This window comes from Miniopterus natalensis, chromosome 8, assembly GCF_054644295.1.
Source record: "Miniopterus natalensis isolate mMinNat1 chromosome 8, mMinNat1.hap1, whole genome shotgun sequence".
NCBI lineage: Eukaryota > Metazoa > Chordata > Mammalia > Chiroptera > Miniopteridae > Miniopterus > Miniopterus natalensis.
The window spans coordinates 41,016,619-41,088,707 of NC_142088.1; positions in this window are offsets into that span (position 1 = coordinate 41,016,619).

Below are 72,089 nucleotides of genomic sequence, written 5' to 3' on the forward strand. Positions count from 1 at the left end.
GCTATTTGGGAATCTTTTGTGGTTCCATACAAACTTTAGAATTATTTGTTTTATTTCTGTGAAAACATGCCTTTGGAATTTTTATAGGGATAGGGATTGCATTGAATCTGTAGATTGCTTTAAGTAGTATGGACATTTTAACAATATTGATTCTTCCAATCCATGAGCACAGAATATCTTTCTATTTATATGTATCTTCTTCAATGTCTTTATTAATGTTTGTAGTTTTCAATATACAGTTCCTTCACCTCCTTGGTTAAATTTATTCCTAGGTATTTTATTCTTTTGAAGCATTGTAAATGGGATTGTTTTCTTAATTTCTCTTTCTGATAGTTTGTTATTAGTATATAGAAATGCAACAGATTTTTGTGTATTGGTTTTGTATCCTACAACTTTACTAAATTTATTAGTTCTAAGAATTTATATAATCTTTAAAAAAGATTTTTATGCCCTGGCCAGTGTGCTCAGTAGTTAGAGCATCGGCCTGGGCACCGAAGGGTCATGGGTTTGATTTCCAGTCAAAGGCACATACATGGGCTGCAGGTTTGATTCCCGGCCCCTGTTGAGGCACATGTGGGAAGCAACCAATTGATATGTCTCTCTCACACTGATGTTTCCTCCTCCCTCCCTCCCTCCCTTCCATTCTCTCTAAAAATCAATGAAAAAAATTATATCCTTGGGTGAGGATTAACAACAGCCTGGCCAGGCGTGGCTCGGCAGTTGAGAGTCAGCCTAGGGTCCAGAAGATAATGGTTCGATTCCCGGTCAGGGCACATGCTGGGTTGTGGGCTCGATCCCCAGCCGGGGGCATGCAGGAGGCAGCCGATCAATGACTCTCTCATCACTGATGTTTCTATCTCTCTCTCTCCCTCTTCCTTCCTCTCTCTGAAATCAATAAAGATATTTTTAAAAAAAACAAACACAAAACAGCAACAAAAAGACTTTCATTTGCACTAGCTCATTTGAGCCTCAAAACCACCATTCTGTGAGAAGAGTGAGCAGCTATCATTGTTTCTGTTTTGTAGATGAGGAAACTCAGGGAGTTGAAGTTAATTGCCTAGAGGCACAAACCTAGCAAGTAGTTGGACAAGGAGCCAAACCCAAGCCTTCTAATTCCCAACTCAGGGCCCTTTCATGACTCCTCCCCATTTTTAATGGATAAATCCTGCTTTGTAGAAGGACTGTGTAGACCTAGCCCCTGTCCATCAGGACCTGGCCCTCCCTCCACTCTTGTCACACTTTGTCAGGGCATGTCAAATACTCCCTTCCACTTGATTTTTACTCCTGGAGGCAAAGACTTGATCATCAAATCCCACCTTACGGAGTGGGTTGGCCCCTGCATGCGCTTAATAGGCGCAAATAGAATGAATGAATAATGGATGATTAAAGTACCGTGAATGAATGAATGATAAAAGCATCATAGGGAGGCACTGAGAAGGGTATTTCCTCAATCAGTTCTACTACTATGAGGCAAATAGGTTTAATAGAATAAAAGGGACAATTACACAACTAGAGCATTAAATGAAGCTTTCACCCCAATAACTTCCAGGAAGCTTTACTAGTCACAGTGTATTAGCCAGCATTATAACATTCAAATTATAAGCAGGTGTTCCTGTGGTTATAATACATTAAAAATGTATATAATACTAATGTTAAATATTAAATGAACTATTTTGAGTCACTTCAAATCTACAAAATTCTTTTCTCTTGTTAATGGACAGTCATATTCTCCATGGTAAAATGTCTCATTATTTTTTTCCAGAACATTTTCAAACAATAAATGTCTAATCTATCACTAAGTACATGGCAAATATCTATTGCTCACATTGATGGGTCACATTTTTATTCCCAACTTCCCACAGAAAGCTAAACAGGATAAGCCAGCTTAACATTTATGGAGCACTGCCATTGCTTTTCGTCCCATAAAAGGTAACAATATATCAGAAAGCCCAACCTATGTTTAGAGAGTGACCTAGCTTTTAACTTCTTTATGGCTTTGGAGAAGTAATAGTTTAGATAGTTAAAACTAAATATTGGAGCTATAGTTCACATCTAAATTCAGTTTTAATCTAAGCATGGCGTATAGCTGGGAAAGTATGTCCTCAATGACATACTGTAAAAATAGTCTTATTCTCTGCCTGGGGAAAACGAAAACTTGCATTTGGTTGCCTAGTCATGTGTGGTTAGCAAATTAACAAATTAGGAGCTAGCAATGCATCTTCTCACAGCTAATGCAAGTCTTAAAAACCAAGAAGGGTCTGGGGTGGGGTGGGAACCAGGTGTGTGGGGGACACAAGGGGAAAAAAAGGGAGGACATCTGTAGTGCTCTCAACAATAAAAATATATATTTTTTAAATACCAAGTACTTATAATGTTTACATTTTCGCCCTATTTTTATTCGCTGTGAAACTAGGGGGGAAAAAAGCAGTGTTTGATGTTCTTGCTAAAGTACCATTATAGGATTAAAAGAAAAAAGGAAAGGCTGAGTAATTGTTTATGTAATTATTTATGGCTTCTTATCTAAGATCAATTTTTTAAAGGTCCTCCAAAGGGAGAAGGGAAGTGGTTATTTCCTATACACAAAACTTGCTCTGTCACAATCAGCAATTTGGAGACCATAATAAGCAGTGTAGAACTTGATGGTTTCTCTACCAGAGAGGACGCTCCCTAAAGACTTTGAACAGAGCTCTTTGATTTTGACCAGCTCAGAGCTCTGGCAGACATCATCATGGCACTCAGCACTGCACAAGGAGAGGACATTCTGGCATTTTCAGTTCTCACAACTTGGAGATCCCCTTTGACTGAGAGAAGTTCAAAGTAAAGGAAAGAGCATGGAACATTTCCCTCACATGTAAAACTTAATTGTAAGCGAAAATGTGGACTGCAATTTGGTACATGAGGTATCTTAGCAACATAGAGGGAGAGCACAGTAATTGTTGAGGGTTAGCCACATGGAAACTGTACATAACCAAAGGCCGGCTTCCTAAAGGTGCTACATTTGCTTGCTGTAGGGTGTTGGGCATTTGGGATGTCGCTCTACTGTTCCATTGCAAGATTTTTGTCCAAAGACTTGACTAAGAAAACAAATGAGAACCAGAAAGCTAGGTCACGGCCAGTGGAAGTTCAGCACTCCGTTTAGACAAATCGGACCTCGGGGCTGACAGGGCTCAGGAATCCGGGAAGTTGACAGGTATGTGTAGATGGCGAAAAAGCAAATGTACGGGTGAGATGAGTGGGCTCACTGTCCAGTGGCTCAAGCTGAGTCATGTAGGAAGCATGTTCTGGGAATGTGCCTGGGGTCAGAGTTCAGCAGTACCAAAAGGACCAGGAGGAACAGGCCGTATCCTCACTAGGTTGGAAGCTCAAGCGTCTGGGAGGCGCCGCCGGGACACAGCATCGGTCAAAGGGTGTGAAACTGGCAGTGGAAGAGCCAAGCCCGGGGGTTTGACCTCAGCTCTCATCTGTGGTCTCATCTGAAGCAGAACACCCAAGCCGTATTGAACACTTTGAAGCTTTCTGAAGAAGCTAAATTTTCTTTTCCTTGCTTCTGGGACTTTCCACAGGCTGCTACCTCCACTTGGAAGGTACACAATCGCCCCACTCACCCTACACACACTCAGGAATCACTTTTTGTGGAAAGCCTTCCCTGATCCATGCCTCATCCCCAAGATTGGATTAGGTGCTCTTTCCCATGTACCTCGTGGCCCCCATAGAAATACCACCAGTATTGGAATTATGTATCTTACAGGATTTCGACTTTAATTCTAACTAACAGAGAGCACTTTCCTCAAAAGAAATCTTACTCAGAGCCCAACACAAAAAAGCAGGTGCTCTGAGGAAGTGCAGGAAGGAGAAGGAGGGAGACCCAAGGCCTTGCCTGCTTGGCCCCATCACTTACGCAAGGAAGCTCCCCTGAGAAATTTCCAAGGAAAGGTTAAAGGGGATCAAAAATGCTTTTAAAATCCCAGGCCTAATATAAATTATTGATTATACATAAAATATAGGCATTCTTCATTTAAAACTGTCCCATGGGGTACTTGTTTATATTAATACTATTAATCACTGAAATAGTTCCACTCTGAATGGCATGACCCAAACAGTCAGCTATTGACAACCGGCGTAGCTGCCCCAGTGCATACGATATGAAGCAAGCACTGAGCAGACGCTCAGCTGCCCACCAGAAATCCTCTCCTGGTGTGTATGTTCTCCATGCTATGAGCCACCATCACTCTGCTCACACTCCCCTCAGTTAAACAACCACATTTTTTTTAAAACCCTCACCCAAGGATATTTTTTCCCATTGCTTTTCAGAGAGAGTGAAGGGGGAGACAGAGAGAGGGAGAGATAGAGAGGGGGAGAGGGAGAGAGAAACTTCGATGTGAGAGAGACACGTCAATTGGTTGCCTCCTGCGTACTCTCCAACCGGGGCCAGAGATTGAGCCTGCAACCAAGGTACGTGCCCTTGGCTGGAATAGAATTGCATTAGAACTGGGTTCTTTTATCAAAAAAAGCAGCGGGCACTAAGGAAATACCATATAGGACCCTTCAGTCCATGAGCCGACGCTCTAACCACTGAGCCAAACCGGCCAGGGCAACAACCACATTTTTAACAATGTGTACTTCCTTCCTGCCCATTACTTCACATTATGATGAACGCTCATCATGGCCAATAAAGTGTGAAATGATGGAGCTGGGCCTCTCAAGAAGCAATGGAAGCCGGGCCAGTGTGGCTCAATGGTTGAGCATCAACCTAGGATCCAGGAGATCAAGGTTCCATTCCCAGTCAGGGCACATGCTCGGGTTGTGGACTTGGTCCCCAGTGTGGGGATGTAGGATGCAGCTGATCAATGACTCTCTCTCATCACTGATGTTTTTATATCTCTCTCTCCCTCTCTCTCTGAAATCAATAAAGATTTTTTTTTTTTTTAAAAAAGAAGCAATGGAAGTGACTCATGTAGGATTTAGAATGCAAGTTTTAGGGCACCTCATGTCACTTCCAAAGAAGTGGTTGAGGAAATTGTTAAGTACAAAGATCAGGAGCCAATTAGGGATTAGTATTCATCAAAGATATCAGTACCCTGGGAGGATTAACCCACAGTTATACAAATGAGAGTTGAAAAGAAATGGACGTATGTTTGCCAGTGTATTGGAACTGGGACATAGCTGACAGGGACCCTGCTAGAGTGACTCTGTACACTAAGGGCCTGGGAGGAGAGATCTCCACAGAACCAAACAAGTGGGGCTTGGACTCTTACTGCAGAGTGACCGGGCGGCAGGTGCAGAGGATATGGTGGCAAGACTGATCCCTGCTAAAGAAGGTCTCCCTGCCCAGAGCGCAAGCCAGGTGCAGTCTGGGGCCCAGGCTCCTCCCAGAGGCTTTGCGTAAATGCAACTCCTTTGTGCACAGTAAGAGTGCCAGGAAAGTCAAAAGAGGGACATTTGAAGCCTGATGCTCAGAGCTTGTAAGATACTTATCTGTCTCTGACTTGAGTGGCTTTCTCAGTCCCAGAAAGAAAATGAGCATTATGAAAGGGCCTTAATTGGCCTGGACAGTGCCAATAGTAACCTAAGTTACCATGGTAGCTAATGCACACACTTCCTTCTCAATAAATAATACTGCCTTATCTGCTTTCTACACAGAACATATGAAAGAAGAAAAGAAAGCCGAGCTACACCTCCTGCAAAAGATGCCATTTCCTTCTGCTTTTACTTTTCTGGATCCTAGCTGTTGCCCCAGAAGCTGCCCTGTGATTATCTAGATCTCAAAGAGCAAACAACCCTTACTTCATCGCAGATGGTAAAACCAGGCAAGGGAACAGTTGACTCTATTTGACTGCGTAAGGAGGAGGGCACTTTGAGGCACCAGGGGAAATTGGGAGAATTATTCAGAGTCCACTCATGATGACATTTGCAGTAATTATGGAAGAAGAAATGGAAACACGAAAGGCTTTTTGAAATGGTGATCTTACCGCATTTTAGGATGACATTATGTGTGCATGCTTTTAAAACTTGTTTGGTGCAGACAATATGGAATCAGAACCCAACTAAAGATGAAAGGGCTTGGGGGTAGAAGGGGGTATGAACTTACTTCTTTGTTTCATTGCTTCAGCTCCAGTCTTTCTCCTTCATAGAAACCAGACACAGGGAAAAAAACCCAACTCTGAGGTCATCTTATCGATGCCCTGCAGGGTCAGCGCCAGTCTATTCTCCTCAGTCTGGGTGAAGTGCTCTATTCAGGCCATTTTGAAAGGACTTAAGTAATGCAGTTCCCACCACTTCCTTTGGCAAATTTTAGTATTCACAGCCTTGAGCAAAGGTTTGGTGGGTTTCTTGTTCTTTATAAAATGGCAGGCAGATAATGACTGGCTGATGCTTTCAGGACAACAGTCTGCAGACTCTGCTATTGCTAGAAATGCCATATAGGTAACAGAGACCCTGCTAAGATCAGGGACCCAGCTAAGAGCAGGCTCCCATGATGCCTCGGCATTGAGGGTGCTTTCACGCTGCTGTGGAACTGTAGAAAATTCTGATTTCTTCCTTTTCACGTTTTATCTTACATTCCAGAGGGAGGGAGCCATTAGGTGCTATAAGCCCATAGTCACCAGCCAGGGAAAACCCTCCAAGCCCCCTGCTAGGGGACAAGACCAGGCAGGTAGTCCCCAGACTGGTACAGGGCCCAGCAGGAAAGCCTCTGCTCAGAGGACTGTTGGTGACTAACCTGGGCCAGTCAGATTCTGTGTCTTGTAGAATCCTGAATATAAGATACAAGACACTGATTGGCAGTGAGCAATGGGAGCTCACAAATAAACCGAAGTTAGGAGTAAATGGAGTATCCCTGAGCTGTGGGCTAGCAGAAATCCCTCATGTACAAAAAAGATACAGGATGAAATGTGACTCAGGTGGCGGGTGGACGCTGGGAAAATCCAAGCACCGACAAGAAGAGCTGTGCCACTGTCCTGATGGAGATTCAAATGTCACCCTGAGGGAGAGACAATATAGGCCCTAGAGAAATCTTCGTTCTTCCCAGTTCTTGAACTCTATTTCCTCTTCCATGAGGGCCTTCTATCCTCTAGTCTGGGCCTTTGAGATCCCCAGCTCCTGCATTGCTGTGTCTGTCCATAAAATGTCTCCCATGACCTGAGAGAATCTCCAGTCCCTCAGAGCCTGACGAACCAACCCCTCCTCCAGCCCCAAGGTGTGGTTACACCTTGGACATAGGCCTGGGCCAAATAGGGAAGCAACGAGAGTAGAAAAAGACATGAAGCACAATCGGAAAGCCAAGTTCTAAAAACTCATTCATCAACCTTCTTTTGGTTTTTGGCCTCTATTGGGGGAATAGAATAATTTGTTAGATATTTAATATGTGACAAAACCAGGAAGAGACTCTCTTACACGTGGGACCCTCTGGCACACAGTCTGCTGCACGACTCTAAATGGAAGCTTGCTGGGATAGGCAGGTGGAGTAGGGGCAGAGTCATAGGTCTGCCCAGTCCTTGTCACCTCTTCCCCTCAGGCAGCAAGGCTGGGAAGCCACAGACCCATGAGCCAGCTTTAAACAACTCCAGGGTAAAGGAGGACCTGGAGATGCACACGTCAGCACTGTCTGGTAGCCCTTAAGGAAGCCCAGTGGCAGCAAAGCATGTTCCCTTAGAAGCTGCAGACCCTGAGCCTGTGCCCTCCACACACCCCTTATCTCCAACCTGTGCCATCTCACTGTGCTTCCAAGAGATAGCCCCACCCTGATGACTATTCAAACACCAAAATCATCCTGCTCAGCCCCTTCCCCCCCACACACTACTGCCCCTTTTGCTGTGACACAACAGCAATCAGATCAACAACATGAGCTACCACTTTTAGCCACTAACAAATGGCAACTCTTCCTCCTCTGAGTAAGAAGCATGTGATGCAGGACTCCTAGGGAGGGACCAGGGGCAGCTGGACCTGAGTGTTCAGTTTGCTCTTTTTTAAAAAATTAATTTTAGAGAGGCACAGAGAAAGAGAGGGGAAAAAAACACACACATCGCTTTGTTGTTCTACTTATATTTGCATTGGTTGCTTCATATTTGTGCCCTGATTGGAGACTGAACCTGCAACCTTGGCATATTGGGATGATGCTCTAACCAACTGAGCTACCCAGCAAGGGCCCAGTTTGCTCTTTTATCAAAAGAAGCAGTGGGCACTAAGGAGGGAAGATCAGTACAGAGGAAGCACGCTTATCATTAAATTTCTTTACAGCAATTACCAAAATAAATTGTAAAGAGAAAGAAATAGGGTAACTTCAAAAGCAAAATGCATCTTACTAGTGTGGTTGATAATATGCAGTCACAAAGTAGGGAAATGTAATTGCTTTGTTGTTTTTTTTAAGTTTCAAATCTAGTGCTTGTAAAGTGCACTCTTTTATGAGAAAGTGGCTGACACAGGTTACTACTACTGGGGAAATGTTTTAGGCTCCCCCCCCCCCAACTGAGACTTTTCGAATAAGCAATTCCAGAAGTTTTCTGGAATGTGTGGCCAAAATAGAAGGTGGGGCCAAAAGCAGCCCCTCTGTCACAGCGTTGTCTTTCTTTTATCCAAATGCTGAATTCCTTAAACCTCTATGCACAGTTTTTGTTCCCAAAATACAGTTATGAGTTCAAGATGGCCCTGCATGCTGGAGCTGTCTCTTGGCTGTGGGTACGCCAGGGTCCTGGGTCCTGGCCGGCACGACCTCACGGCCGGGGCAAGCCCGCTAGGGCTGCCACTCACAGGCAGGGCACTTCCACGGAAAGAACTGGAATGGCTGTGGGCACACGCAGGCTCCCTTGCTCAAGGAACGCACCCTCTGGGAGTCGGTGTTAACCGACACGCCCGCTTCCACCCTCAAAGCCAGGGTGGGTCCATCAAAAACTATGGAAATAGCTGCAAGTTGCAGGATCCTCTGTTCTGAAAGCAGGACTGGGGAATATGTGAGTGTGGGTAGCTAGATATAAATAAAGGAAGGGAGCAAAGGGAATCAGACATTATGAAAAATGAACTCGGGAGCCCAATTGAACAATAAGCCTGATTAAGTCTGGAAGTTACAGCGTCAGACACCCCAGCGGATCACAGCGTTGCCGGGCCAATGAACACCTCTCAGTGCCCGCGCGGGGAGGCAGGACCAGCTTTCCAGTCTCCCCGGGTAGGAGGGTCCACTCACCCAGAATGAGGGGGGAAGGAACAAACAATAAGGGGGAAGCTCCTCTGCTGGGCACAGGCCCAGGAGAAACCAAACCCGCGCAGGCGGAGGGGCTTCTATTCGGAGGCATGCGCAGTGGGAGCCAAGCCGGCCCCCGTGAGGGGCGGAGCCTAGCTGGGGAAAGATGGGATTGGGTAAGGGACGCAGAGCCCCAGAAGGTCTAGGAAACGGATTGGTTAGGGCAAGGACCCGGAAGGACTGGGAAATTGATTGGTGAGTTTGAGAAACTGCCCCGGCCCTAGACGCTTTGCTTAGCGGTTAGAGCGCTGGCCTGCGGACTGAAGGGCCCTGGGTTCGAGTGTGGCCAAGGGCACGTACCTCGGTGGCAGGCTCCATCCCCATCTCTCACATGGATGTTCCCCCCTCCCTCCCTCCCACTCTCTCTGAAAAGCAATGCAAAAAATATCCTTGGGTGAGGATTCCAGGGGGAAAAAAGCGTCTTGTCTTTCCCAAGTCCAAGAAAATATAATCCACACTTAACGCTCTGCTGCTCTCCCCTGGTGAGGCGCGCTTGCCCGGCCGGGGCCCTCTCGCCACAGCAGCCGCGTGGCCCCAGCAGCCCGGGCGCTCACCCGGGCTCCCCGCCGAGCCTGGAACCGCCCGCAGCGCCGCGGGAGCGGAGCGGGAAGCGGACCGCGAGCCGCGTGGGGACAGCCGGGGACTGGACCAAAGGCGCAGAATTCCTGGATACTGACTGGTCTTTGTTCTGTGCCTGATGAAGACAAGGTTAGACTCTTTTTCACAACGGGAAGGATGGACAGGACACACTGAGGTCCCTGGGGGCAGCCATTTATTTCAACCCCAATAAATCTTACCACTGAACGTGGTCCTCCCATTGGTGGGTCCCTGAAAATGCTTTTCTGGGGACTCCAAGAAAGGACCCCATTTCCACTGGCAACAAAAGGGCATTGTGTTCTAAGAGAATTAGGTAGCAGGAACCACTGATGAGGAGAAAAGGAATTTTTGCCTTTATTCAAAATTTATTTTTCTTTTAAATATATCTTTATTGACTTCAGAGAGAGGACAGGAGAGAGAGAGAGAGAAACATCAATGATGAGAGAGTCATTGATTGAGCCAGCAACCTGGGCATGTGCCCTGACTGGGAATTGAACCCCCATCGCCTGGATCCTAGGTCGATGCTCAGCCGCTGAGCCAGGCTGGAAGCTAGGCAGCTTGTTGGCCACGCATGCTTTAATTTTAGTGAAGACCGCTCCCCAGAGCTGGGCTTGTTTGTAGTAGGGCTTTGCAATGCATGGCTGTCTGTCCTGATGGCTCCATTCCCATGCTTTCGACTCTCCGAAAGACAGAGCCTCAAATCCCTCGCTCGCGGGTCTATCAAGATTCCATATGAGGATTTAGAACAAGGCTCAGCATTCACCGGAATCGCCCAGCCTTCTTTTCTCTCCTTGGATCGCTATGTTAATGAATCCGCTGGACGTCGCAGTGACCTACAAGCTCCCACGCAGAGGGAGGGCCCTGCATCTGAACTCCATCCCGTCCCACTTAGAAAGGAAGAGAGGCCCTGACCAGGCAGAGGGGGTCAGGGAGTTTAGGAAGCCTTCCAAGACTCAGATCATTGTGTGGGGATGTAAAAGATCACAGCTCTCCTGGTTATTAACAGTGATAAATGGCTGGGCGGGCAATTCTGCACCACAAGAATTGCTGAAATTGAGGAAGCCTCCTGGAATGAACAGCAATTGAGGAGGAAGCGAGAGGCTTATGACAGAGTGACCTTAGTGGCAGAAAAGCCATGTGTCACATTGCTGTAATAATTTACAGCAAATATTTCTCTGTCTGCGATCTGCCTTTAAATAGAAATTGCAGACGATGCAAGCTCAGGAGCATTACCGCCAAGCACAAAGTCCTGCCTGTGGGGAAACCACAGAAAGGGTTTCACTGGTTTGGGAGACTATGCATGGAAGAGCCCAGCTATTTGAGTTTCATCTGCTAGTTTTTAAAGAACAGTGGATTTGTGAAAGCTATAGCTGGAAATGAGCAGCCTTTATCTCAGAGGTTATTAACCAACTCAAGATTCTCAGCTTCGCCCCGTGTCTAAGTTCTCCTAAGCAGCTCAGATCCTGAGCCCATCTCTTAGGGGTCCCACCTGAGAAGACTTCACAGGTCTCCCAGGCCTCCGGGAGGAGCAGCAGTATCCACTAGTCTGGACAAAGGCACTCATAGCCCTGGAGCCTCTCTGGCACCACGCCAGCCACAAGCATCTCCAAGTTTTTCTCCATTACGTCAGAGACAATGCTGAAATTTATGAGACATGACTGGGTTGGGTTACCTCTTCAACACATGTAAGGAAATGCACAAGATATTCCAGAAGGAGGATCTCCAAGGATTCAAAGGCGGTGCCATCCCAGGCAGCTGTCCACTTGATGGAAGAATGGGCATAAAGTACAGTCATTAGGCTCCCCAGCTGGTGAAAAAACAGTTGCATCCTTTGGCCCTCGCCCAGGAAGTCCTTCAAATTATAGTTCTGTCTGGCCCTTCCCAGCATTTGTCAGTCATGAACTTGTCTCCTTTCTTTGGATCTAATGGAAAATTTCTGTCCGTGCATTTCCTCAGGGAGAATTTTCTCTTGCGTGGTTTGAGTTGAGGGAAGGGCTTCACTTGGCCATCACAGCTTACATGCCATATTCTTCTTGCATCCACTCCCCATCCCCCTAGACAACTGTAGTGACCCTGATGGTTATCAGGTGTCTTGTGAGGGCAAGGCATTCCACACTCTCTAGGGCTTGCAGTGAGTCAACAAGGAAACAAAATCTACTCAATTGTTAAGCAAACACTCTCTTTATGGGTATTTGGCCTAAACAAGTTCCTTTACGTGGAGCACAGTGATAGAATTTAAAATGTGGAATATTCAAAACTTAGTGCCAAAGATCAGTGGCTCAAAATAAACATAGAGGTGAAAGATCACAGAACATAGGTCGTAATTCCAAAGTACAAGAAATGCAGTGTTCTTAAAAATATCTGCTAAAATGCAAAATGTCAGAAACAAGCTCTGATATTAGGGCTTATACACATATACACACAAGTGTAGGTTTGTGTGTGCATGTGCATTTGTATGCATGTGTTTGTGTAAAGAGAGAGAGGTGGAGGTGGGGAAGATCTCTTGGCCACCACTCTCTGTTCCACACCCTGATTCTAAGAAGCAAAGAAATGACCCTCAAGATTAAACTGTTAGGTTAGAGGGGACCTCTGGGACATTGGAGACAAGGGCCTCAGTGCAGCTAATGGGAATTCATTTTACTTTCACATGACACCATGTAAAATTTGTCTTTACACAGAACCCTGGTTACCCAGCCCCATTCCTCTCCTTTTCCTTCACTCACTCCCTGTCTCTGGCCTCTATGTCACTACCCATAGCAGTGTAGATCTCTCTGAAGACGTAGTATGGACTTATCTTAGGGAATCACCTGAAAGGAATCCTGTCTACCTGGTTTGTTTTATCTGACAACGGTTAGGTGACTTTTTCTCTTGTCAACAGGTAGGAGAGAACAGCGTTGAGCCTGGATGCAAAACTATGTTGGCACAGGCAGGGAAAGTAGCAAAGAGGAATGACTGATGTCAGCTGTCACCAACACTGAGAAATCCATGTTGAAATGGAACCAGAATTTCAGAGCAGTGGTTCTAGATAGGATCTGAGACAGCAGGATGTCATGCTTGTGAGCACCTCTGTGGGTGGAATTCTGCTTCATCGACCATGGGGATACCGTTGTTTCAAGAGCTGAGCACTTTCCTCTTCCAGGAACAGATAATCTCAAAGCAGAATCTTTGCCCATCTTCAGTGCTGCCTTGCAGCTATCAGATGGAGGGAAATCTTCAGTGTCTCAAGTTAGAGTGTTTGATCTTTGCTGTTTCAAGACATTTGCTGCTTCAGAGCCTCCAGAAATTTCATACAACAACACAGAAATCAAAATAACAAAACCAAAATCCTGGGGCTTAGACAAGACTGAGATGAGGGAATTCATCTTTCTACCCACTGTCTTTGTGAGTGCCATTACCGCGAATATGCTAAACTCAATACATCTTTTTCAGGCATTAGGCAGAAGTGCCAAGCCTTTTTAAGTTTAATGAGAAGGAAAGTTATTTCTTCAAAATTGCTACCTTGATAAATGGTTTTATTTTATCCTCTGGATGGATTTAATTCAAAGTCATACACTGAGAGAGTCAAGCTCAAAGATATTTAATTATGCCTAACCTTTATCCCATTAAGTAGATTAAAAGTCTAAAGCATTTGCTGGCCTCCTGTATGGCTGGTCTATTAGATATGTATGTTCAATCGCAGCTTGCAAAAAGTAAGAAATTACATCAGCCTTAAAACAGTATTTATTCAGGAATTGATTCTATTTTGAGATTACACTTGGCTTAATTGTACAAAGCAAGGAAATAATATGACAGTGAAGCCACTGAATTCATAAATACATTTCTGTTAGCGAGAAAGGCCAAAAGAGTCATCCAATGTAAATTTATCCTTGGCTACTGAGTAATTACTCTTTCAAGGACTTAGGGAATTGGCAAGACTTCTGATTCTGTGCCAGCAGTGTTCGTAAATGCGGTCTTATAATAGGAGAAAAAATACCACACCTAAGAAAGTAGATTTGGGTATCTTATTTGGGTGAGGCCCCTCACAGTGTGAAATCCTTTAAAAGGATTCCAGGAGAAATCTAAGCACTGAGTGTCTAGTAATGTTTATCTACTTGTCCCAATACGCAGGTAGGTAAATATCTTGGTAAGCAATCCTAATTGTGAATGATGTATATACCACAATATTTTGATGCATGACAAGGTTTTCCTTGACATGTTGTTTTGAGAGAAAAAGGTGGTGATACCTGTGTTAGAAAGAATTTGGAAGAAGTCTGCATTGGGGGAGGGTGTGTGTGTGTGTGTGCGCGCGTGCAAGTGCGCAAGTGCACAACAGTATGCTGGTAAATGTTTAACATACAACCCTCTGAAATAAAAAGCTCTGGTTTGTAGCATTTGCAAATTTCCATGATGTACATATTCTCACCGTGGCTGATTTCAAGCCACCAACATGACTCACTAAACACAATTGGGAGGAGATGCACAATAGCACACTATTGTATTCCCAGCATGCAAATATAATAGGTGTAAGTAATTAGGAAGTGGCAAATTTTGAGTATTTATCTTTGCTTTTAAAATAATTTATTTAATTATTGTTTATATAAACTTTATTAACGGCTGTGTTTAGATGTTGGCTGCAAAGTTCCTGAAAATTTAACAATTGGCTGTAAGGAGCTGGCTCCAGCACACTCTGTGTGTGTGTGTGTGTGTGTGTGTGCGCGCGCGCGCGCACATGCTCACATGAAATATAATTGAAGTATGAACAAATTATAATCCTATCTATGAGCCAAGGAGTTTGCCAATACTGGAGCCCTTCCTTTTGAGTTTGAAAAGAATTTCAGAGTCAAACAAAATGCATACTGGATAGAAAAAAAATTGGCCACAGTCAGGAATCCAGAGCAATTCCAAAAGCCAGTGTATAAACTTGACTTCCTGAGTCTTTGGGTGACAGTAATGTCAGGCTGCAAATGAAAAGATGCTTCCACCTTGGCTGACCCCTCCCCATAGCACAAGATTTTATTATAACCCTTTCAGCTAATTACTCAGAGAATACTATGTTTTTCTTTGCAGTATCTAGATTTTTAGCTCTCTCTCTCTCTATATATATATATGTGCAATAAATATAGATATATTTCTGTAGCCTGAAAATAACCTCGATTGTGGATCAAAGAGCATAAAAGAAGGAGCTTCTATAATTATCAGTGACCAATTCTTTCCTGTAGTGGACTGTAGTCACATACTTTTCTTTGGGTATAAAAACATCATGCACACCCTTCTTTCTGTAAATAATCCAGTCTTCCTGACCACAGAAATGTGTTTATAAACCAGGTCTGCCAAATTAGAGCATTCCATCCCTCTGGGAACAATAATTGGTTCATGGCATCTGTGACTCCTACATCTACCTGAGACTAGATAAACTCCTGAACTTCTCATTTCCCAGTTACATAAGCTAATCAACTTCTTCCACCACCACTACTACTACTGCTACTACTACTACTGCTCTTCCTCCTAATTATGCTAGTTGGTTTCTGTCACTTGCAACCAAGAGCCCTAACTAATAAAGAGATTGGAGTAGGCCAAAAAAATCCTTCTAGTTAAAAATCACTGGAAAGGGCCCGGCCGGCGTGGTTCAGCAGTTGAGCATCGACCTTATGATCAGATCGTGGTTCATTCAGGGTCAGGGCACATGCCTGGGTTTTGGGCTCAAATCCCAGTTGGGAGGGGTACAGGAGGCAGCCGATCAGTGACTCTCTCATCATTGATGTTTCCATCTCTCTCTCCCTCTCCCTTCCTCTCTCTGAAATCAATAAAGATATATATTTTTAAAAAATCACTGGAAAAGAAGGAAAGAAGGAAAAGAGGGAGGGAGGATATGTAAGGAAGGATCAAATTTAAATGATAAATTCATGTGTGGGGGGTAGCTGGGAGATCTGCCAAACAGATTCTTGGTTATTGGGGATAAATATTTAAGAATCATTACCAGGAAAAATCATTACAAATACTCTTCTGAAAAACACAATACTTCCCAGATATTTTTTTTACAAACCCTTTCTTAACACAAGTGTTAGATATAAGGAACCAGAAGCAGTAGAAAAATGAGTAGCTCATAGTGTTAGTGTGAGGAGCCTGAACAAGAGCGTTCCATCTAAATACCCCTGCCCTCCTCCCCTCCTGAGCTGGGCCTTCTTTCTCTCTTGCCTGGACTGTGGCCATACCCTTTTGTCTGTGTTTCTTGTTTCTAATCTCTTCTTTATTCAACCAATTTTTATATTACTGTATGAATTATCTTCATAAATGGAAACCTGATCATGCAAAATAAAGTCTAAATGCCTTCATGTGGCCCATGCATCCTTGACACTGACATCATTGCCCACCATGCCCACCTGACACTCTGGCATTCCAGACAAATTGTCTGTTGTTTCCAACACATTGGGCTTTTCCTCATTTTGTGCTCCTGTTCATGATGTTCCTTCTTTCTGGGATAACCTTGCCTCTTTTCTCTTCTTCAAGAAGTCCTGCACTTCCTTAAATATTCAGTGTAAATGTCACCATGAAGCCCTCCTGAAAATTCTCCATAGAAAGAGCTCCCTTTCTGCACATTAACACTTTGTTTCATACTTTTATTATTGCAATTATTACAACATAGAAGAAAAATATATACAGTTGTTTCTCCACTAGGCTATGAACTTCAGGAAAGGAACAGTTTCCTCTATTACCATTACCTTACATGTTATTTCGTACATTTTGGACGCCTGGCTTATTATTTGAATGAATAATTATGTGAATAGTCAAATTAATGGGAGTAGATATTCTTTAAGCACTTACTACATACTAAGCATTTTATTGGATTATTTTGCTTAATTCTCTCCAGAACCCATGAGGTAGACACTGTTACAGCAACTTCCCCAGGAGGAAACTAAAGCTTAGAGAGTTGAGTCACCCAAAGTTCACACAGGAAACAGTGTTAGAGCCAGGCTTGGACCCAGGACATCTGACTCCTGCTCTCACTCCTATACTAAGCTGTTTCCCAGATTAAAAATCTCCTTTTTGCTCCAGATATTTGGCTATTCCTTTTTTTCCATCTGGGATTGGAGATCTACACAGCCAGCTCTTATTCTGGAAGACATTAAATATCCCAGGAAAATTCAATCCACAACCCCAGTTTCAGTCTTACTTGAGCTTAGAAGATCTGCTTAACCCCATCTCTAAGACATCTGGGTGCAGGGCAGCAAAGGATTACTCACCCCCCAAGATTACTCTTCCCCTTGGGGGGGCTCTTTTCTGTCCTTCCTGGGTGGGGCTTTAAGATTTAAAGAGCTATTCTTAATTAGAGCATTTCCTGGCTGAGTAAATATTAACCTTGAATTCAGCTACACCTTTGGTTATCAAGTCACAGCTGGTGGCTTCGCCTTCCATGTTTTCTCCCAGGGTCTTCGTGAAGGTGAGAAAGCAAGGCTAGGGGACAGGGAGACCCCAGGAGTGCTGATGAGGCAGAGATAGAGTCGACCTGTTCTGGACATTTGCTACTAAACCCCATGCTCTCATTACTCCTTCCAACTGGTTAACTATTAATCTGTGGCATTATTCCTGCCATTGGGCATTAATTAGACTTTGTTTAAATAAGTAATTCCAAGAGTCACCTACCAGGAAGGCTACATTAAGCAAAGTAAGAGTTTTTTCACATTCTAAGAGGCCAGATTCTATAGTTTTATGGGGTGAAAGAAATGTCATTGGACTTAATCCCGGTTTCCCATTTTAACTAGAACAGTGACTGGAGGACCAAAATTAAGAGTGATGCAGTTGGAAACCAACCTCACCCATCCCACTGAGCTCACGGGAACGTGGTGGACATTCTAATGACTACAAACTGAGGGCAGGACAGGCTGACCAGGCACTTTATTAGAGCTGCTATTATTGTGGGAGCTGTTGTTTGAACTGATTTGGGATCTTTTAGGAAGCCATGGATTCTAAAATAAGACAGGATAGAAGCTGTGAAAAGTAGAGATTAGGGGGCTAAACCCAGAAACACTCTCAGGCATCGCTGATCAAGGAAGTTGGCACCTAATTTTACCCTAGTACAACCTTCTTTCCTTGGTTGGGACCATCAGTCAAGGCACTTCCCAACCCCCAGCCAACAAAGGAGGGGTGTCTGACTCAAATGAGACTATTCAGATGCTTTCTCTCAGGAATCTGAATGTCGAACAAAATCACAAGTGACTGTCGGAGTCGATTCCTCCTAGTAAGATAGCATCCGTCAATTCTGCTGCTTAGGACCACACCCTCTGCTCCCACTCCCACTGCACAATTCCTGCCCGTCCTAAGCCTTCTTTAACTAGCATCCTGATAAAGCAGCTTGAGAGCTCTGCTGCCCAGAAGGGGGCTTCAAGATGGGAAAGACATGAATAAGGAAAGGTCTACAGCAAATGCCTTCTCTCTCCTCCCTCTTCTTGATCCCTGGGTCCCAACTGCCAGAACTCAGGTTGGCTTCATTATCAGCTACACCGGTGTTTGTGGGAAGGCCTGGGTCTCAGATGGTCTCTCTAATATTGTTTTTATAGCATCATGTTTTTCTAGTATCAAGGAATTGACACATTTTCTGGACCCACCATTTTCTAAATGCTCCACGGTCCTGTACCTCCTCCGTTGCTTCTGGTGTCACTGGTCTACCTGAGAGGCTTGATACTATTACTGCCATTTGTTGTCTCCTTAAACATTAATATGAACCATTTACAAATCGATATCCCTAGGATGCATGGATTACCCATGCCCTAGCCAAACTTGATTTTGGATCAAGTTGGGTAAATCCCAAATCATTCTAGTTAATAGATATGTCAATGTACAGAAATACACTCTACTACACAATGATGCCCAGGAGGTAAAAGAAGTTATAAGATCAGTTGTCATAAGTGAACAAAAAATATTTTTAAATATTGGCCACAAAGAAATTTCTGGACACTTTTACATTCGAATTAACATAGAGCCATGCCTATGTATCACTGGAGTCTGTAGCTGTGGGTTTTATTTAGTCCTGGAACACTGATAATAATCATAGGTCAATTTATGAGCTTTTCAAAGAAATTATTCCCCAGACCAGGCACCACAGATTCCTCTGTCATATCCCTTACTCATCAGTCATCCATATGACGATTAAAAAAAAAAAAGTCAGAACCAGACTTGTCCAGTTAATTAAATTTCCTGAATTGTCTTACAGGGTAACCTTCTTAGGCAATGTTACCTGGGGACAAAGAGAACAGAAATTCCATCTTCCACTGAGTCACTCATGGCAACGTCCTGGGTAAATGAATCACCTGGGGTGAAGATAAGAAACTAAGAATGCCAAGTACACAACATAACATACGATTAGTGACAATATCTTCAGAGAATTGCAAGAAGCCACAGATAACCTCTCTTCAGCAGGAATATTCACAATGAGAAATGTAAACATGGCCTGGCCAGTGTGCTGAGTAGTTAGAGAGCGTGGGCCTGCACACCGAAGGGTCGGGGGTCCAATTCCTGGTCAAGGGCACATACCTGGTCAAGGGCAGGCTCCATCCCCCGGCCCAGCTGGGGCGCATGTGGGAGGCAACAGATCAATGTGTCTTTCTCACATCAATGTTTCTCTCTCTCTCTTCCTCCCTCCCTCCCTCCCTTTCACTCTCTAAAAACAATGGAAAAAATATCCTCAGGTGAGGATTAACAGAACAAAACTAACAGAAATGTAAATATGTTTCCCTGTGTGTATTCTTCCTTTCTACAAAACCTTCTCTCCATAGAGACAATCAAGACAGAGATTTTAACACCACATTTCATCAGTTCAGAAACACATATTTCCACATTGTACCATTTCTGAAACCTGGAGGTGTCTTACAGTTCTTATTCGTACGTCACCGAACTGGGAATGCAGCTTACAGTTCGTGGCATCTTAAATCAATGGCATGCGGCATTTCTGTTTTCACTTATACAGGTAGGTTTACACAGAACTACCTCCCTAACCGGCTGGCTTGCTGAAGGGATTGTGGTGGCTCTAGTGGCGTTGGAGCCCTGAACTTTTGCACAGGGCTGACACATTCAGAGGCAGCTGGCAGCACCCTGAACCCAGTAGGAGAGATTCATTTAAAAGACAGCTTGATTAATGAATGCTCTGGAAGGACACACAACTCTGTGAGACCAGCCAGCCAGCTAGATGTGCGTTGGAGGTCGACTGTCAAGAAGGCTTCCTGAAAGGAGTGATGTTTTAGTGGAGACAGAAAGAAAGAATCAAAGCTACCTAGAACACTACGACCCAAAGTGTCCACTAAGTCTGTTTGTTAACAGCTTTTCCTGGGTAAGTACAGAAATGGAGAGTAAGCATTTAGAAACTTCTATAACAGCTGGACAAAGTAATTTTATGTCTGTTAAATCTAACAATAAAAACTGGGGAATGTACTGTATGGATCTGTTTTAAAATTTTTAGTTTCCCTGGTAATTAACTTCTGTATTTTATAAAAATATTAGGACAGATTTTAAACTAAAAAGCAACAACAAAGGAAAAAAACAGATCTTTGGGGAAACACTGAGCTAGAGGCAGTGATGAGGCAAGAGATCAGCAGCATTTGTGAGGTCCTTACCCTTACAGAGAAAGGAAGAGAGGGGGGTGGGCACAAGTGATGACCATTTTTCAAAAAAACGTTTGCACTTTCTTTTTTTAAATAAGTTTTTATTGATTTTAGAGAGAGAAAAAGGAACATCCATGAGAGAATCATCAATCGGCTGCCTTCTGCACACCCCTTACTGGGGATTGAGCCCGAAACCCGGGCATGTGCCCTGACTGGAAATCAAACTCACAACCTCTAGGTGCATGGGACAGCGCTCCAGTCAACGAGCCACACCGGCCAGGGCCAAATGATAACCATTTTTATAAAATTTCTCATGGGAGTTAACAGACTAGAAAAATACACACCAAAATGTTACAAGTTGATTTTCTCTGGATGGTGGTACTTCAAGGAATCTGCATGTCCTTAATTTTAAGCTTCTACATTATAATGAATCCTGTAGTAGACATGTTTTGATTTTGCCAGTCAGCATCTATTCCCTTTCCAGGGGAAAGACTCCCCAGGTTCCTTCTGGGAAATCTCTGCTCTCCCAAGTCAAAAAGTGGCAATGGGACTCGGGCTAGACCAGTGGGTCTCTCCCTGGGATTTACAAGAATGAAAGAGTGCTGGGGCTCCTTTAGCCCATGGCGGTGTCTATTTGGTCCTGACTCCAGGAGCCCTGAGCTCTCTGACTTCCGAGTGGTGCAAGCCTGTTTCCTTACGTTCTATGAGCTACCTCATTCCCTTCGGACATTCCCTTCGGTTCAAGTTAGTAGAATCAGTTTCTTTGTTTACAAGCAAAGAGCGTTGTCTATTAAACATGTATGCATTATTTTGTAATTAAAAAAATTGTTTGTGAAACTGAAGCCTCTATGGATTAGCACTGCGGAAAGGCGAAAAGCATGGGTTCCAGAGTTAGAAGGCAGGCCTCAAATCCTCCGCCAGTAATTTACCAACCGTATGGGCTTAGGAAATTTCTAATCCTATTCTGTCTCACTTTCCTTCTTGTAAAGAGAATGATAATGATAAAAGCACCTACGTCAGGATTATGGTGGGGATTAAATGAGGTAATACATACACAGTGCTTAGAACAGTGCGGGGCACACAAAAGCAGCACAAGCAGTCGCTATTGTTTTGTGGATGGAGCCCTGGGCCTGAACCCACTGCAGCTCTGGGCACCTACATTCTTTCTTGGGGTGCGGCCTCCTAGTCCAATCAGCTCTTACTTGCTGCAAAGTTGTCAGTATTGAGCAGGGAACCGCCTTGGGCTGCCTCCCTTGCCACCTGCCCCACTGGTGGGCAATTAGGACACTTCCAGGACATCGAAGGCCTAGCTTCCCCATGGCAGCAACGTAAGCCCCCAAGAAGCCCACCTGCTTTGTTCTGGTTCCTCGGGTGCTGCCCAGAATTGTCAGAGGGAGCGGACCGGTGGTGCTGGGTGAAAAGCAGCTTCCAAGAGCTTCTTCCACATGCTTACGGAATGCACAAGGGCAGGGATGTTTCTCTACCTTGTCTTCCCGATGGAGTTGCAGGCATATTATGTCACGGGGGAACTTTGTAAAAAACTCAGGAAGAATGAGCTATCATGTAGAAAATAATGTGCTTATGAGGAATTTAAGCTTTCCCTGTTCACTAAATGTGGCTGGCCAAGAGCACTGAAGACTGGGTAGCTTTATGAGACGGCTGAGATGCTGAGTTCGGGAATCCTGAGTGAAGACTGTATCTGCACTTTGTTCTGACGGTTGCAGATGTTAAGACATCTGTGATTTATCAGACCCTGAGTAAAGCCAACACATGGCAGCACCTGCCTGGTAGAATTCTTTCGGCGTTGGAGCATCTGGGGCTGGATGCTGCTGACACCACATACGTTCCACCTCTCTAAAATGTGGCTCCTGCTCCTGTCATCCAGGCCTGGGAGAGGCGGCAAGCTGAAACAGAGTCCAAAACAGGGGAAGCCCATTATAATGGACTTCCGAGGAGACAGGACTAATATCTGGCTGATGGACTAAAGCATTAGTCCGCCCAGCTGTTGGGGACATGACTCCCATATAACGAATCCCAGGTAATGGTTCTGCATTATAACATGTTTTTACTGTTCAAGAATTAAGATGTTGAAATTGTAAGCCCTGTTTTTTGGTTTAAAGGTAATCTTACAGCTTTATTTAGTTTCTGCATGAAGTCAGGAGCTACAGAGGTTGGGAGAAAAATCTATGTACTTCCCAGACAGCATCAGGAGAAGGAGTGATGCAAAGTTTGACCTGGGAATACAGAGGTTTGGAAAAGGTGCGTAGTGGTTCCCTGGAGCCACAGGGGGTGAGGCTCATGTTAAAGTCATGGGGGTGCCCAGGTGGGAGCACAAGCCCACCTCCTATTCCTAGGAAGAAGAAATGAGAATGGAAAAAGTGCACACTGTTGTAAAAAGTATGCCTCAGTTCTAATTTTCCTGTAACAATGTAAGAATCATAGAGAGCTATCATAAAGACAGAAAGTAAAATCAAACAAAGCATGTGCTCTCTCAGCTACCCGAATGTCATGGTCATGCTATGCCTACCCTTACCTCCACTCTCCTTCCAGCAGCGCCTGCGAGACTCCAACCATGACCATCTCTCTGTGGCCCCATGACCAAGCCAAGGTTTTTCCATACATTTTCTTCTTCTGTCTATACTGTTCCTTCTGCAGGGAATACTTTTCCCTGCATTTTCCATCTGGCAAACTCTTACTCATCTCCTCAAACCTCAGCTCAATATTTTGTTTTCCTGGGGAATTTCTTCTTTGTTCTCTAGGGTAAGATATTTCTTTCATTGTCTGCATGTGGCAGACACTGCTTCCTGTCCCCTAAAATCCATTCTCCCTTCCTTTGATACACAGAGAGTGGTAAGTACACATATGGCACATGGCGGCCCAGCCAGAGACTAGCTTCGCAGCCCCGCTCCCAGCTTGCAGCTGTGTGTGACCACGTGGAAAATATGAGCTGATGTGATTTGTGCCACTTCCAGGCCTTAATGCATTTTCCTCTATGCTCTACCCCCGTCATGTGAGCTGGAACATGAATGCGCAGTGACCCAGCTCTGACCATTGTATCAGTGAGCTGTCTCTATTGTAACAAACCACCCCACACCCAGCCTTAAAACAACCACCATTGTACTCCCCTTAAGATTGGCTAGGTGGCTTTATTTCAAGCTGTGAGTCTGGCAGGGCCTGGGGTTGAACTCTGATCTGCTCCACAGTGTTCATTCTGGGGCCCAGTCTGGAGGGGCAGCAGCTACCTAGGGGAGACTCTTGTGATCATGGCACAGGCGCAAGAGAGTCAGCCTAACCGTGAGCACATTTCAAGCTTCTGCTTGAACCACACCCACTAACATTCTAACCTTGGCCAAAGCGAGTCACATGATGGAGTCCAAAGAGGTTTGAGGGCAGTAATAATCTCCTATACCTCGACCAGGCAGACAAAGATAAAAATTCTAGGATAGAAGGGAAGTAATACAAAAGAAACCTGGATTCCTCAATAACCACAGAGAGCAGAGCATCTTGTCTACCTACTCCTACTGTTATATGAAATAAATACACTCATTTTTCTTTAAGCTACAGAATTGTTGAGTGTTTGTTACAGCTGCTTAGCCTTTGATCCTGATTAATATAGCACACTCTCCGCTATAACATTTATTCAGTATTTGATTTTTTTCTTTTGTTTGTTTTTATTTCCCCATTAAACGTTTCTTGAAATCAACAATTATGTCTTAAATAATTTTGAATTTCTAGCACATAGCACAGGATCTATAGTAAAGTGAGTATTCAATAAAGGACTGCTAAATGATTAAATGAATTTCCTATGTTTCTGTTCCTTTCATCCAGGAAATAAATATATTTAAAAAGCCTTGCCTGGAGCGGTTATGGAAAATAATAAAAGCACATTACAGGCCCTAGATGATAACCTCCTTAAAATGTGCTGATGATATGAGGAAATGTCATTCCTCTCAAGGAAAGTGGCTCCAGGGGAACATTCATTCATCTAGTCACGTACAAATATTATTCAGTGTGTACTGTATATTGGGTACCAGTGAGATGATGAGAATATGACAGTGAGGAAAATGACAAAACTCCTTGGCCTCAGGAAGCTTACATTCTTTTTGTTGTTGTTGTTGTTGATCTTCACCCTAGGATACTTTTTCTATTGTTTTTTAGAGAGAGTGGAAAGGAGGGAGGAAGGGGAAGGAGGAGAGGGAGAGAGAGAGATACATTGATGCGAGAGAGACGCATCGATTGGTTGCCTCCCGCATGTGCCCTGACCAAGGCTGGGAATCGAACTTGCAACCTGGGTATGTGCCCTTGACAGGGAATCGAACTTGGGACCCTGTGGTGCACGGACCAACACTCTAACCACTGAGTCACAACAGCCAGGGTTGGGGAGCTTACATTCTATGGGATAAAGGGAGAGACAATAAACATATAAGTAAGTAAGAGATAAAGCAGAGTAATAGAGGTGCTGGAGAGCTGGGAGGGGTGGAACTCTCTGTGAGAGTAACATTTGAACAGACCTAAGGGCATGATGGAGCAAATAGATAGCTATCTAGGAGAGAGTTTCTGCATAGAGGAAAGGCCAAGTGTAAAGGCCCAGGGTTGGGAGCCTCCCTGGTATGTTCAAGGAACGCCAAGGATGCCAGTGTGTCTGTGGCAGGGCACACAAGGGGGAGAGTAGTGGAAACTATTCTAAGATGTTGGATTTACCAAAGAAGACAGCAAAAGCTTAAACTGGTTCGACCATCTGGGTGTCCTTACAGCCTTTTTAGTCAATAAATGTTCAAAGAACAGGTTTCCGTGGCTGTCCAAGGCTGTGAAACCCATGCTGCTGAAGTAGCACATGGTGCCTTTGCCCAGGTATCTTGGTGAATGATGAGAGCAGTTTTCAGCAGCCAGTTACTCAGAGCTCAAACCCATTTATATGCTTGTCTACGCGCCTTCTCCAAAGAGTGATTCTGGAAAATCAACATTAAGCCCAAGACAGCCCTCTAGGTATATGGTTCTCGGGAGCTTTATGACTCATTCATGTCTCTTCTCATTGCTCAGAGGCAGATGGGACTGAAAGGGATCCATCCTGTCAGGCAGATCCCACCCAGCCTCTCGGAAGTCATATGGGCCACATGTGGCTTCACTTAAGTTCCAAGCCCATGTGCCTTTCTCTGCCTCTCCCTTGCCCCACCTCATTCCTCTTTCTTTTTAAAGAAAAGCCATAGCTGCATTTTAACTGTTACTTTTCTGGCAGAAAGGTGATATTGTAGATCAGGAAAGAAAAAGTTGCAAACAGAATGAACAAAACTGACAGCTTCTGAACATACTGACTTTAAGCAACCCCTTGGGACCTATTAACTGACTAGAAAGGAAGGAAATTAGGGTTGGGACTGTGGGGTTGAATACAGCTTCCCCTGCCTATTTACATATTCTAGATGGAATAGTCTGGATAGTAAAAGTCAAATGCTGTAAGGTTATTGCCTTTCAAGTCAGTCCTATAAAAACATTGTCAGAACCGGTGTGTTTCACACGTGGCCAACACGGAAGCAGAGGAGGAATTTGGGAAAGGGTGTGCTCTGTTCTTTGGATTCTGGCTTGTTTGTAATCTGTTGTTACAGGTTCTTCAGAATTTCAGTAAATCTCTAGATTCAGTGCTTCCAATCACAGGTCTCTGGGTTCCCCAAAGGAAAGAAGCTTTGTTTCTTGTGATGTATTTGCCTAGTGAATTATAATTTTATTTGTTCTATTAAGCAGCTGAAGTTCAGCACATTTTTATCCATTTTATATAATAGGCACTAAATGATTCTGAATGCCAGGCATCTAATCAGATTAAGAAAGCCTTCACAGTGGCCAAAGGTTTATGCTTTTGTGTTGCAATGAGTTTCTCCATATCTAGTCTGAATAAGAAAGTCAGCTTTCTTCTCTCTCCCATCCCAAGGAAGGAAGTGAAACAACCCAAGGCTTTCAGAGAAGATCCTTCCTCACATAGGCCTTATCAGATGCCCGCTCCCACCACATTGGTCATTTATATTAGGGCTGAGGGTGGAGAGGATGGGCCCAGTTACACAGCATTAAAATGAAAATTCAATTTAGAGATTAGTAAACTCATTTCGTGGTCATTTTTTTTTTTTTAGCAGCCAAATTGTATCTTTTTAAAAAATACTTTTTTATTGATTTCAGAGAGAGAAAGGGAGAGGGAAAGAGAGAGAGAAATATCAGTGATGAGAGAGTCACTGATCGGCAGCCTCCTGCATGCAAGCCCTACCAGCGATTAAGCCTGAAACCCAGGCATGTGCCCTGACAGGGAATCAAACCGCAATCTCCTGGATTATAGGTTGACACTCAAGCGCTGAGCTACGCTGGCCAGGCCAAATTTTATCCTGATATGCCAAAACTGGGCTTAGCATTCAAGCAGGCTAGATGAAGGCTGTGACAGAATCATCATTACGCCCATTCACTGAGAAGCTAAACCTTTAGTCACCTTCCAGAAGAAAGTCAGTGCTAGCCCAAAGCTGATGAACCCAGATAACCCGGTGACCTGGGACTGGCATCAGTAAACTCAATTCCTGCCCAATTATACCTTAAGGTTGCACTTAGCAATTTGTCATATCTGAAAGGCCAATCGATCTAAGGTCACAAAACATTAACAACGTCAATTTCAAGGCAAATTTCACAAGCAGAGAAAAAAAGATATTCATCTTACACCACAAACTGAAACCTTCATAAAAGATTTTCTGAACATCTATAATTTTTCTCAAAAATTTTCTCTATGGGTCACCATTTCACTTTTTCTTTTTGCCCACATAGCTCCTAACACTCCAAAGAAAGTCAGTTCTGCATGTCCCACTTAGCAAAATGAAATTATGGTGGTATAACCATGCAATGAAATATTACTCAGCCAAAAAAAGAATGAAATATTAATACATGTTACAGTTATACATAGCATAATCTTGAAAACATTATCCTAAGCGGAAAAAAAACAGACACAAAGGTCACGTGTTGCATGGTTTGATTTATATGAAGTGTCCAGAATTGGTGGATCCACAGAGACAGAAAGAAGACTGGAGGTTGCCAGAGGCTGGGGGGGGAGGCAGTGAGAGTTGCTGCTTAGTAAGTACAGGATTTCCTTTAGGGGTGATGAAAACATTTTCAAATTAAACAGAGGTGGTGGCTGTACATCATTGTTGAATGCACTAAGCACCACTGAATTGTCAATTTAAAATGGTTAATTTTATGTTATATAAACTTCATCTCAATAAAAATAAAAAAATAAATAAATACATGGCAGTAAATTCCCCCAACACTTTCATCAGCAAACAGTCCAACAAACATCTATTAGTACTGTCAACTGATGGTCACTGAGGCCAATTCAAAGCCAACAGGAATCCCTAATTTGGGCTGAAAGAAGGAAACTTTATTCAGTGCAAAACAGCTCAACTGTGATAATGCACAGCTGTGAGGCAGCCCTGGGAACGGGTAGCCCTGGGGCCAGTCCACTCTCCTGCAGGACAGCTCTGCTCTGATGAGACATCTTTGGTGTTTCAGGTCAGCCAAGGACATGCAGCCCACTGCCTTTGGTGGAAAGGGAAAGTGTGCTCCCAGAGCTGGAGGGGAGCTGCTGATATAGACAGTTCCCACCCCTGGCCCCTGACTGGTCCATCCTCATGCAAATGAGGACTCCAGATCCTTGCAGTTTGAAATCCTAAGATCTTGGTTCTCTGCCTGGTTTTGAGGAGCACATGGGGAAAGGAGGCCAGGAAGCAAGTCCAGTGGTGATGTCACTGAGGGACTGTCAAGGACAGAGTGAGGAGACCTTTTTATTATATGTCTGAATACCTATTCTGCAACCACAATTGCTCTCCCCACCACACACACTTACACAAACCCTTTCTTCAAGCCTTGAGCAAAATCTGCCACACTCCTAAATGTTTTTCCTTGAAAGAGACCAAAGAAAGGGCCTGGTTGGCATAAACCTGAGAGGACAGAGCAACCACAGAGGTGGGATATACATGAGCCCAAGACCAGCAGAAGGAATTTGGAAACGCAAATGATGATGAAAGCCTCAGGAATTTACAAAGGTCTTAGGGAGGGTGTCTGACTTCCCACAGGATGTGTGATAGGGAGCTTGAGCTAATTTTATTTAGATCTCACAAGACAGGGTGACGTCAACTGACATCTGGGTTACACTTGTTATCAAGGAGTTGAAATGAAGACACAGGAGGCATGCTTATCAAATTTGTAGAGGACAGGAAGCTGAAAGTAACAGCAAATACATAATTAGAATCCACAAAAGTCACAACAAGCTAGAATGCCAGCCTGAATTTAATAAGAGGAGACATAATGAGAATGAAGGGAACGTCCTGAACTTGAGAGTAAAAATAATAATAATAAAACAGTCCGTACAAAGCACATGGAAAAGGGTCAGGAGTTTTACTCAAATGAGGACCCCCAAAAGCAATGGGATGCAAAGGAGGCAATAAGGTTCATTTTTCCAATCAGACCCCTGGCGTGTCAACTTCAGGGCTGCCCACTGAATATCCAAAGGATGTAAACGAGTGCATGCAGAGAATGGATGACCAGTGTGATCAGGGAACCCCAAACTACATGAGGCAGGAACACTGATGTTTAGCTGGAGAAAAGCATAAGGGAGAAGTGAAATTCTCTACAAGTATCTAAAATTTGGCCCCGTGAAAGAGGAACTGGACTTGGAATGTATGGCTCTGAATAGTGAAATCAGTACAGTGGGAGGCTGCCTCAGGCAGAAACTACAATAATGTATAAGGAAGAAAACAAATGTACCCATTAAGATTTGTTTAACTGGAAGTAACAAAAAACCTGATTAATAATGGCTTAAAAAAAAACATTTTTTCCATCATTTAAAAAAATGCCTAGAAGTAGCCAGTGGTTAAGGCCTAAGGCTTTTCCCAGTCTTCTTCTCTGCTATCCTCAGGGTGTTGGTTTCAATCTCCTATCTGCTGCCTCATGGTCACAAAATGGCTGCTGAAGTTCCAAAAAAACACAAATCAGCATTCAAAGCAAGGGAGGAGGGTGATGGTGAGGGGGCAGCCAATGTAGCAAAGAGGGCATTTTCCTTACTGGTGCTATCCTTTTACCAGAAAAGGAAATAATTTCTCTGATGTCCTCATATATCTCATTTGTCATACTAGATTACATGGCCAATTCTACCCATAAGAGAGACTGGAAAAGGAGTATCTAGCTTTTACAGCCTATACAGTGGAAGGAGGCAAGGAAAAAAGGAAAGGCTTTTCAGTAGCCCTCAGCATTGTCTGCCACAACAAAATCACCTGTAAATCAACCACCAACAGATTGTGTTAGTCTTTTTAATGCAAATATACATACATTTATACAAACATAGGCTCACATATAAGTTTCGCATATGTGTATTGTAGATAGTTTGATTTCCTGTTTTTCTTCCTTAATATTTTAATTATCTTTCATAAGTTTTTGAAAATATAACTTTCAGCAGCTGCATAATCTTCTCTGCTCTTCTGCATTGAACCATGCCCCTACTCTTGGACACGTAGGTTATTTCCAGTTTAATACAATTTTCTAGCCACCATCTTCAGACACAGAATGGTGTGCCTTGGAAGGTAATGGGGTGCCCATCCTTGGAATTATTCTGTCACAGAGATAAAATAGATAAGACAGCTTGGGGGGGGGGGTGCCGGTGGACTCTGTGACATTTCTAGCCCTTCCCCACTTCCTCGAGTTGCTTACGATAGGGTGTAAAAGGGATGGAGAGGTTGTCAGGGAGGATTGCTGTAGCCTGTTTCATCTTCCTATTTCGCTGTCTGATCACATAGGCCGTGTGACATTCTTACTCTGGATACCCCCAAGGTCAGCAGCCCACACACTTGTTACACTATCTTTCCCACTATCTCCTGTCAACAAGAAGAACCTGAATCACTCTTAACATGCTTTAAAATTGCCCAGATGAAGACAGCAACAACTCTGGCTCTTATCAATGGGCCAAACATGGGAATTGGTGTGAAGGACCCATGCCTGGACCAGAAGGGCCAAGGATGGAGAGAGTGCAGGACACGAAGAGCTGATGACAACATTCCGGTGACGCTCCTCTGCTGCCTCTTGCTGTTTTAAAGCTTATTTGTGGCTTTCCAGCATGCAGGAAAGGCTTTCCAGACAGGCAGGTTTCTGTGACTGCTGGCAAACACCACTAGGGTCAGGCAGGTGAGCTGGGTAACAGAAGGAATGAGAGGTGTCCTTTCCCAAGGTTAGTGTGCTAGGGGGTCACGCACTGCGGTGGTGTTGGGGACAGGATAGACACCTGCCTTATCAGTGAAGGGTTTGATGTCAGCCTTTGCTATATATAGTTATGTTTCAAGGGATGTGATCTGACCTAAGTTTAAATGAATCTAAATTTGCTTTCCATGGAACTAAAACACAACAACTGTCAAGATGACCACTCCATGACAAATGAATAGCCATTAGCAACTTTGCCAGTTCATTCTCAGATATGTCGAGCTTAGTCAGCTTACTCCTCCAATTCCCCTTGCAACCATGTTTACACACCATTGCCCACGCCTACCTCAGACACCACTAATTAGATTCTTTTAGGTGCTTTTAGGGAACAAATATTCAAAGGACAGATAATTTCTGTAAACTTTAGTGATATAATGTTGCTAGCACCAAGCACAAAACACACTAAGAAAAGTTGCAATGATTTGGTCTCTTTTCTAAAAATGGAGCTCTGATTGCTTGCTGGTAATATGGAATTGGAAAGGTCACACAATTTGCAAGGGTCAGCAGCCCCAGAGGTCACTTTCTTGCCTGTGAGGACATTGTGTCTACTAGGAGCATCACACATACAATCACATCTGTACCGCCAGCTCATTAGAAGCAGACCAAAGGCTGGAACAGGGATCTGAGCAGAACTCACTGGTGTCTCATCTTTGCCAACAACCGCCCCCAAAACATGCCTCTTAATTTCTCCATGACTCAATTTCTCTATGTGGGGTCCATGAATCTGGCCACCAGAAGGAATCTTGAAAGGTTTTTGCTACTAATAACAAAGGAGGATCTTGGCCACCCTTCCCCTAGGTTAGCACCAAAGAAACCCTCCTTAATTTTATTAAATTAATAAAATAGCACTCTTTATAGTATTTTAACCTTTGGATTAGGGACAGTAAGTCTCATTCAGTTAAGCACAAGGCTCTTAAAATTCTACTGGGTCTAAGTCTTAGAATTTACAAAGTGTGTCTAATCTTGGTGAAGCAATAGTTTGAGAAGATATTAAACATCCCACTTATACACTCTACTGAAACCTTCATAAGATGTAGGACATTGTATGAGGCAACCTGCTGGTTTACAGAACTGGGCAGGCCATGTCCCTGGTCTTCAGGAACTTTCAACATGGAGGAGAAACCAGCTGGACAAATGATTAGTATAGAAATTAAGGAAGAAAGGAAAAGAGATGCACAGGGCACATATAAGATATGAACAGCTGTGGCAGACCCATCTGGGAAGTGCCTCCTCCCTCAGGTATTGCCCCCTGCAGCCAAGCTCACACACTATTGCCCACCCCTACCTCAGCCACGACTAATTAGACCAGGACTAGATACCTGCCCAAGCTGAGCCCAGATTCTCCTGGGAATCTGGAGCTTCAATTCAGGGCACCTGTAAACTCGACAATGAGGGTGGCTTTACCTCTGGAGAAGGGGGACAAAAGAGAACAGGAGCAGCCCCCACCCCAGGAGACTGAGCCGACGGCTGCCTTCGTCGCGAATGGCTCTGCCCTTTCTGGTTCCAGACCCCCTTAAGGCCTCGGTGCCATTCCTATCTTCCTGAAACAGCCTTGTTTCCCATGAGAATTTCCCCCTTTGTCCTTGAGCTGGTCAGGTTGCTGTTACTTACATTCAAAACAGCCTTGGATAGGGACTTGAGCACGAACATGCCCCTCATATGAAAAAGATATAAATAAGCAAAAATAGCAAGTAACCCAAAAGCCACTTTTGGCTCTGCAGGACACTGTGACATGAATACGTTTAAATTGCTGGAATTCGGAACACACCTCAGTTGAAAGTACAAGCCCACAACAAAATAAACTTGATTGGCAGAGAGCAGGGAAGCCTGTCCATTTCCTGTCCTGGTCACGGGTGGCAGGGGCCTCTCCCCTTCCCCCACCTCATCGCCCCAGCTACCTCCATTATGTCCAGCTTAGCACCTCATGTTGTTACCGAATTCAAGGGGTTCCCAGCTTGGGGTGCTCTATTCAGAAACCGGATGTGGCTAAGGCAGGTAGCTGGATTCACCAGCCAAGGTCAGCTTCCTGGAAGGGAGGCTTAGCCATTGCTTAGATACACTGTTTGGTCAATTACACGTTGATTTCTTCTTTGCAGTTGGCTAGTCTCATCCTGTTTACCGCTGCATCTGCAGAATACTGTGGTATATTTTAACATTTAGCAAGAAATAACATTTAGAACTGCCCAGACCTATCTAACAACTTTTGGGGGAGGTAATTTTTTAAACGCCCTTCCTGTTAAGCACACAAAACAGACAGCAGAGAAAACAGCCAATAGAGGAGGCAAGAAGACCCCTGGATTCCTTATGTTGCACCATTACCAGTACATAAAACAAGTAATGCCTAAAAGAGAAGTGAGGAAAGGCACCTGAGTGGCTGGCTTCCTGGCCAGTGATGGTTTCCAGTGTGGTCCAGAGCTCTGGATGGAAGGGCCATGTAGAAAGAAGCTTGCCTGAGGATCTATGGGCATAAAGATGGTGAGGGGACACAAGGAAAGAGGACTGTTTTTGAGCTGTCTGAATGTTTGTCTGGGTAAGGAGAGTATGCAGAGCAGGGGTAGGGGTGGGGTGGGGGTGGGGTAGGGGTGGGGTGGGGGTGGGGCCGGGGTGGGTGGGAACATTGGAGCAGGAGTTACAAAGGCTGGGTGGGGCCCCGTATTCCTGGAAGCAGGATCCACCAATTGCATTCGAAGAGATATCTTTGTATAAGCTTTCGTTACTGCAAAATAACCTTTCTTCTTCCTCTTGGCAGCTTCCCCACGAGTAGAATTAGATTAGAAACACACACATACTCACACGCTCTCACACACACTCTTTCACACTCACTCTCACAGACACACTTACACACATAGTACCACATATTCCGCTGTGTGTTTCCCTAGTTCCCCTCATCACCACCTAACCCCTACATCTTAAGTAGTCTATGGACCTATTAAACATGTTAGTGACCAGGGATCCTGTCTGGTACCACATGAGGAACAGTTTCCACTTTATAAATGACTTTGTCACGTAGATGACTTCATTCAGTCACAAAACAGAAAGGCTGGAGGGAGCTTAGGGAACCCCCTTCCAGGACAACTCCCTCAATTTCCCAATGAAACCAAAGCTTATTGTGGTTATAAAAAAAAAAAAGTGGTTACAAAAAAAAAAAAAAATCCTAGTCCGAAGCCCCCTTTGCTTTGGCCACATTATTCTTTGCCTCCCAGTTTAATAGGACAGGCCAGCCCCGCCTGGCTCCCAGCCTTCCCATGGGAGGTGTTGCCAACAGGCCTCACAAATGCCCAGCAGGGAGACTGCCAAGCTCAGGCCCCACCCTGGCTCCTTATCTTTGGGTAGGGTTCTCCCATGACTTTCTGGCTGGCCCTACTGCCACCTCTCTTTGTGGGACAGCTGTACCAGCTTGGCTATTGGTGTGTTCAGTCACAGGTCCTGCCTTTGTTTGTTTGATAAGCAAGGTCAAGTTCCAACTCCTACTGCTATACCACAGGCATTCTTGCCCTGATTCTCTGAAAAGCCTGCACTACCTTGACACTTTACCACCTAGGGCCTAGGGCGACCCAGACCTGAGGCTTGGGTGCAAGGCAGAAAAGAAAGCCACAGTCTCCAGGAGTCACAGCGCCAGGTTTCTCTTTCCAGAATCACCCTCCCGCATTTCCCTGTAGCTGGCTCTTTTTAATTATTCCTTTGTGCCTCAATTATTGCAGTTCTCTCATGCCCTGAAAAGCTTCTTTCCTGGGAAACACTTGAACCATCCAGTAAAATCACTGACTAGCTTCAAAGATCTAGGTCAGTGTTTCTAAATGTGAGGTCTGCATCAGACACACTGGGAGCTTGTTAAAAAGCAAAGGCTAGGGCCCTGGCTGATGTGGCTCAGTGGTTAGAGTGTCAGACTGCACATCAAAGGGTCCCAGGTTTGATTCCTGGTCCAGGGCACGTACCTGGGTTGCAGGTTCGATCCCCAGCCCTGGTCAGGGCACATGCCAGAGGTGACCAATCAATGTGTCTCACATTGGTGTTTCTCTCTCTCTCTCTCTCTGTCTCTCACTCTACTCCCCCTTCCTCCCTCCCTTCCTTCTCTCTACTCTCTTAAAAAAAAAATCTGTGGAAAACTATCCTTTGGTGAGGATTAACAACCACAACAAAAAGGCTAGGAGTCCCATCCCAGGCTTTCTGGATTAGAATCTCTTGCAGTAGGGCCTGGAAACCTAATTTTTAAACAGCCCCCCAGGTGAATGTGATGTGCATTAAAGTTATAAGACCCAGTGTGGGTCTGACTCAGCTACATCTGGCAATATGGTGCCGTTTTGTTCCTTAGTCCCCCATGTCTTTTCTTCTGAGATCTCTGTGAAAAAAAAGTACTTTGAAAATGTGAACTTAATAACTAATAATATTATCTTTTGGGAGTAGGAGTCCATTTCTTTCTCCCTGACTTCACTTCATCGAGTCCAGTAGTAGACAGGATCATTGCCCATGGAGGACACGTAAAACCAGGGGCTCATGGACCGCCTTCCATGCCCACTCCATACAGAATGTTTAGCACCCCCAACCCCACCCTCTGATATCCATTTCAAAGTTTAGCGACCACTTTGGGAGCACAGATCTGTGGTGTTTCTTTTTGTGTAGCAGAGGTCTCTGGAGCTATCGACCTCCATTTTACCTTAAAAAACAAAATAACACGAAGTTTCTGAGAACTTGTTTCAGCTTTATTTTTAGAAAGAAGCCCACAGGAATGCAAAAGACACCACTCCTTTCAAAAACCAAATGCTGGCCAAAATACCAAGGTAGCTAAATGAGGTCTTATTCTTGTGCCCAAGATGACTTTTTATCCATTGATAGAGGGATGACAATCGATTTTAGGTCTGCAGCCTTGTTCCAACCATAAGCAAAAAGCTGACAATAAATCCTACACATATTTGTGTCTGCACCTTGCCTCTAAAGAATCCACAGCACTTCCTCCTCTCTCTCTTAGTCCTCTCATGGAGGAAGGCAGTTATTTCATAAATAACCCTTCAGAGGGATTTGCGATTTGTCCAAGGTAGAGTAACAGCAGAATTCTAGAAATGATCCTTAGGTCAGAGAACCGAGTTACTTTCTTTTTGCATGAAGCTGTCTTATTGAGTATTCAAGACCTTTTAACCTTGTTGGCATCCAGTCCGCAAATCAAGCTGACCCACAGGTAACTCCATTCCTTTCCCCCACCTTTTATACCTGCTTTCTGACATCAGAGATCTCACCTGATCCTATTATTCATAAAAAATATATATATAACAAATTAATTAACATTAGGAGTTTAGGGATTTAACATATTATTCTCCCTATAGGTATCTGGATTATGAAAGAGAAACTTAGAAGAAGGTTGCTTTAGCCAAAGAAATGGCCGGCTGATGGTGAAATTTGGGCCATCAGTGCGATAGGGAACTTCCTGGCATTTCTTTAAAGGCATATTTATTCGGCCCTAGCCAGTGTTGCTCAGTGGTTAGAGTGTCGGCCTGTGGACTGACAGGTTCAATTCCCGATCAAGGGCACGTACCTGGGTTGCAGGTTGAATCCCCTGCCCCATTTGGGGTGTGTGCAGGAGGCAACCAATTGATATGTCTCTCTCACATCAATGTTTCTGTCTCTTTCTCTCTCTCTCTCCCCCCTCCCTTCTGCGCTCTCTAAAAATCAATGGAAAAAATATCGTAAGGTGAGGATTAACAAAAATAAGATTTTTTGACAAAGTATATTTATTCCATTTAAAGTAATTATTGATAGATATGTAGTTATTGCCATTTTATTATTCATTTTTATCTTTTCTTCTTAAATAAGCTGCATTAACATTTTTTTGTAATACTGGTTTGGTGGTGATAAACTCCTTTAACATTTTGTTATCTGGGAAGCTCTTTATCTCTCCTTTTATTCTAAATTAGCTCTGCTGTGTAATCTTGGTTATAGGTCCCTATTTTTCATCATTTTGAATATTTTATGCCACTCCCTTCTAGCTAGCAAAGTTTCTGTTGAGAAATCATCTGACAGTCTTATGGGAGCTCCCTTGTAGGTCACTAACTGCTTTTCTCTTGCTGATTTTAAGATTCTCTCCTTGTCTTTAAGGTTTGGCATTTTAATTATGATGTCTTGGTGTGGGCCTCTTTGGGTTAAAAGGAGGAAGGGATTAAGAAATACAAATTGTTAGTTACAAATAGTCATGGAGATATAAAGTATAGCATAGGGAATATAGTCAATAATATTGTAATAACTATGTCAGATGGGTACTAGATTTATCAGGGTGATCACTTCATAAATTACATAAAGCTCTAATCTCTATGTTGCACACCTGAAACTAATATAATATTGTATGTCAACTGTAACTGAAAAATAAAAAGTATTTTTTAAAAAGTGTTTAGCAGTAGTTTGCATAGGATAAAATTTTTTAAGAAAGTGTATTTATCTACCCAAGCAGAGTGCTAAAACCTGTCCATAAGATACCAAACTCTATTCCAAATCACCTAAAAAGGTGATGCTGGAGATCTGGAATCACAATGTTAAATAAACCTGAAAAAATTATCTAGCCCAAAGACTCCACTATGGACCAAGATGGAGGGACAAAAACTAGATTTATTTTCCTAAAACAATAAAACACCAGACAAAATATATGAAGCAGTAGTTCTCAACACAATGGACATCAGGCAATGAAGGGCAGTGATCCCTGAAAGATGGGAAACTGACTTAAAAATCACAAGTCTAAGAATCAAGATGCACAGGCACCTGGTAACCTACATTGTATCAGTTCTCTAGTTATGTTTAAGAAACACTGTCATATAAACTGAATGGAAATGTACTTCTCTTGTTCTTGGTTTTCTTGCATGAAGTAGAGAACAATGAAATGGTTGCATCCTGTGGGCAATACTGTAGGAATGCAACATCAAACTGTCTAAGATTTCTTTTAAATACCACATCATTTTACTCAAACTGCAAACTGAAAGTTCCTTTTCCCCTTAGGTAAGAAAGTGATACATATCACCTTATCTTTTATCTTAAGGAAGAAAACTTCCTGTATGGGAGGTGCCAGTAAAGTACCCTCCTTGACATCATAAGCTGAGGCTGCCACTGAGAGACCTGAAAGCCCCAGAGACAAAAGGTGGTCCATAATTTAGGGTAGACATGTTGAAACTTACTCCAAAACCCCCTCTGGCTGGGCAGCTGCTGAACGCATAGGCCTTGTGTTTGTGGTAAACACTGCAAAAACACCAGTACCTTCTAGAATCTACTAGAGAGTTAGTCGTACAAGAGATGACAGTAATTTATTTCATTGGCAGGTGTAAAAATAGAGCCGTGAGAAGAATCTCCTGAAAGACAAAATCAGGGCCTGGACAAGCTTCTTGCAATCAGACAAGTAGAAGCAGAGCAGAGGCATGGATTTGCTTTTCAAATGTTAATGAGCGTTCGTAATCTGGTAAATGTGACTTTTACCAGGAGTTCTGCTTCCACACACCCTAGTTTGAGGCTGAGCTGGACTGGCATGCAGGTGATTAAACTCTGTAAGGCTCTTATTCTAAGGCAGGCCTGGTGTTTTTCTCTTTTAAGTCAACCAAGAGGATTGTAAATAAGACATTTAGAAAATATAAATTCCCCACCTGTCCCAGTCCCAAACAAATTCATAGGAGCACACATTCATTTATTTTGCCCAAAGGATTCGGCATTTAGCTAAAATGTTTATCAGATCCTAAAAGAAAAGGAGAGAGGGAGAGGGGGAGTGGTGGGGGAGGGAGAGAGAATGGAAATGGAAGCCCTTAGAGTAGAGAGACTGGCCATTTCTGGGCTATACAGTCTGGGGCATTCACTTGTGTGGGCTCCTTCGCCTGGTGAGGTGAAAATGGACCTCAAGCCCTGAAGGAAGAAGGAAGCCCCTTGGGTAAGGAAGTACTGTGTCTTGGCTGCGGGCCCCTCCCCCTGACCTTGCCAGGAGGCCTGCAGACTCATTGCTGGCTCCTGAGAGTCACTGATCTTTGGCAGCAACTGCTGGCAGCATCCTCTTCTCCCACAGTGGTGAGTGCGCACACTGCTGCCTACAGCCCTCTCCACCAAGGAAAAGGGCCAGGGAGTGCCTCTTTGTAAAGCGCTCCAGGAATTTGTGATTTATGGAGGGAGACACCCCTAGGTGTGAGACACAAGCCCCAAAGAGATAAGGATCTGCAGCACATATTTTAATTCTTTTTTCCCTGAGCTGTAGCACTTCTTAGGGGTCTATTAAAATCTTAAGTCCTGGGGCTCGCAGAGCTTAAAATAAACTTTTAATAAAAGTGTGGAGAACTTTAATAGTTTGTGACTAATGTAGCTTCCTCCTCTCACCCCAACTTTTGCAAGGATTTATTTCTATTGCATTTGACTTTGAAGCTGTGGTTCTTCGTGACATAATTCTCCTGCGTTGATTTTTGCAAACCCAAATTCATGTCAGTTCCAAGAAAGAAACTTCTTGCAGGTTGTAGGATATCAAAGGCAAGGCTGGCTTTACCCCAATGGACAGTAGATGTGCTCACCAAGTCACTGCTGGGCTTCAGGCTCAGGGTGGGGTCACCAGGAGGGGGAACAATGGGACTCAGCCATTACTCACCACCTGAGTCCATTCTGTCCTTACAACTCCCGGCCAAAAGATAAACACCCAGAGGGGAAAGAACTTTGCATAAATATCGCCATGAAAACAAAGAACACTGTGCTTGTGTGTGTTATCTGCCCGTGTGAACTCAGGCACAAAGCCACATTGGAGACTTCTTTCTCTCCCACATTACGTAACTGCACTGCTACAGGAGACAAGCCCCTGCACCCTAAGCAAGGGGAACCCAGGTACCCTAACATCGAAGGGGTTATGAGATAGCCAAGGTCAGACTTCCTCCTCTGAGAAGGCAAAGTAACCAGATCAGGGAATGGAGTAAAGGAAACAAGATCTTTTTCAAGGTCCTCCCATGGATTTTATCATCTAGAGCATATGCAAGTAGATTAAGTCCAATAATACAAGTCCTATAAGGAAAAAGATAGCTTCCTGCCCACCACCTCCCCCACACCTGTCTCCTTTAGCGCTTCTGTTCTTCCAGATTCCTAAATAATAAGCTTACACTGCTATAGGTACACTCAATTGGGAGATCACTTCTTGGCTTCCTGTTCTGTAAGAAGGCTCTTACATCATTGTCCCTATTTTGCCTCCCCTACTCCCCCAATATAGATAAATTATAATTTTTGGTTAAATCAACAGTCCATGCTTACATTATCAGATGTTACCACTGAGGACAGAAGTGAACTATAATTTGATTTCCTTTGTCTCTGGCATTGGGTGCTGTTATTGAAAAGTCTTGTGCCATTCCACCCTCGGTTCCTTTGGACAGAGCCTGTTTTACTCCTCTAGGGAAACGTTTAGGGTCTTCTTAGTCACAGTTTCTAAAATTTCAGAGTGGTGTGGATCTTTTCAAATGCAGAAGGAAATTTTCTGATATTATTTCTTTGCGAATTCTTTCACCTTTATTTTCTTTATTCTCTCTTTCTGGGATTCCTATTAGGTGAACATTGGCCCTTTTGGGAAAATTCTTTAATTTTCTTATCATTTCTTCTGTATTGGCAATCTCTGTCTTTTTGTTCATCTTTCTGGAAGGTTTTCCCTTTATCTTTTTTAGCTCTTCCATTTTGAATTTCTAAAAACTGTTATTTCTCGTTCTTTAATTGTTCCTGCACTAAAGCATCTAATTAATGGGTACAGCACTACCTCTTATCTCCCTAAGAATATTAAGTATTTTTTGTGTATGTTTGCAAAGTTTTCTTCTAGTTCCCTGCATTATCTATTTTCTCCTAAGTCTTTTTCCCTGCTTGTATAATTTTGGTCTCTTTCACCTTAGAGGCTTTCCGCCAGAATCAGGTGACTTCTGGATATCCATTCATATTGAACACAAATCCAAAATTCTGATTTGCCCATTTCCTTTCAGGAGTGTGGATGGGACTTGTCAGCTGGTGAGTTTCACTGACAGAGACTAGGTAGTGAGCCAGCCTTTTCAGGGTGGAACTTCAAATGGCATTGTCTGCAGGGTTTTTTCCTGCAACCACTCAGTCCCCCTGGGGAAGAACCCCAGGACTCCTGCTGGATGGGTTGATGCCTGGCTGCCAGCAGAGGCAGGGGCTGGGTGGTAGAATGACCACAATTCATTGATCTCAGCATTGACTCTCGCTTGCCCCTTGGTATCAGCCCGAAACCTCACTCCTGCCCTCCACTGTGCACAATGTGCCTACATTCAGAGCCTTTTTGGTTCATCACCTCTGGAGGAAAACTTTCAACCTTATGCAAGCAGGCAGTAGAGGAAGGGGAGAAAGAAGAATAGTCTAGTTGCATGGGTAGGGATGATACTTGGGGATCTAATCCCAGACTTCCAAGTAATTCCCTGTATACAGTTTCTCAACTCCTTCCTGCCTCCTGCAACACCTGGCGCCCCAACACCTCAACCTTGCTGCTGGGTGGGGAGGGGGACAGCTCACAAATCACTACTCCTTAGAATTTCCCCCTATACGCTAAACCAGTCACCGCCCCTCCATCTGCTTTCCATCTGCCAAACCGCGTAGTCATTTATAGTCTGCAGTTCCCCTTCCAGGACATCTGCTTTTGTGGATTTATACCTTTTTTATTCTTCTACTGGAATTTTTAGTTGGCGTTTTGGAAGAGAAAGTTTTCAGTCTGCTGTGTTTAACCAAAAGCCCTTTCCCACTCTTTAGATTTCAGATTTGCTCTGCAGAAATCTGCTTGCCCATAGTAGATAGAGCCCATTGGGATAGAAAATTCTAACCTTAGATCTTTCAGGTATTGGATATGTGGTCTCATTTTCTCATTTCCTCATGTAAAAATTGGGGGTAGGGGAGGGCTTCTGTTTAGTAAAAAGTTTTTGTTAAATTGTTAAATTATCTTTAGCAAAATTGAATTGAATTGTCTACTCTGTTAAAGATAATATTCATAATAATAACCAAGTGAGGTAGTCACACAGTAAACCGATTTTTCCAATGAGTTCTACAAAAAGGTGGCCTTGACCCTCTGGGGTGAGGGGAGGGTGTCCTTGTCTGATGCCCTGTGACCTAATTCTTCTCTTACTATGTTTCATCTCCTACATGAGGTCTAGATTTCCCATTAAATGGTTAATTCTTCAGTTTAAAAAGTTAAATGTGGTTAAATTTAAATTTGGGGGGAAGCAAACAAACAAAAGAGGTCTACTTGGTTATTTTGAGGAATATAGAAGGAAAGAAAACTAAGGTCTATAACTGTGAGGGTGTCTTAGTTTATCTAGGCTGCTCTATAACCAAGTACCACAGACTGGGTGGCTCATAAACAACAGAAATTTATTTTTCACATTTCTGGATCCTGGAAGTCTGAGCTCAGGGTGTCAGCATGGTCGGGTTCTGGTGAGGGAGAGTCCTGTTCCAAGAATGCAGACTTCTTGCTCTGTCTTCACATGGAATGGAGAGTGAGAGAGTTCTCTGGAGTCTCTTTTATAAAGGCACTAATCCCATTCATGAGGACTACACCCTCATGACTTAATCACCTCCCAAAGGCCCCATTTCCAAATACCATCACATTGAGCATTTGAATTTATACGTATGAATTGGGTGGGAGAGATAAACACTCAGTCCATCACAGGAGGGATATTTCAGTTCCCTTTGTGCCCTTACCTTATCTTTTCTTTAGATCTTTATTTATTTAGATGATCAACTTCTCAGTTTCCTACTTACAATAGCCTCACACTTCCTGATGCATTTTTAAATCAATAGTCATTCAAGAAGGAGAAATTTTTCCTATAGTATTTTGCCTCTTTGTAAACTAAGATTTGATGCATATTTCACCTGTCAAACATTGACCCCCATGAGGGCTAAGGACTATCTCCGTTATCTGTTGTCTAAAATATACTGCACAAGGCCCAGCACATTCCACATCACAGCCCTCAAGGGCTTACTAGAGACCTTAATGTTTTTTGGTCCAATCCCTTTATTTTACAGATAATCTAAGCAAGCCCAAAAGAGATGAAATTATTTACCCAAGGACTCCAAGGATGAGCCAAAACTTGACCTGACTTCCCAGCTCAGAATTAGCACCCTCCAGTCTGCCACACTGTCCAGAACAGGTGTTTAGTATCTCATGTCACATCACAACCTAATCTTCCATGTTCTCTTCATTGTGGCCCAACTTTCTCTTTTCTTTTTAAGCTGTTCTTTTAACAACAATAATGATTAACATAAACCTAGTAGCTAATTACAAGAGGAAAGAAAGCTGGGACCTTAAATATTAGATGATTAAGCACATATCTTAATATACTATATAATAAAAAATACTCTCCATCAATATTTCCATCAATTTATTCTCCCACAAAGCATGTCACTGGGATGCATATTTTCTGCCCATGGATGCTAACTGTGTTTGTGCACCTGCAGAGCCTTTACTTTGTTTAACTTGGCAAAACTAGCCTCAATTAACACTGTGCTCTCTGATCTTAGTGCTGCCTTTGTTAGGGTCACGTGAGTAAGTTTAGATCTGAACACTCACTGCAGGTAGATTCCGACTGTTTGTCTTTGTGTCTCACTCCAGGAACTTTCCCCACATCACCATTCACTCATGCACTTGGCAACCAGTCTTTGTGGGCCTGCTGTATGCTGGGTACTGTTCCAGGCTCCTGGTATACAGCACAAGCAAAACAAAGACCCCTGTACTGAGGGAGCTTGCATGCTAGCAATAAGCATTTAAGAAAATATAGGTAAATTATGCAACATGTTTGAAGGTGGGGAGTGCTATGGGAAAAATGCAAGGTAAGGGTGTTCAGGAGTGCTGAGGCCAGGTGGGCAGGAGAAGGCAGTGTTGGCCCAAAGACTTGAAGGTGGTGAGGGAATGAGCCATGGAGATATGTGGGCAAGAGCTTTCCCAGTAGATGGAACAGTTGGGTCCCAAGGTGAGTGTGTGTTTGTTCTGCTTGAGATAACACCACTTCCTGAGGAGGTGACATTTGGGAAAAGAATCCTGTGTAAGAGAGAGTTATCATTTCCTAATTCCAGACAGACCAAAAGTAAAGTAAAATAAAGCTTCTAGAAAGAAAGAGTGAAAGAGCAAGAACCTGGAGGTACAGAACCTGTAACAGTAGTGTGAAAGTGGCATGGGACATGTAGGAAACTGGACAATACAACTGAGAGATGAAGCTAGCACTGTAGATTCAAGAAATCGCCACAGAAATGATTGACTCAGCGACTGACTATCACTCACATTTGAATTCACCGCATCTGGTGCAGAGCAGAGCACACGGCAGGCTCGAGAAATGCCTTTGGAATAAAGGAATGAATAAATGAATGAACCGTCCTTAACATGTGACTCCTTTTCTTGAGCTTGGTGGGGTAAAGGACGAGAATCAGCAATATTTTTTTCTATTCATTGATTTATTTAGTCTGCCTGAAACCAAGTCCATGGATTATGGTGTCTGAGAAATAAATGTGCTGCTAAGACACCTAGGCATGTGGGAAGCTGTATCTGGTAGCTGAACTGAGCATCTGAGTGTAGTGTGTGTGTGTGTGATCAAGATGTATGTTAATGGGGTGGGGAAGAATGGGTATTAATAGAGTCTACAGATATACAAACCTTTTATGAAGGTATTTATATATATCCCAGTGCGATACTGAATTACATCAAGGTTCTTTCAATTAAAGTAACAGAAAGCACTTCAAATTCACTTAAGCAATAATGAGGAATAATTTATTATAAAGATACAGAGGTTATATCCTGGAACCTCCAGGCAGGATTAGCCAGACATTCCCAAGGAACTGAAACCAGAACTAGCAAGCCAGTGGGACCAAGGAAGCTTCCTACAGTCTTGCTGTCTCCCGTCCTCACTGTGGGGCCACGTGGTCTCTGATCCCTGCCTCCCTGCATGTTTGCCCCCCTCCTTTTCTCCTGGCAGAGCCCCTTTCTTCCCTGTCCAGCCACCCCCCAACCCCCATGCCTGGTGTATATTCCCTCAGCTTTAGCAGTAAGTGGAGCCCAAGACCAATACTTTTCAGTCTCAATTCCAAAGTCACAGGAGAAAGGATATGATTGGCACTGGTTGGGTCAGTATCTCCATCCGTTCCAAGTAACCACAACCCATAAGACATTCACTCCTTCGAACACGGAGGCCAAGGTGTTGACAACTGACCTAAGTCTATTAGGCCATTCACTTTCAGTAGACGATGGCAATCCCTACTGGTAGACGATGGCAATCTCCACTGGTTGGAGGCATGTAAGAGCCATATTTCGCCTCCCCAGCTACCTCCCTGTGAGGAGGTGTGTGAAAACGAAGGCAGATCTCATTCATAATTCTGCCACACATACAAACATCTACAAATAAACAGGCCGAAATGTCATACCACCTGATTATATAAACTCAGAGAGGTAGCAACTCACAACACCTTGCATGGTAAGTTCACTTGAGGACGGAACAAGTGACTGCACTCCAACAACAGGATCAGTTCAGCTCCCACTTGGGTTAGTGGCTGAATCCCCCAGTACCTGTCAACGAAGCCCTGGTCCTAGTGCCTCTTCAAGGGGGGTTAAGCTGGTGGGCTCACTGTAATAGGCACCACATTGACTCAAGAGTGCAGGTCCCTTTACAACATTTCTAGCCAATCCACACTTCATCCATGAAAATCCTCATGCTAATTAACAGACTAATAATCTAGCCAAGATGCAGGCATTGTCTTCTGCCATCTTTGGAGAGTGGACTCCTGACCAGGACCCTCCAAATGTACCTACCATGCTCTGGGGTGTGGATTCCTGATTAGGGACTGCAGATGGTAACCAACCAGCCCTAAGTTTAGATGAACACACACACACACACACACACACACACACACGCACGCACACTGGGTTGATTGCAAAAGGGCCCCTGCCAGATGAACGGACCTCCTTTAAAGGGTTGTCCTCTGTCCCCAACTACTGCTTACACGTCACTGGCGAGCCCTGTTAGGAAAAGAGTCTGGGAATGTTCTTTTTCAGTTGGACGTACCATTATCGGAACAATACAGGAGTCTTGTTACCAAGGCAGAGGAGAGAACCCGAGTTGAGTGGGCAGCCAGCTGCCTCTGCTGCACCCGCTGATCTAAAGCAAATCTCCTGATCCTTGCCTCAGTTGCTTCATCTATAACATGGATTATCAATACCTACCCTGCCGGTTTCTCGGGGTTTACTTGAGAATCCAATGAAAACACTTTGAAAACTGAAGAAGCTTTGTTCAAATATATTATTCTGACAGTTTATACAAGAAACCACAGTGTTGTATAATCATCAAAAGGGTCATTTCTTTCAAAGCAAAATATAAGCAAGCCCTTGTTCTTGATCCCCAAAGCTTACTTATATTTTCCAGACCAAACTAAACGTGTCATTTTTTTATTGTAAGGATCCACTTGCTAGTTAATGGGAGGCTGACTGGACGTACAGGAAGGTGATATGAGGTCACGTAACATTTATTGAGGCTTGCTCTGTCCCAGATAATCACACAGATTATCTCACTTAAAGCTCACACAGACTCCTGGGTGGACACTGCTTTAATCCTGTCACCCTGCTCTGCTGATAAGGAAACAGACCAAGTACCGTCAGCACCAAACACAGGCAGAGTGTAGAGCCTGGACTTGACTTTGGGCCATGTCTAGAATCCTTAAGCATCATTCTTCAATTCTAAAATGCTGTGGCTTCTAGTTACCTTGTGTACTGGGTAGAACTGTGTCCCCCAGGAAGATAAATTAAGTCCTAACCCTGGCATCTGTGAATGTGACCTTATTTGGAAATAGAGTCTTTGTAGATGTAATTGAGTTAAGATGAGGTCACACTGGATTCGGGTGGGTCCTAATCCTATGATTGCTCTCTTTATAAGAAGAGGGAATTTTGGACAGACACAGGGGAGAATGTCAAGTGAAGGTGGAGGCAGAGATTAGAGAGATGTATCTATAAGCCAAGAAATGCAAGGATGGCTGGCCAACAACAAAAGCTCAGAGAGAGGCATGGGGTGGCTTCTCCCTTAGAGCTCCCACATGGAACCAGCCCTGCCAACACCTGGATTTCAGAATTCTGGCCTCCAAATTGTGAGAGAATAAATATCTGCTGTTTTGAAGCCACTAAGTCTGTGGTAAATTATAACAGCATCCCTGGGGAACTAATACACCATGTGAATATGTAATGGTCTTGTAAGAGCGTGCTGTGGCTGCTGTTCTCTCCACCCAAAGTACACATGAGGTCCAGCTTGTTGGGGGGGATAGCCTCAGCTTCTTCACAGACCCAGTGAGTCCTTCCCCAGGCCCCCTCCTGAGGGCTGTGCTGAGCAGAGGGAAGGTGGGTCTCCAAACGCACCTGCGGGATACTGAGTTCAGCCAGAGTAGCTCAGTCACAACCAAGGGGACTGACGCACGTGTTCAGGCCACAGGATCCATTAGGGCAGGGCAAAAGGAAAGTCCGCCATTCTTCTTTCTGTTCTACTGTTATTTGGATTGCACTGAAATCTTTGTAGGGAACTGGATCTATTTGCCTAGTGAGGAATCATTTGCATTTTCAAAGACCCAGATTTCTTTGGTTATCCCACCTTGAAAATATTTGTGAAATCTACACATCGCCTGTGCTTTTCTAAAAGCAATTTTAGAACACTCCCCCAAACGGAAAGCCAGAACCGCCTGCCATGAATAAAAAGTAAAAACATGAAAATAAATAAATATGCACCTGTTTACTATCTCTCAGGGAACATCCTAGCCAAGAAAAAAGTGTTTGGTACATTGGGGCAGGATCAATGCTACTCTTAAGGCCAGAGAATTTTTATGAATAGAACTACTTTGAGAACTACTAGAAAAGATTCAGTAACAATATGAAACAACGTTTATTATTGTAAACTTTATTAATTGCACTGCTATCAAGATTCTCAGACCACCACAGTTCCACCTGTTTGGCACAACATTCTGTGGAAATAAAGTTCTAGGATGGGCTCAATCTAGGATGGGCTTTTAAATACATGAGTGCCTCTCACATTTAAAAGAACAGATGCTGGTATTTTAAGCCTGAGAAAATTAACAGTATGAACATCTGTCATGTGCATGACCTTGCTTAAGTGTCACTTTATCACCCCCGATAATAACTGCTGATGTGTCCTGTCTTGGCTGGAGAAGATAAATAAGACTACTGGGCTAAGAAGAGATCTTTTCTTTGTGCTGGTAAGAGGAGAAATCTGGAAACCCAGCCAAAGAACACAGGCTAACCTTTGTTCAGAGATCGCATGAAGAGGAGAGGAGAGGGCTGTTGGGATAAAGAGAGATTTGTGTTTCCAACTTGCAGGGGCAGACAGGATGCAGCACTTCACAGCGCACAACGAGCCCATCTGCTGCACTAAGACCTGACACAGACTAATGTGTCTATTCCAGTCTAATGTTGTCTTTCCTGGAGTTCAAGGTGAAGACCCTTGCATGGATGTGAGCCCAGTGTGGAGATGGAAACATGAGGAATGCCAAGCAAGTCCCAGATTGTGGGCATGAACATTGAAGAGTCTGACCGCCACGTAAAACACCAGCAAAGTTGCGCGTGTCCCCTGCTTCCACCGTCCCTGTGGTACGCTGCCGTTCACAGAAGGAGCCAGCTAAGAAAATGCGAACTGCTCTCCACGGTAACACCCCCAAGCTTCCCATAAACAACAATTCCAATACAGAACAACTCGGAAATGCATATAAAGACCAGGAATGTAACATTTCTCATGAGGGACGGCAAAGGGGGAGTAACACCCGTGCACAGGTGAGAATCTATCCGTGATGGTCCTGCCTGGAAAGAGATGAGACGCTCCACTGGGGGTCTGAAGAGACTTTTTAATGAAGAGACCATTTTTTGGAGGCATGAGCAGGGTTAAGGAACCAGAAACAGCAGAAAGCCATTACCACCCGGTATTTGTTTGCCAGGGCTGCCATAACAAGGTACCGCACCCCGGGTAGCTGAAACAACAGCCGTTTATTCTCTCCCGGTTCTGGAGTCTAGGAGTCTGAAATCAAGGTGTCATTAGGGCCATGCTGCCTTGAAGGCTCTAGCAAAGGGTCTGCTGTGGCCTCCCTCCTAGCTTTGGCAGTTCCTTGGCTGTGGCAGCAGACAGCCAGCCTTCTCGTGGCGTTCTCCCTGTGTACGTGTTTGTGCTCCAACTTTCCCCTTTTTATGAGGGCACCAGCCGGATTCACTAGGGCCCGCCCCACTCCAGGATGACATTCTCTCAACCTAACTAAATGGATCTGGTACTACCCTATTCCTAGCAAGGGCACATTCTGAAGTCCTGGGGTTTAGGACTTCAAAGTAGGAATTTGGGGGGGAGGGGTGCACAGTTCAACCCAGAACATACTCCTGGGCCTGGAGAGGCAAAAGGGTGAGAAGGTATTAGAGGACCTGGCTGAGAGCTGGAGCCCAGGAATGGCTGCTGTCCTGGAAGGAGACAGCGGTGCCAGAACTGCACCAAAGCAGGAGAAAGAAATATTCCAGCCTCTTCATTGTCCCACGCTCCAGGTGCCAAACCCAACACGAAGGAAGGGGCGACGGGAGCCAGGCCGGTACCGAGCTCAAGGGGTTCGCTGCTTAGGGTGCGCTATTCAAGGATGAGTCATGGTTGTTGCGAAGTAGTTTTATTTACTTGTAGCAAGTAAAAGAGGCAGGGGATTCATATCCACAGCTCTGCCTCCCTGAAGGAAGGCTTAGCCATGGCTTATATACACTCTTTGATCAACTGCAGGTTGATTTCTTCTTTGCAGTTAGCTACCCTTACCAGGTTGGGTTGGGTTCCTGTCAAACTCACCCTGTTTACAGCTAATCTGCAGAATCCTGTGCTCCATTGTAACATCGAGCAACAACAGCATTTAGTAAGAACTGCCCAGACCTTGAGACCCTTGTTCTATCTAACAAGGTGATACAATTCAGAGAAGTTGGCTTTCCCCTGGGGCAGGGCTAGAAGGGAGGAGAATGGATGGAGGTTAGGATGGTACAGGACAGGGCAGTGAGAGAGAAATCAGCAACACAAACGGCTATTTCCATGACAGAATCAAGGGATCTTAATGGATTATGAGGGAAGATATAGTTTCCTAAACTATATCTTGGGAATCAGAGTATTGAGAAAATCCAGAGAGAAAAATCAAGATGTGCATTCTCTCCCAAGAAAACTCTGTATGAAATTTTCTTCTCTTCAACTGAGAAGTTAGGTCAAAGTCAAAGGTTCACACTTCCAACTGAAGCAGTGAAGGCCTCCCAAGAAAACATCACCCTTGGGTGTTCATACAGAAGAGCTCTTCCCTTGAAGCCTCTTCAGATTATTTATTCCCGTCCCCCTGTCCTCCTGAAACCTCGGTTACCCCTAGATGTCCCTTCATTTCGTATCCAGTTTAATCCCATGCCTCCGTCTCTTCTCACCGCCGTAGTTCGGGACCTCCCCCCTTCTTCCCGGTCCAGGCTTCCAGGCTCAGTCTCTCTCAGCCCGTTGCCGACACTGTGGCTGTTGAGTAAAATTCGGACTCCACAGCATGGTCCAGGCTCTTCAGGACTCAGTCCCTGCCTACACTTCAGGTCTCACCTGCTTCTCGTCCATTCCCCACCCTTCCTTCTGGTCCCCAGTAAAGCTAACCCACTCTGTGGGGGAAAATGGTGACATTTTTTGAAATGGGCAGAAAAAAAAAAATTAATGGGTGTTCTGTCCAATGCACCCTACTGGGTTATCTCCACCTTTCCTTGTGTTTTAGCTCTTTGATTTCTACAAGCTGTGGACTATTTTCTATTTTACTTTTATCACTAGTGAAAGTGATGCAAGTGATTCTTGGCCATAGAGGGCAAATTGTGTCCCTGGAGACATGGGTTATTGCCCAGTGGATACAGACCAATTGTACATCGATTTGTAAATTCTTATCTGCATTTCTGATCACTTATGTATGAGTATTCTTTGAATTTTCCCTTGAATCATTTGTAACATCTTACTGGTTCCCCCATTAATCAATGAGTTCAATAAAGCCTTTAACAGATGCTCAGTCTATAATTCTAAGAGAGTCACCATTATATCCTTTTAAAAAATTTATCTTTTAATAACTCCTACAGATCTTCAAATGGACCATGCTCTTTCCTCACTCCCTTTGCTGGCACTGTCCAAAATGTTCTTCCCTTTCTTTGTCTACCTGGTGAACTCCTAGTCATCCTTCAATTCTTTGTTAAAGGTTGCCTCCGCTGTGATGTTTTCCCTGATTACCCAAAGACTACTCCTGAGTCTTCATGTACTTTTTACACACCTGTATTCCCATGCTTAGCATATGTGTCAGTATCTCCTTCCCCTAGTAGACTTGGAACTCCTCTAGATATTCTACTCATCTATGTCTGGCACAGAGTAGGTACTTAATAATATTAATGAATATTTATTCAGTTTCCTTTTAATCCTCACAATGGCTTATGAAATAGGTAATATTTATGTGTCCCTTTTACAGATGAAAGAACTGAACTTAAAGAAGATAGAATAGCCCAGCCGGGCATGGCTCAGCGGTTGAGCATCGACCTAGGATCCAGGCGATCAGGGTTCAATTCCTGGTCAGGGCACATGCCCGGGTTGCTGGCTGCAGCCAATCAATGACTCTCTCATCATTGATGTTTCTATCTCTCTCTCTCCCTCTCCCTTCCTCTCTCTGAAATCAATAAAGATATATTTAAAAAAAGAAAAGAAAAAAAGAAGATAGAATAGCGTGCCCAGGGTCACACAGCCTTGCCCGTGTCTGACCTAGTGGCTGTGTCTTCAGACCAAGTGTTCTTATTTGCAGTATTATACTGTTTGTTGATTCAGGAAATACATGGCCATCAAACCCTCTCCGAGTTATGCTTAAACAGAACAACCATGACTTAGAAAACTAAGGGTAGACTTTTGGATTTTTTTTGTGGTTTTTTTTTTTTTATCACAGGATAATATATCTTACCAAGTTGGGACAAAGGAGAGCAAAATGATTTTCAGTACCTTAATTTCTCCCTTCTAAAAATTAGCCAAAATGTGTCAACCAAAGAGAACTGGCTATCCAAACAAAATTCCTGGTTGTTACTGTACAGTGCAGCTTAAATGAAAACCACAGTTTCTTGCTCACACAAGAAACCCAGTGCTTGGCCTATGCAGGTGCCCAGCAGGTATCTGTCTGCCCGTGTGCTACACGGTGCAGGGGCCACCTGCCAGAGGAGCCCCGCCTCGCTTCTCCTAGCCAGCCTCCTCCTGCCAAGGGCAGTCCTACTATCAAGGCTGCACCTGGGGCTTGGAGTTCACGAAAGCCTTTGGAGCATTTAAAAAATGCACCGGATTGCTCAACTTTGCTAAAAGGTAAAGAGTGAAATAAATACTGCTTCAACACCTGGGTAAGTGCCCATCCTCCATCCTTGGTGCACCTCAGAGTGATCTGACCTTGCCACTCACAGGTTTGAGATAAACACAGCATATTGCCATAATAAGGGAAATAGGGGGACTGGGCCAGGGCTAGGCTTTGATTACCTGGAGCGGTGTGATTAGGGTACCTTTGATGTCGGTAAGTTCTCTGAGGGCCCTTCATCGCAGTGCCTTGTCCTTGGAGGTTTGGCCTAAAACAGTCAGTGTAATCATTACCCAGGGCTCCAGATTGTGCCGGAGAGCAGGCTGTGTGCAGGCCTGGGAGCAGAGAGGCCTGGCAGCTGCAGATGCAGTTCCCCCCAGTGCCAGGAAAGGTTCTAATTCAAAAACAAATGTATTTATCACTTCCAACCGCTCTGCTCCACAGGGCAGGGCATCCTGCCTCAGGGTGGAGTGTCAGCTTGCAGTGGGAACAGTGGCAGGCGGCCAACGGAAATTTCACATTTCACCAAGGTTCCTGCCACTCTGCAGTGGTCCCGCAGGCCCACATCACATAGTGGGGAGTTCAGCCTCCCTGCCAGCCTTAGAGACACAGGCTCCAGGAAAGAGCAAGACCCTTAAGTCACTGGCCTGCCAACCCATGCGCCGCCCCCCCACCCCCTCCACGCACACAGCGGGCCTGACGCTGACACTCTCTGAGCCGACCTCGCTTGGCCACTGAAGTGGACTGGATCTTGTCTTTCTAAATCAAGAGTGTGGGCCAAGGGGGAAATCCATCGTGAGTAGGCAAGTGGCATTTTGTCTGAATCCCATGACACATGCCCCGGGGCTCCCCACGGAAGGAGCCAGAGCTGCTTCTGCTCTAAGACAATGCCATCTTTGCCTGGTGGTCCAGGGGCTGGCTGGACATTTTCCAGAGAGAAAAAAAAGAATTACAGACAGTTGTAATTTTCCAACTCACCAGACTCCAGGCTGCTGAGCAGTCCTTCCTCCCCCAACCTGAGCTTCACCACTGCTGGGCTTCTTTTCTAAAGTGGACTAGATCTTGTCACTTTCCAACAGAAAATTTCCCTGGAAGAAGTCCACACCCCTATGGATGGCATTCCAGGTTCCCCCTGTATCTCCCTGTCCTATCTCAACACCTTCTCCTCCATGGGCCTTACTCACCAGCCCACAGCTCCCCAAGCAAGTCACGAGCCTCCACACGCACAGAGTATTCTCTTACACTTTCCTACCTCCTACTCGTGCTTCAAGGCCCAGCTTCAATATCACCTCCTAGGTGAAGGCTCTCCTGCTCTTCTACCCTCATCCAGACAGAAGAATGCCTTCCTCCCTTCAGAGCCCTTCAGAGCCTCGTGCAGCTAACTTTACTGTAACATTAAACCACAATATAGCTGACTTATTTGACTATATGTGTGTCTCTCTGACCTGATCGTTAGTTCAATCCAAGTAAGGGCTCCATTTTTACTCATCTATTCTCAGTAACTAGTATAGTCTCTGACACATAGTAGGCGCTCAATAAATGGAAAGGATGAATGAACAAATGTCCCAACTCATCCCCTTTCCTTGGAGAACTTTTCTTAGAAGGAAGTAATCTAATTCTGAACCTTTGAAGAGTCCAAACACATTTATCTGTGGGAAACTATTTGCTCTGGACAGATTCTGCCTTTCCCCCCATCCCTGGAGAATGCCCGAGGCAAAGAAGGCAATGTGCAAACTAATCGCTTCCAGATAAGTGTACTCTCAGATGCTAATAATCTTAATGTGTGGAAAGAGCAAAGCCAAACCACACACAGAAGTGAGACTTCCTGAACAACCCACACCAAGCATTCAGTTCACTGCTCTGTTAGAATTTTGATGACAACAGCCATCTGAGAAAAGATGCACTGTGCAAGACAGGGAGATTCTGATGATTCTTTTATGTATAAATCTTTGGCCTCTGACTTCTGGAATCATTGCACCCCATGAGAAGGGAAAAATGATGAAATATCCTTGGTTTACAAAGTGGGCTGCACCATTCTTATAAAATTCTAAACCTTCGGTGTCAGAACTGTTACTCATTTTGGATTTTTTTTGCTTTAAAAATGATTATTATTATCATTATCCTGAAGATTGATGTTATTAAAAATCACTTCCTCTAAAAAATAAAATAGGCTAAAAGCTGAAGCAAATATTCCAAATTTCCCAAAGATAGAATTTATAATTTCATTATTCTTAGAGCAAAATCAGTATTCAATTAAGCATCATAAATAAACTAATCTTTATACAGGGGCATTATATTTACAAAGCACTTTCATATATATAATTTTATTGGTAACACTTGCTCTACTCTCACTTCCACACTTGGCAAAAGGGGCAAAAATTTAAACACTTTTCTCCTATCCCCAATATTGTTGAGCATCTAGTCCCCACTCTGCTGCTCAGTCAGGTGGGAAGAAAACCAAATATCCATTCATCTCTAACACCTCCAATTCCATTTCCAAAAAAGGTCATAGCTGTCCCTCCCAGAAGGAAACAGAGTCCCTCTCCCCACATCCCGACCCCTCCCCCCTTCCCTCTTCAGTCTATTTCTCCCCACGGCCTCCCCCATTCACCTACAGCCTCACTGAACTGCTTACAGCTCTCCAGTGCACCACGCCCTGTCACCACCAGCACCCCTCATCGTCTCACCCTGCACCTTGCTCCTACTCAGCTTCCGGTCTCAATTAAATACCAGCTCCTTCCAGAAGCCTTCCCCTAGCTCCCAAGACTGAGTTAGAGTTTTTTCAAACTGCTCCTGGCTCACTCTCTTCTTCCAACAGTCATCACATTGCCTGATGAGCATCAATTACTTGCCTATCCCACCTTACAGGGTAGCGCTGCCCAATAGTAATATAGTACAAGCCTTATGTGTAATTTTTAATTTCCTAGCAGCTTCATTTAAAAAGGTAAAAACAAACAGGTGAAATTAATTTTAACATATTTAATTTAACCTGATATATCTAAAATATTATGATTTCAACATGAAGTCAATATAAACAATTGTTATATCCCCCCCTACACAGTCTTTGAAATCTGGTGTGTAGTTCACACTTATCTCCACTCGGACATTTCATGTGCTCCATAGCCTCATGGGGCTGGTGACTACCAGGCTGGACCTTGGGGTCTAGATTAAACTCCTTGAAGGCAGGGCATGGGTTCAACCTCTCACTAGTGCATCTTGCACTGTGCTTAGCACAAGGGCAACGCTGTGGATGTGTTAGTCTGTTTGGGCTGCCATAACAAAAATACCATAGACCAGGTGGCTTGAACAACAAATAGCTATTTCTCACAGTCCTGGAGGCTGGGAAGTCCAAGATCAAAACACCGGTAGATTTGGTGTCTGCAGATGGCCTGCTTCCTCCTTTTAAATGGCCATCTTCTCACTGTGTCCTCACTTGGGGGAGGGGGGGAGGGAGCGCTGAGTCTCTTATAAGGCACTAATTCCATTCATGAGGCGCTCTACTTTCATGCCCTAACCACCTCCAGAAAGCCCCATTTCCAAATACCATCACATTGGGGATTAGGATTTAACCTATACATTCTGAGGGGACCCAAACATTCTGCCTACAGTAGTAAACCGTGTCTATCAATGACTTCATCCCCCAAGAAAGGGAAGCTGGTGTGTGAGCACTGCCCTGTAGCCCAGAGCAGTGGGTGCCTGTCATAATAATATAAGTAAGCACATGTGGGCTCAGCTGAAATTCTGTTTTGATGAGATTCTCTAAATAAAAGAAGGGTGGCCAGGAATGGGCTGATCACATTCGTATGTCAAGCATTAATCAGAATGACAGAAATATCAGTTCAACAAAGGAAACTGATCATCCTCAGGGAATTTAAAATAAAGTAACTTAACCTTTGTGTAAGGTAGAAACCCAAACGGAAACACAGTGTTTCCAGGAGACTTCCTCGAGAGGGATGAGCCTGAACCATTTCCCACCGCGGGAGCAGGTGGCAGGAGAGACGCCTGAGGCTCAGGGGGAAAGACAGTGCGGAATCCTGGGAGTCTTACCCACCCTTTGTTTCAAGATTCCTCGAGTTTTTATCCTAGAAGCTGATACTTTCAAATGTGCTTTTTAGAAACAGTGAAGCAGTGGTGCCAGGAAAAACAATGACATCAGCCCCAAACTCAGACAAGCAGCCTCAGGAAGACCTCAAGGACCCACGAGGAGATGACACTGCAGAGCTCAGAGAATGCACAGTCTATTTTTACTCTGTCCAGTCAGATAGTTCTAGATCCCTAAATATGCAGACCCCAAGACCTGCTGACAGAACAGTTGCTAAGCCTTTAGCAACTGGCTTTAGTGGGTATTAAGATCATTTGGGGGGGGGGGGGGGCTGGTTTAAAATCCAGATTGCTGGGCCCCACCCTTCAGAGAGTTTAATTTTGTTACACCGAGCTGGGTCCCAGGAATACACATTCTCAAGCACTCTAGGTGATCCTGATAAGAAGTTCCATGCTTTGAGAAAAACAACCCTACATAAGTTGTCAATTCACTTTTCCCTTACCTCTCCTTTCCCAATGCCCCCAAAGCTATGCCTTCTGGGCCACAAGTATGACTGCACAATTCACGGTTAACATAATAGCTCCCAGCTGAGGAGGCAAGTGGGCATGGATCTAGGTGCCTGGCGTGGAGCTGAACCACCCAGAATGATGAACGCTCTTTCTTTGCACAGAGGCAGCTCCAACTTGCAAGCCTGGTGTGGGACTGTGTCAGCCCAGGGGAGGCACTTTTTTCTGATTCGTATAAAGATTCTATATAGGCTTGCAACAGCCCTGGAACTGTTGTCTAACTCCTTGACCCCAACAGCTAGCACCCTAAACCAATCAATGCTCTGAAGGCGGAAACCAGAAATGGCTTTGATGGCTCACCATTTGTCTTATGCATCATTAGTGGCTCAACAGCCCCCAGGTCTCTCCTGAGCACCTCCGATGCCCCAGCAGGGCGGGCCGGGCGGGCGGTCAGCTCTCCCCTGAGCAAGCCCAGCAGGCCTCTCTGTGTGAATGAAGAGTGTACCGCTCGCTGCCTCACTGTGCCTCTTTCCTGGAAACACTCTGCCAGGTGGATTTTATGTGCAGATGGCAGAGTTCTCCAGGGCTTGATAATTATTTAACAGGAATGGTGGCTCCCCGGGAATAGCTCCTATACAAGTCTCCAGGTTCAGGGGCTTACCAAAGGGGCGGACTATTGGATGGGACGGACATCCAAGTGACTGATTATATTTTTACAAGCTCTCTTCTCTCTCTTCTATTCTCCCAGCCCCTTCAGTTTTAAGAACTAGATCAACACTTTATGACAGACTGTGTGTGTTCAGAGCAGACAAAGAGCAGGTCATTGGACCTGCCATGACTCTCAGATGCATCCTTGGTGAAGTGAAAGAGGACTCCCCTGAGCTGCTAAGAGTGGGGAAACGCAATCTGGTCTGGGCTGGAAACTCTAGCTCTGCTACAACCTGGCTAATTGCTACTGGGCAGAGAGACAAAGAATAGATAAGAACTTAAAGCCACGGAGAAAAATCTCAAAGGGACTGAACAGTTTAGTAAAAGGACAGCTGGGATCTGAACCTACCTCCATTTGTTTGCTGAACAGCTATGAGGTATCTCTTCCCAGGATGTCACAGCATTGACTGTCCTAGGTCCACGGGGACAGAGGTCTCTCAAAGAGCTCACTCACAGACTAGCAGGTAGCATAGGTTAAAACAAGTAATTACAATAAAATGTGGTGGCAGCAAGCAAGAGAAAGGCACCAAGGACTGTGGCCGCACCCTGGAAGGAAAGTCCCAGAGAATGACAGTAGTCCCCTGGGCGGATCAGAGGGAAGAGCCGAGAGAAGAACATGTGCAAAGGCAGAGAGGCCAATGAGCGTGCTCTAAGATGAAACACAAGCAACGCTGCCTCTCTGAAGCCCAGAGTGGAGGGAGTGGCCAGAGATAGGGCAGGAGGACAGCCCGAGGCCAGCTGTAACCTATGCGTGATTGCTAACTTTATCCTCGTGGCAGCAGTTGTTCCATGTTGCAGATTCATTCTGATTTATTCTGATTGGACAGGGTTTCATTTTACATGGAACAGTTCTGAGGCCTTGGAAATATGATGGACCGATCGGGTCCACTCCTAGAGATGGGAGAGGGGCCAACACCAACTAACCATTGGGAGAGGCAAAGGGAGTGAATTCTAGGGTAGCATACAGCGAACAGCCTTTGCAGATTCCATCACCCAGTTACCATCATTCATTTCAATAGTTCCTACCAATGGGCCTTCAGCTTATTTCCAGTATTTTGTCATTACAGACGGTGTCATAACGGAGACCCTCACACATACATATTTGCATATACAGGAGATCTGTAGGATAAATTCCTAGAAGTGGAACTGAATCAAAGAGTGTCTGTTCTGGCAACTCTGATACACATGAGCATATTGCTTCAAAAGAACTGCACCACTCACACCTCCAGCATCTCTGCGATTGCTCACTTCCACACATCCTGGCCTGGGTATTGTCAGCTTTCTTAGACCTGTACTTTCAGAGTTCAGTGTGACAACATTGTGGTTAATGGATAGGAGAGGCAATAAAGGTAGAGGTAAGAAAAGTAGTGATGCAATTATAATAATAAAAGAGAGAGATGATAATGACCTGAACTATGCAGCTACCATGCCTTTGAAAAATAGAGAGTCAAGGCGTGCATGAACTCAGCACAGGGTGGCACTGGAAAACAGAATTATTCCGTTGAAAAATTTACACTGAGAAGGCTTTGTTTTAACAAAAAAAATAAAAGAGAAAAAGATTCTGTAATTAGGACTTTTCCCAACCAAAGTGTCCTTCGACAGAGGATTGGATGAAGACAATGTAGTGCATATACACAGTGGAATACTACTCAGCCACAAAAAGTGATGAAATATTGCCATTTGCAACAGTGTCTATGGAGCCTGAGAGTGTCATACTAAGTGAAATGAGTCAGGCAGAAAAGAATAAGAACCATATGATTTCACTCATATGTGGGATATAAAACAGAAAGCAAAAACAAGCAAACCAACTCATAGATACAACAGTATGGCGGCTACCAGAGGAAAAGGGGGTAAAAGGTGGATGAAGAGGGTAAAGGGGCTCAAATATATGGTGACGGGAGGAGACTAGACTCTGGGTCATGAGCATACAGATGATGTGTTACAAAATTGTACACCTGAAACTTACATATTTTTATTAGCCAGTGTTACCACAATAAATATAATTTTTAAAAATATTTTTTCAATTGGAAATTTAAAATAAACATGCTAAGTATCAAAAGCCTTAATACAGAGAATTTTAGTTATACAAGCTCAGATCTCTCAAACAAACCAACTTAGATATGGAATAGCATTATCAGAGCACACATTAACTGAATTTCTGAAAGTACATTTTACACAGTCTGGAGTGTGAGAGAATATGACAATAATGGCCTTATTAAAGCAGAATACAGCACTGAATCCTAAGGATTCAACTCATGAAAACTCTTTCATCCCCTGATCCATCCCCTTGGATCCTACAGACCTGAGTATTCTCAGCTCTAACATCAAGAAACCTTGGGCACCATAGGCATGGTAGCGAATGCTAGCTGAAGTAAACCAAGATCAATCTCTGACAAACTCTCCCTTGTTTCAAAATGATATTCTTGATTATGTATAAAATCTTCTTGGGACTGTAAGTTACTGTATATGATGCACTTGACTACCAGGGTGTGCATAAATCCCTCGGCATTGTTCACATTTCTCCAAATAGCTGAAACTATTTCTCTACCGGGCCCAATAATGGCAGAAAAGAAGATTTCTTCTTCCAAATCCCCTTACCCTGTAACTACCCATCCAGTCCTGCTCTTCTCATTATCCGCACCAACCATTTCAAAATCTTTTTTCTTACAAAATTCTTGAAGGACAAAGCAAAAAGGAGAACATTTTTGAAATAGTTTCAAAGGAAAAAAACAAAAAAGCAAACACATTTCTAAGAGGTTTAATGTGCCCCTGTGTTGGAAGGCCAGATAAACAGGTGGGGTGGGGTAGGGGATTGGTTGGCCCTGGATAGAACCGTCCAGGCCGTATGATGCTATATCTGGTGAAGTCCCTGGAGGAGGGATCAAGAGGTTTGCAAACTGAACATCAGAGCCAGAGAGGTTTACCAGGCGTCTGGAGCCACCTGGGCACCAGCGGAACCTCTCAGAGCAGGGCCATGTGCTTGTGCCTCCTGCTCCCTGCTCAGCTGTAACTTTCTCCAGCAAAGGGTCTGGGTAGAGGCTTTGTGCTCGCAGTGGGTGCCACATTTACTTCTCCAGCCAGCAAAAACCTTCCCGAGCTTCTACCAGTGTCTCCCTCAGTTTCCCTTCTTTCCCAGTATATATGTATAATGGGTGCTTCTTTGCCAGGATGCCAAGAGGCCAGAGGCCAGAGAGTTCCCTGAGCCCTCAAACCAGATTTCCCGGTCCCTTCAGGGTAGCCTTCGGTCCTGGGTCCAGTCTGTGCACTGAATGGTTAGAAGCCAGTAATCCCTGGCCAGAGGCAGGGTCATTGCATGGCAGCAAAGGTTTTCTCTCAAAGACCTCACTGCAGACAGGCTTCAAGCCAGCTCCACAATGCTGTATTGCTGGCCTGAGCCCGTCCCATTGCCTGCTTCCATCCTGCCACCCCTCAAGGCCAGGGGAAGGTGTTCGTCCTCCAGGAGGGCTCCCTTGACCACCACCCACAGGAGACTCTTGCTTGCCCTTGGATCACTGCTGTCTGTGATCACTGCTGCAGGAGTGGTGTCCTCAGCAAGAGCCCCAGCCCTTCAGCACCCACAGGCCTCTCCTCAGCAGGAGGCGTGGTGCTGGCATGCAGGAGACGCTCAGGCCATTGAATTAAGGTGGTTACCTTAATGCTGCTTTACCTTCCCCTGAAACCCACAGCCCCATTCCAGAAAGAAGCTGATGTGTCTTGGAGCTGAGTCCAGGGGGTGATAAAATCTTATATTGACTTCCACTCGAGGCACCTCGCCATCCCTATGGAGTCAAGCTCTGAATGTGACTAAGTACCTGCTCCGTTGGTATCTGTCCCTGCTCCCTTTCACCTTGTGCCTGCACCCACCCCATTGCCAGCATCACCAAGGCCTCAGAGCCATGAGGTCTCTGAGTTTGCCCTTCATTCTGAAAGAGCTGCATGAATTCACCTTCTAGTAGAGCTTTCATTAGACAACCAAACCTCTCTCTTGCTAATATTATAACCTTTCCCAGGATAATTTTAGTGTCTTACTGTGTTTAAAAAAACACACAAAACAAAACCCTTCTCATCAAGGATAAGGCGGAGTAAAGTGAGTGTCTGTCACGAAAGCATTTCTTCCTCTCAGAAATTCCTTCAGGGGCTTTCTGGAAGGCTTGGAAGAATTCAGGGCCTTCCCTAAAAGGTACCAGGTGCTCCCGGGAGGTGGTGGCCATCAGGCCTGCCCCTCGGAAGGGCCTGGAGTCACACAGCTGGCGTGGAGCCCACACAGGGCAGGAACCGACTGTACTCCGTGCCCCGTTGGCACTGAAAAGGAGGCAATTTGTAGGCAGCCACTTGGGCTCCATCAGGCCCACCGAGTACCTCACCTAACCCATATGTTTTCCCTTTCCTTACAAAGCTGTTTCCTCGCGGGTTCAGTGAGGAAACCCCTGAGTAAACAGAGACTGTGCTGCTGGCCCTGAGGTCTCTCTGAGGTGTGCCCCAGGGACACGACCCTGGGCTAGGCCCACTTCCAGTCCTCTTGCCAGCCTTCCAGACGGTCACAACTGTTGTTTCCATGAAACAGTTTCTTTCAGCTACAGTCACTTCTGCTTCTGAAGGAAAAGCTTCGGTCTCCAAACGGCAAGGCAAAGGAAGTCTCTGAGGCAGATGTCTACTGAAGGCCCTGAAGCTCTCTGCCCCTCCGGACAAGAGCCTTCATCCACAGAACAATGGCTGCAATCAGGCAGGGGAACTCCCTGGGTGCCTGCCAGGTTGGCTTGTTTTCAGCGTCTGTGTGGTTCAGGACCCCATCTTGTGTGTGGGGTGTGTGTGTGCAAGAAGTAGCTGACATGTGAGTCCACAGAGGCATAGATAGAGCTATTATCCCATTTTATAGCTGGGGAACCTAATACTCAGGGGTCAATACTAAGAATTGACAGGATCTGACTTGAAATCCCATTTCTATCTGTGGTGGGCCACTGGGTACATGGGCCAAGGCCACAAATCAGGCTTACCATCTGGACAAGGCCCTCGCTGCACTGCCTAGCTCAAGGTCAGGCTCAAGAACTAAGTGCGCTACAACTCAGGAGGGGGACTGGGGAAAGTGGGGTTTGGCAAGAGCAGAAGACCAGTTCTTTGCCAGTCTTCCTGTTGCTGTTTCTGGTCCAGAAACCCAAGAAACAGTAGATAATCTCCACTGCTTACTGTTACAATCTTGGGCAATTTGCTTAATCTCTGCATGACTCAATTTTCTCCTTTGTAAAACAGAAATAGTAAGATCCCCATGTCATATGGTAGTTGAGAATTGAGTGAGTTAATATGTGCAAAGCACGCAGAACAGTGTCTGGCATGTAGCAAGCCCCTTATATTGCTGATGATTTCATTATCAGCCATCCCATCCTCTGCAGCACCAGCACCAGCACCAGCACCTCCATCTGACCCCTCTGTCCTACTCTTGTGCAGGCAGAATCAAGCACTCCTGCCCATTGCTCCCATAGCCTCCCATGACGCCTTTATTATAGTCCTTTCCACTTTGTATCCATGCTCCTAATCTGAGCAGGAAGTGTGACTTTTCATCTCTGTATCTTCAGTGCCTTATACAGTGCCTGGCACATAACAGGTATGCAATAATTATGTGTTGAATGGAAGAAAAATTGTGTTTAATTCTAAAAATAAGGCTTTCCAATAAATTACAAAGAGTCTTTTATTTTTATAAGATTTTAAAATATGCCCCCCCCCTTCAACTCATGCCATAGAGATTAGAACATAATAATAGGTGATAAGAAAATTGAAAGTGCGCCCTGGCCTGTATGGCTCACTTGGTTGGGCTTTGTCCAGTGCACTGAAAAGTTGCCAGTTCGATTCCAGTAAGGGCACATGCCTGAGTTGCAGGCTTAATTCCCAGTACAGGGCGTGCAGGAGGCAGCCGATCGATGTTCCCCCTCACATCAATGTTTCTCTCTCTCTCTCCCCCTCTCCCCTTCTCTCTAAGTGTCAATTTTAAAAATCTTAAAAAAAAAAAAAGAAAAGAAAATTGGAAGGGCTTTAAATTGTGAAGTGTTAGACACATGTAAGAGACTTCCATTGTGACAATCATTGTATCAAATAATAGTAGCAAACCCGGTCAGAGGCACTGAGCTTCTCGGATGCTGATATGACTCCTTCTTGAGCATTTGAAGACTCAGAAGTAGGCAATTTCCAGAAGTATTCCCATGAATCTTGCTCTAAATAAAAAATTTCCAAGGAATCACCATCATTCGGAATGTTTGAAAACAAGCTTTCAAAGATAGACTCCAAAAACAGGTTCATGAAATACTGATTGAGCACCTCCTGTGTACCAGACAGTGGACCTACAAACATGAGTTAAGACATGGTGTCTAGGGGGGGAACAGACACTTGAACACATAACCCATAGGTGGTGAGTCATATGCAGAGGCATGCCCAGCATGTTCAGAAAGTGCAGAGGAGAAGCCCAACCTGGGAGTTTGGAATTTTTAAATGGCAGTAGAGGCAGACCTAGGACAGTGGATGCATTCTGAGGTTGTTTCCTGGGCAGCTATGGTTCAGGAATACCAGGGCAGCTAAGCACAACACTGCACATTCTAAGACTGAAGAGGCCGGCGAGAGGGTGCCCTCCCCCGGGCAGGCCGCACTCCCTCCCACCCCCCAGCAGAGTCATCCTTGTTCAAACAAAACCAGCGCTGTCCCTGACTGCCACAGCCTGCAGGCCCTCCCTACTGAGTCTACAAATAATAATTGAATGTCGTCCACCTGACCTTGTAAACGCTGACCGCCCACTGGTGCCCCGAGGAGGAGCTTGACCCTGTCATGTTTGATGACATCCTTCCTTCAGGCCCAGGCCCGTGCACCCACTGGTTACTGTGGATGTGCGTCTGGTTGTCAAGAGATGGCTACCTTTTGCACTTGGATAATTAATTTTAAATAAATGAGGTGCTGTGAAAAGTGAAACAACGGTGTCTGTTCGTGAGTGATAACCTTTCATTCACCTCTTGCTGCTAGATACTCAAGGCTGGAAGGGAGCATAAGAGTACAGGCAAGGGAGACTGAGATTGGGGGCCCGAGAATCTTACAGCTCGGTGGGGGGGGCCTTTCCTTCAGTGTAGCTGCTGGGACATGGCTTCCTCAAAGGGCCGGCTGCCCAGCGCTGTGCAGGGGGACTCCGGGGATAGGCTCTACAGTGGAGTCTCTCACGGGGGTTAACACCAGTTGTGCCACTGTCACCTTGCCTAATTACCCTGAGTGACCTTCCCTGCCCTTTAGAGGCCTGAGGTCTGTGAAAGGCTCTCCCTCCTGCCTCTAGGCACCTGGCAATGCAGGAGCCAGGAAGGAATAAGAGGAAGAGGCTGGGCTGGAACAGAGAGGAGGAGGGGGGGAGGGGCAGGGGAGGGAGAGGAGGGGGAGGGGGAGGGAGGAAGAAGGCTTGATAATTCCTAAGCTGGAACCGGGCCAAGGACATTGGTCATGGAGAGTAATAAGCTGCTTTTGTAAACTGAGAAGTTCCCCCAAAGAAATTTTACACCATGGATTTGCCTGCTAAAGTGAGGAAGGCAGAGGAAGGAAACACCAGGAGGCAGTGGCTGATAAAACAGAGCCCCGTAGAAGAGTCACCAGATTTGTAAAATGGAAAAAATGAGAACTAAAAAAATAGAACTGTTTACACTTTGGAACATTTGGCCAGCGCAGGTATCTTTGCAAATCGTGCATTGTTGTCCATATGGTCAAAGCTGGATTGCCTGTAGGCCAATGTTGCAAACAGTGCGAAGTCTGAAGAAAGTGTTGCGGGGGCACCCACAGGCTTCAGGTCTAGGTCTGGGAATGACACACAGTGCTCAGGTTCCAGTGGAAAGAACTTGATCGCACTGCCACATCTACATGCAAAGCGGTGGGAAAATACAGTCTAGTCGTGTACTTAGGAAGAAGGGAAGGACAGATTTGGTGGACAACTACCAACACTCTCTTCCCAGGGAATCTCCCCACAAGATTCAAATCTCCAGCCTAAGGAGTCCAGTGGCTAGCTAAAGCCATATGCTCAATCTTAGGGGTGGGAGACAGAGAAATGTCAGACATTTCCTGTGGTTGACAGCCCCTCCAGAATGCAGTGATTGGCAAAAAGTCAGTTTCTCAAAGAAAGGGATTGTGGGCTGGCAATACAAGAGGTGTCCTATTCACTATCTAGCCTTATATGCTTGTCATAAGGCTTAAATAAGGTCATGCACCTACGAGAGTTTCTTTTTAAGTCCCTGTAAATGTACAGTTCTTATTCTCCTTCTCTTTCTTGAATTTAGAAGTAAACAAGAGCCTTTCCTCTGACACCCTGCTCCTCAGGGGCCTAGAGGGAGCTTGCAGCAACCTGGGGGGCACAAGATCCTTTCTGCAGGTCCTGGCCTCTGAGACCCATGGCCGCAGCTGTCGTCAGGAAGGGAAACAGCAAATTGTTTCCAGAGCATTGTCTGTACCAATAATCTGAGGCTTGGAAGAAATACAATTGCTTAGCCTTTATGGGAGAAGTGTCTCCGAAGTGACCATTTGTATCTCCCTTATTGTCTTTCAGACGCCCCCGTATGGAGCACCCATGAGGTAATGCAGATGATACAGTTCCCAGTCTGTGTTTCCAAGTCAAGTAAAATTAATCCACTGCCAAAGGAATTACAAACAAATCATAGCAAACCTATTATTGGGTCACATAGTGCAGACTGCTCTTTTCCTTTCCTTTTACCCTAAATGCTGTTTCCAGAGCTTTGGCAGGCTGACTTCTCTCTCTCTCCCACCCCGCCTACCTTCTCCCTGCTCTGAGGTCCTCCGTTTGTAATGTTTTCTTTCAGGTTCTCTCCTCCCAGTAGCATTTTGCTATTGGCTCCATTTCATCTCAATCACAAATAGATCTTTGGTAGAGGTGACAAGGAACACGCTTTCTGGAGACAAGTGGGAGAGTAGAAATAAGCGGTTCCTTAGGAAGCCAAACATAGGCTTGAATACCCCCAGGACCATCTCTTGTTCTTTATCGCAGGCGCGATCCCTGGGAAATTTGGACAAGGTGAAGACAGACAAGCAAGCCCACTGAAGTCAGGGCCCCACCTGGAAGTTCCCGTGGGGACGCCAGGAATGCAGGTGCACCCCGGTGCTGATCTTGCATAGACGTGCCTGTTCGTCGACCCCCATCTCTTCCTGTGTCCTGCTGGGAGTTTTCTTTATTCCTAGTTCTTGAAATGGTAATGATTTTCCTTGTCATCTCTGAAACTTGCAATGTTGTCATGGGAGACAAATGCACCAGTGTTCATAATCCTTAGATAAAAGGTGCTCTACGCGTGTGAAAGAATTATTTTTGATTTCGTCTCGTGGGCATAAGGTGAGGATTAATTAGTTAATCTCAGCAAAGTGCTCTAATTGGCAGGAGGAATTATCAAGACCCTGGGGAAGTTATCACTTTGAATTGAGTCACTTATAACTGTTCTGCTGTTAATAGCAGCTGAGGTAGCAGTTCTAGTTTCTCAGATGTCACAGACCGGCTTGGCTGCCAGCAGCATCCTGCACCAGACATGCCTGGCCAGGGGTGAAAAGGTGAAGTGAACTTTGAGTGTGGGTGAGGGGAGATCAATGTTCAAAGAAAACTCAGGATCTGAATCAATCTCAGATTCTGTTCTTGCCATTGACCCTCACCTGGGTCCCTGAGGGCATTTTTGTGAAATGGAGTGGGAGGAAAAGAATTCCCACACAGCTGCTGGGTGGGTGCTGACCCAGAACAGAGCGGCCCCCAGGAGAGCAGCAGGGCGAGGAAGGCTTTCCAGCCTGGACCATACAGCAGGCAGACCCTGAACCTTCCTAAGTCTCCATGTCCTCATTTGTAAGATAAGAATGGTGAGCCAGCCCTGGCTGGTGTGGCTCATTGGTTGGGCATTGTCCCGTGCACCCAAAGGTTCCCGGTTCTATTCCTGGTCAGGGCACATACCTGGGTTGCGGGCATGCAGGAGACAACCAATCGATGTTTTGTTCTCACATCGATGTTTTTTGCCTCTCTCTCTCTCCCTTCCTCTCTCTTTAAAAATCAATTTTAAAAAATCTTTTAAAGGGTAAGGGGAGTGTGAGCCACATATTTAGGTTTTATAGGAAGACATAGAACAGCAAATGCTTACACAGCACTTACTACAGGCCAGCCACTCTTCTGAGCCTTTACTTGTATTAACTCAGGCATCATGGCAGCCCTGCAACAGTGTTAGGTTATTTCCCCACCTTACAGAGCTGGGGAAGGTTAGTTCTGAACCAGGTGGTCAGGTCCTAGAGCCCACACTTGTAATCACTAGCTCATGCTCCCTACTTAAGAAAAACTCTCTTCATGAATCTCTCTGTTCATGAAGGACCCAGAGGAAGGGAAGCATTTTAAAAATGCCAAATGTGAAATTATTTGAGGGTCTACGCAGTTTAAGCTTGGGGTCATAGAAATAAGTAGCTTTATTATTCTTCTAGGTGTCCGAACTATAGGATATAAAAATAAAGAGATTGAGAGTACAACAGCTCTCTCCTCTGAGCTTTTAACCATCTTAAAGTAAGCCACATGCTGGCTTTTAAACATGGATTGTATCCTTAAACTAAAATAGTTAAGTTTAGACAATGGTGCTTTTGGCAGTCTCTTAGCAGAACTGGTCAATTATGAGAACCCAAACCACCAAGCTTATCTGGTTTGCAAAAGCCATTTGCAGATTTAAGTGCACTGATTTGGGTAAATTTTCAAGGGAATCTTAAGAAGAGATCTAAGCATGAGAATTCTTTTCTGCTCCTGTCTGGTTCTCCCTTCTAACCCACCAATCAGTCAGTGAACTGTTGACATTTGCATGATACATTGAATAGATGGGAGGTCCACAGCTGCCTTCCAATGGGGAATCAGCCCCTGGGCCTTCTTAAATCCAATTCTGATTCAGTAGGTCTGGGGTGGAGCCTGAAGGCCTGCATTTCTCACAATTCTTAGGCTATTCTGATGCTCCTGGTCTCTTAACACACTCTGTATCTCTAGCTTTTAGACCACACTGAATGGACAAGAAGAGACAAGAAGGAGATAGCATCTCCTAGCAGTGGCTCTGGTAACAAACCACCCTGACTAGGATCAATAGAGGCTGTGCCTTTGCAGCATGGTTTTCAGGACTTTGCTTGGGAAGGACCTCCCAGTCCAAAAAGGACAAAACCCAAACACACAAAAAACCATATTTGATATCTGAAAATTTTATAGTAAGAAAGGTACTCTTTCATCTTAAATATGAACACTCCAAGAAGTGAAATACCAATTTATTCTAGGGTTTGGCAAAGACAGGAATTGAGGGTACTGTTATTTTGGGAACTCCATAGTGGGAGCTAAGAGATGCAAAAATGAGGAAGGACCAAGGATGCTTGGAGTGAGAGCTGGGCCTGGGGACCAGAGGAGACCCCGCAGGTGTCCTGTGCCTTCCAGTGGTGATGGGAAGGCCCCGATGAAGGACAGCCTGGCCTTGGCTTGCAGACCTGCCCAACGTTCCTGCATTTTGGAGGTGGTTAGACATGAGGCCTCAAAAAGCGGCTTTCCTGGTACAGAAAGAGAATTACAGCTTAGAGCCGGAGCCTGCATGCAGCTTCTGATAAGAAAGAGAAAAGCAGCAAGGAAGCTCTAGGGAGGACGTAAGAGCTCAGCACATCAGAGCACAGGTTCTGGATGCAGATAGGCTGGATCCAAATCCTGCTTCAATCACCAACTAACTACATTTCTTAGGGTTTAACTACTCTGTGACCTGCTTCCTCACTAGTTAAGCATGATGTAAAGAAACTTAGCATTTATTCCAATATCCACTCTCATCTTCTTCTTCATAACAGAACTCAACTATCTACATTGCTGACTGGGAAACAGTAAAACCGTATTTCCCAGCCTCCCTTGCAAGTAGGTATAAACATGTAGCTAAGTTCTGACCAATGAAATGTAAGCAAAAGTACTGTTGGGATTTCTAGGAATAAAAAAAGGTTACTCTTTTACCCTCTCTTCCTGCTGCCTGCTGCCTGAAACACAGATGTGATGACTGGAGCTATTGCAGCTATTTTGGACCTCAAAGCGACCTTGAAGACATATGCTGAGGATGGTGGGACAGACAGATAGACATCTTGATGATGCCATGGAGCCACCATATCAACAGGAGCCTGGCCTACTTCCAGATGAGAACAAAATTAATCTACATTTGACTATGTACTTAACTATCAGGAAACAGGGGGCAGGAGGGAATGAATGGAGATCAGGTTCAGAACCAACTATGCAGTGTTTGTGTCTAAAGTCTGCCAGGTCCGGCAACCACTGCACCGCTGCGGGTGGAGGCCTGAGACACCGGGGTGAAGGAGGCAGCCTCCTCTGTTGGCTTTTCCTCTGCTGACCCCTGCCAAGACCCAGAAAAAAATGCTTTCTGGACACTCTGAAGAGTCCCTTTAGGGCCTATCTGACTCCAGGGGCTTGTGACTGCTCATTCACTCACCTTCCCAACTGCAATGTGACCCAACAGAAATAAGAAGCAGCCTTTGCTTGAGGTTTCTTAGAGGAGAGAGCTTAGACTGGTTTCTTGGGGTTTGTAACAAGCCCACAGATAGCAGTTACCTTGAGGCAGGTCGATCCTGGCCCCCAGCGAGGCGTGTGCGAGAGGCAACCAGTCGATGTGTCTCTCTCACATCGATTTTTCTCTCTCTCCCCCCACCCCTCCCTTCCACTCTCACTAAAAAAATCAATGGAAAAAATATCCTTGGGTGAAGATTGACAAACCAAACCAAACCAAAACAAAACAAAACAAAACAAAAAAACAGCTCACCCTCAAGCACGACTAGGAGCCTTTGGAGCCCAGGGGCCTCTGAGAGGTCCCTTTCCATCCCCTTAGTGTCTGGCTTTTGCCTGAGCCTGAGCTTCTCCCTGAAACCACCAGGCATCCTTTTAACCACCCTGGAGCCTTCTCCCACGCATTGGACCAAATGGAAACAAAGCTTTTTCAGCAAAAACAAACAAAAGTGATAGTTCATGGTGAGTTTTCAATAATAAAATAAAATTGAGTTCACCACAAAAAAAAAAAAAAAAAAAAGAGAGAGAGAGAGAGAGAGAGGAAAAAAAAAGCTTAGGTATATTATAATAATCTCACCTTAAATTTAGGTGTTGAGTTACTGGTTGACTCACAATTCCATGGATTTTCCCTTGGGGACAGGTACCATGGAATACATCTTGTCCAGTGTCCATAGAACTTTGATCAAGATACTTATGTGGTTTTTAAAAAGAATCTATAAGTAAGTGATAACATGAAAAAGGCAGAAAATTTACATAGTTACTCAAAAAAGGGGGGTAGGAGGAACAAGCAACTTTGTAAGAATAAAATTTACCCTGAAAGTAATTTTCACTTAGAACCTTGTTTAGGCACTGTTATGAGTTGAATTATGTCCCTCAAAAATTTATGTTGAATTCCGAACCCCTAGAACCTTAGAAGGTGACTTTATTTGGAGATAGGGTTTTTAAAGAGACAATCAAGTTAAAACAGGGTAATTAGAGTGGGTTTAAATCCAATATGGCCAAAGTCTTTATAAGAAGAACTTTGGACACAGACACACACACAGAAGAGAGACCCTACGAAAACATGGAGAGAAGATGGTCATCTACAAACCAAAGAGAGAGGTCTGGAACAGAATCTTCCCTCATGACCTTCAGAAGAAACCCAGCCTTGATCTTGGACTTCTAGCCTCCAGAACTGTGAGAAAATATATTTGTATTATTTAAGCCAACCTATCTGTGGTACTTTGTTATGACAGCCCTAGCAAACCAAAACAGGCAATACAGCAAATACTTGTAAAGGCACTGCTTTGAATGCTATATATAGTAACTCATTTAATCTTCACAAGTTCTGTGGGAGGTGAGCATCATATTTATCATCCCAATTTCATAGGTGAGGAAACTGAGACATCAAGAGGTTAAGAAACTTTCCTAATATGACACAAAATATAAATAGGACAGTTTGGATGATAAACCTCAGTCTGAATTCAAAATCTGGACCCAAAATTTGTGCTTGTAACCACACTACCCTACTTCTTCTTGGGTGCAGAACTTTTCTACAGAGGAAGTTTCCTTCTCCTACCCCAACTCCTAAGCTATTACCGGACAGACAAAAGGGAAAGTCAGGTCATATGGGTGTATCCACACTCAAGTAGTCAAGCCCCTTTGATGAATTTGATAACCTCAAGAGACATTGAAACCAGATTGTTAAGGATTAAATAAATGTTTGTGCCCCTGCCCCCAGTTCATATGTTGAAATCCTAACCACCAATATGCTGGTATTAGGAGGAGGGGCCTAGATAGGTAATTAGGTCATGAGAATAGAGCCCTCATGAATGGGCTTATATCATTATAAGAAGAAACACAAAGCGATGATTTTTCTCTCGGCCATGTGAGGATGCAACGAGAAGATGGTTGTCTTTAAACCAAGAAGAGTGTCCTCATCAGAAGATGCTGGATCTGCCAGCACCATATTCTTGGACTTCCCAGCCTCTAGAACTGTGAGAAATAAATATTGTTTAAGCCACCAGTCTATTCTGTTATAACAGAATAGTATTCTGTTATAGTAGCCCAAGCATAAGGTACAGGTTTTAAAAAATCATGGGGTAATTCTAAGACATCGGTGATTGAACCAAACTTATTCCGGAACCTAACCGTGCAGATATTTTTTTCTTTTTCTTTTTTAAATTTTTTTCTTTATTTAATATTTTTCCCTTCACCATTTATACCCCCAATACTCTCTTCCACCTTAAGCACTCAGTTCAGATCAACATAACTTGATGGGGTCATGCGGTGTGTTTACCCAAGAGCTTATGGAAAATTG